The sequence below is a fragment of the Leptodactylus fuscus genome, chromosome 2 (assembly GCF_031893055.1).
Source record: "Leptodactylus fuscus isolate aLepFus1 chromosome 2, aLepFus1.hap2, whole genome shotgun sequence".
In the NCBI taxonomy this organism is placed as follows: domain Eukaryota; kingdom Metazoa; phylum Chordata; class Amphibia; order Anura; family Leptodactylidae; genus Leptodactylus; species Leptodactylus fuscus.
In genome coordinates, this window is record NC_134266.1 from 111908286 (window position 1) to 111980374 (window position 72089).

Here is a 72089-nt window from a genome sequence, read left to right on the forward strand (position 1 = left end):
CATGCGGCGGCGTAGGAGGCGTGCACAGTTTGATAATTTGCTTAGAGTTTTTAGTTGCACTGTGTGAACATGGCTCTAGTTCTGTCCTTGTTGCCTCTGTCCATTAAGTGGTTAATTTTTGCCTTGCCCTGTGATTGACAGCCTGCCTTGCTATCAGGTTCTGGGCGGGTTCTTCCGCCTCTAATTAGTCTTGGCTCACATTCATACTGGTGTTTGCTATTGCCTTGTGAAAATAGATTTTGCTGCACACACTGTTTTGTGATCAAAGGAATATAGAGATTTATTTTACAATATAGTTAACGCCTTTTGACACAATGCAAAAAATTGGCATAGAAAGACAGGCTAGATCAATTGGATATGACGTTTCGGTCCTTAGACCTTCATCAGAAGCAATCTAGTGTGGTAGCAGGATCAGTATAAGTGTCAAGGCATACTGATCCTGCTACCACACTAGATTGCTTCTGATGAAGGTCTAAGGACCGAAACGTCATTTCCAATTGATCTAGCCTGTCTTTCTATGCCAATTTTTTGCATTGTGTCAAAAGGCGTTAACTATATTGTAAAATAAATCTCTATATTCCTTTGATCACAAAACAGTGTGTGCAGCAAAATCTATTTTCACTAGTATATTTGGGTCGAAGGACCTTTTTTCGCTAGCACCACATATAATTTTAGAGTGTGCGGTACCATTGACTTTTTTGCTACTTGCTATTGCCTTGGGCGTGCTAGCTTGTTGTTATTACCTGTATTCTAATCCTTGACCTCTGGCTTTCCCTACTGACTATTCTTTTGGACTTCGATTTGGCACTGCATTGCTCGACTGTTACTGACCCCTGGCTAGCTGACCTCTCTTTGTTGTTGTTCGTCTTGTCTGCGTTTTGTGTATCACATATATAGGACGGGATTGTCTTCGAGTTGCCGCCTATTATGTAGGATAGGGCCTGGCAATAGGAAGCGACAGTGGGGGGCTTCAGCTTAGGGCTCACTGTCTCTTGTGCCCCGCCCCACGGTTTCCAGCAGCTACTGGGGAATTGCTGTCCTAGCAATTCCATAACATCTATACCACTAAGCAAATGACGTAGATTTCCATTCTAATTCATGCCAGAAAACTGGTGCAAGTTATAATACATCAGTCATGGAATGTGGAGGGTGAGGCACAGATTGGGTTATGTAGTGCAAGTTTAGAGTGAGAAAGGGCCTTGCGCCAAACGTGTGCCTAAATATCGTTGTTCTATGCCAGAAAATTGCCATAGATGGAATGATGAATTCCCCCCACTATGTCACAAGTTATCACACATGTATGTTTTTAAAAAATGGGCTGTGTGGTGAGGAATTTGGTGTGGAATTTCAGCGCTGTAAAAAAACCCCCTCACATTGACTTCAATGGGTTGCAAGCAGATGCTAGCAGAAACAAGAACCTATTGAAGTCAATGGGAGGCTTTTTTTCAGCGCTGAAATTCTACACCAAATTCCTCACCATTTTCCTCTGTGTGAATGCACCCTTAAGAAGATAATGATGCACCCTAAAGACGATAATGATGCATCCACAGCAAAAAAATAAAATAAAAAAATACATATAAGGGTCTGCTAGATATGTTTTTAGAGTTTTATGTGTATGTGACAGATATGTACATATATTTTTACTTATTATATTTGTAACATTTAAAAAAGTTTGACAGAAGATGAAACAGAAGATGCAAGACATTCTGCACATGTATATATTTATTTATGTATATATATATTAAGTATAAAGTAAATATATGTTAACAATTTGAGAATCATTTGTAAAGTGAATTTCAGTAAACAATTGTCAAGTTTTTATTATTATATATTTAAAATAGTGAATATCAATTTCATTTGTCCCTAATACAATATTAATATGTACAATAGTAGAATAACTCTGGTAGAAATGAAAATAAATTATTTATAGTCCCATTGCTCATTACAGGATATTCCCAAGATTTTATCATTCTTCAGAAGACAGCTCAGTACAATTTTTTAGACAGAAGTCCAAGTAAAGTGCTGCACAGTACAGTCCAAGGCAACGCTGCAGAATGAGAAAGAGGAATTTATATAACACAGGACATAACATAAAAATATATGGATCATTCTGAAACATCTGTCTTTCTATCTATCTTATAGTAACATATTGCTACACAAGATAATAGTTTTGAGCCCTTAAATAGACCATTCCTTTTTCTAGAAATGAAGAGGGAGTGTAACAGCAAAGACTAAGTAAGGCTAAGGCTGAGTTTACACTGAGTTTATTGGTCAGGATTTTGAGGCCGTATTTGCCTCAAAATCCTGACCAAAAAGACGACTCCCATTGAAATCAATGGGAGCCGGTCAGTTCTTTTTTCCCGGAGCCATTCTTCAGGCGGAGTCTCCTCGCGAATCCGCCTGAAGACACTCCCTCCTCCCGACTAGGCCCATTCATTTGGGCCTAATACGGAGCAGAAATTCATTCAGTCTCAGCTACCCGTATTTTGGACCGGAACCTGTGTGAACTTACCCTAAGGCCCCACATAGCAGACTGCAGCAAAAAAGCGCTGTGAGAAAAACCACAGCAGCCACATTTTTCCCCACAGTGCTTTTCAGAGATTTTCTCTATGGACTTTCTTCTTAAGTTACACCTACGGGGAAACTGCCAGCATTTCCATGGGTATAATTGACATGCTGGGATTTCCAAAACTGCAACAGCTTTGAAAATCATATTTCTGCTACGTGTATTTTTCTTCTATCTGTGGATGGGATTTGTTAGTGATTGTAAAATGCTGTGGTTTTTGCCACCGCATTTCCGCTGCAGCCACACTGCAGAGTTTACTCCACTTAGGGCTCCAGCCTAATACGTTTGCTGTCATCTTACCTGAATGCGTTACAGAACTGGAATAACTATTATCTGAAAGAAACATAGAATAAAATAATTAACATAATTAAATAAGTAATATCAACTGTCTAATAACAAAGACATATTTTTGTCGTTCATCTGAATAAAGGTAGATTATTATTCATTAGCAGTGATAGAATGTGTAGTTCTTCTGTGGAAATGAATCCACTTTTGTTCCCTAATAGTGATTAAGAAGCTCATAAGAACGTGTGTTGTGACTTACCTTGAAAAGGCACTTGTAGCATCACTTCTGTGGTGCCTGAAGAAGACCGGCCACTTTTTGAGCTATCACACTGTTGAGAAATCAGAAGTGTTATTTTAGCACAGTGAATCAATCAGTCAGAAAAGCTGATCTATATCTCAGTCAGAAACTTATACATCATCCGAACAATAGAAGTTAAATGCTGAAGCCCCACGTTAATAATAATAATACATTTTATTTATATAGCGCCAACATATTCCGCAGCGCTGTACAATTTGTAGGGTTAAAATACAGACAGATACATTACAAAGAGAATCATTTCACACAATGGGACTGAGGGCCCTGCTCGCAAGAGCTTACAATCTATGAGGTAGAGGGGGTGACACAAGAGGTAGCAGGGGCAGCATTACTTATACAGGGGTCAGACACTTCTGTAATAGAGGTGACTGTCATTACACAAACATAAAACTTTATGAGCCGTCACCAGTCGTGTCCTGTAACATGTGGATGGAGCTTGGACCTATAAAGTTATCCTGAGATGACATCATATCATGTGGGGTAATGTGGGAGCGGGGACAGAGGACGGTTAAGGGTTTACGTTAGACATTGTGATAGGCTTGTCTGAAAAGATGCGTCTTTAGTTTGCGTTTGAAACTGTAGAAATTGGGAGTTAATCTGATTGTCCGGGGTAGAGCATTCCAGAGAAGTGGTGCAGCTCGGGAGAAGTCTTGTATACGAGCGTGGAAGGTTCTGATAATAGAGGATGTAAGTGTTAGGTCATTGAGTGAGCAGAGAGCACGGGTTGGGCGGTAGACAGAGATGAGGGAGGAAATGTATGGAGGTGCGGCATTATGGAGAGCCTTGTGGATGAGTGTGATAACTTTATATTTTATTCTATATTGAATAGGCAGCCAATGTAGCGACTGGCACAGACCAGAGGCCTCGCTATAGCGTCTAGCCTGGTAGATGAGCCTGGCCGCTGCATTCAGAATAGATTGTAGAGGGGAGAGTTTAGTAAGGGGAAGACCGATTAGTAAGGAGTTACAGTAGTCAAGACGAGAATGAATCAGAGAGACAGTAAGTGTCTTTAGTGTATCTCTGGTAAGGAAAGGGCGTATTCTGGAGATGTTTTTGAGGTGGAGGTGACATGAACGTGCAAGTGATTCAACATGAGGGGTGAAGGAAAGGTCTGCGTCAAACATAACCCCGAGGCAGCGGGCCTGCTGCCTAGGAGTTATAGTAAGGCCTGAGACTGCAATGGATATATCAGGGACAGATCTATTAGATGGTGGAAACAGTAGTAGTTCAGTCTTGGAGAGATTTAGTTTCAGATAGAGAGAGGACATGATATTTGAGACAGCAGAGAGACAGTCACTGGTGTTCTGTATGAGTGCAGGGGTGATGTCCCGGGAAGATGTGTATAATTGGGTGTCATCAGCATAAAGATGGTACCTGAAGCCAAATCTGGCAATGGTTTGTCCAATGGGGGCTGTGTAGAGAGAGAAGAGCAGGGGGCCTAGGACCGAGCCCTGAGGAAAGAGGGGAGGAAACAGAGCCCACAAATGATACACTGAAGGTGCGGTCTGAGAGATAAGAGGAGAACCAGGAGAGCGCCGTGTCATTGAGACCAACTGAGCGGAGCCTATTGAGGAGGAGATGATGGTCAACAGTGTCAAAAGCTGCAGAGAGGTCCAGAAGAATAAGAAGAGAGAAGTTGCCATTGGATTTAGCCATTAGGAGATCATTGGAGACTTTTGTGAGAGCCGTTTCAGTAGAGTGCAGAGCGCGGAAGCCAGATTGTAAGGGGTCAAGCAGAGAGTTAGCAGAGAGATAGCGGATCAAATGAGAATAGACCAGGCGTTCCAAGAGTTTAGAGATGAAGGGGAGGTTAGAGACAGGTCGATAGTTAGCAGCACAGGATGGGTCCAGGGAGGGTTTTTTCAATAGCGGGGTTATAACAGCATGCTTGAAGGAGGATGGGAAGATTCCAGAGGAGAGAGAGAGGTCAAATATTTTAATAAGGTAAGTAGTGACAGCAGGCGACAGAGATTGGAGAAGGTGTGAGGGGAAGGGGTCACTGCTGCAGGTTGTAGGGCGAGATGAAGAAAGTAGTTGGGAGACTTCCTCTTCTGTAACAGGTTCAAAAGATGAGAATGGACAGTCTGAAGTGCGGTTGGTGAGGGGATCCTTGCTATGGTAGGTGGTGGGATCAATGCCACCTGCGGCTTGGGCAGTGATTTCCTGACGGATCTTATCAATTTTAGCATGGAAATACGTGGCCAGGTCATCATCACTAAGGTCTGTGAATGGCGTCTGCACCTTGGGTGTGAGTAAGGAGTGAAAAGTTTCAAAAAGCCTTATAGGATTGCTGGAGAGAGAAGAGATGAGGGCGGTGAAATAGTCTTGCTTGGCGAGGTGACGGGCAGAACTATATGTTTTAAGCATAAACTTGAAGTGGAGGAAATCTGCAGGTGAGCGTGATTTACTCCAGAGACGTTTGGCACACCTAGAGCACCGCTGAAGAAATCGTGTCTGTGGCGTGTGCCAGGGCTGCTGCCTCCTACGTGGGACTTTACGAGTGGAGGGGGGAGCCACCTCATCCAATGCATTTTTAAGGGTTTCATTATAGTGACTGGTGGCCAGATTGGGACAGGAGATTGAGGAGATGGGGGACAGAGAGGATGGTAGAGTATCTAAGAGGTGCTGGGTGTCGATAGTACGCAAGTTCCTATATGTGTGTTGGGTAGGTGTATCTTGTGAAGGGGAGAGGGCACTCATGGTGAGAGACAGAAGGTTATGATCAGAGAGGGGCAGAGCAGAGTTAGTAAATTTAGAAACTGTGAGGAGTCGATGGAAGACAAGATCAATCGTGTTTCCACCTACATGTGTGGCAGAAGAAGAACATTGTGAAAGACCAAGAGAAGTGGTTAATGAGAGAAACTGTGAGGCAGCTGGGGAGTGAGGGGTGTCAATAGGGATGTTAAAGTCACCCATGATGAGGGTTGGAATGTCACTGGATAAAAAGTGGGGAAGCCAAGAAGCAAAGTGATCCAAAAATTGGTAGGGTGAGCCAGGTGGACGGTAGATCACAGCTACCCGTAAGGAGAGTGGGCGAAAAAGTCTGATAGCATGGACTTCAAATGAGGAGAACGTGAGTGAGGGTACCGGTGGAATGGCCTGAAAAATGCACTGTGGTGACAGAAGTAAGCCTACCCCACCACCCTGCCTGTTGTCAGGCCTAGAGGTATGTGAGAATTGTAGGCCACCATGAGACAGAGCAGCAGGGGAGGCCGTATCTGCCTGCTGGATCCAAGTTTCAGTAAGGGCGAGCAGGCTGAGGGATTTACTAAGGAAACAGTCATTAATATATTCTAGTTTGTTACATACTGAGCGGGCGTTCCAGAGAGAGCAGTTAAAAGAGACAGGGGAGAGATGAGGAGAAGGAATACGGTAAATACTGATGAGGTTTGTAGGCCTTCTATGTGTGCAGGAAGAAGAGTTAGTGAAGGAAGGAGGGCCGGGGTTAGGAGAGATGTCCCCAGCAGCTAGAAGGAGTAACATGGACAGAGACAGAAGGTGGTTCAGTGATTTATGTGAGCGCTTATATTTGGTATCACTGCTAAAAGAAGTAAAGGGATTAAAGAGACTGAAAAGTGTGTGAGAGCTGTACATGGGAGAGGGAAGAAGAGAGGGACTGACATGGATGGTGTGTGCTGGTGGTAGAGATGGAGGAGAGGACTGCAGGAAGACAATGGCTAAGATAGTAAGAGACAGTGTAGCTATAGGATACCATGTGGTAAAACTTGTTATTTTAGGTTGTAAGTTACCTGGTGTTCTGCCATGGTTAGCCTGTTTCGTGCCCTGTTTAAGTGCCATGTATAAGTGCACTTTGGTTAATCTGCACTTCGGTTAAGATGCAATTTGGTTAAGATGCATGCTGCAAATGAAATGCCCCTGCATGAAACGCAGATTTTTTGTTGCAGATTTAGCTGTGGTTTTCTGAGCCAAATGCAGGAGTGGATTAAGCAGAAGGGAGAGGTATAAGAACTTCCTATATATTTCTCATTCCTTATTTAGCCATTGGCTTTGGCTCAAAAATAAGCAACAAAATCTGCAACAAAAAAAGCTGTGTTTCCGCAACGTGGGGCCTTAGCCAAAAACTGACACATAGATTTGTATTGGGTCCATCAGGACAAAACAAATGGATAAAAATAGCATGTCCTATTTTTTAAACTGATGTTATTAACTGTCAGTTAAAAAAAAGATATATATATATGTTCCCATGGAATCCCATTGTTCGAAAAAAGACGTGAACAAAATGGCTGCTACCTGTCTGTTTTTCACTGTTGTGTACATGGGGCTTAAGGGTGCTATTACATATCTGCGTTTTTACTTGTTTCAATGCATTTTTTGAAAGCATCTATTGGCTGCAGCTGACCAGTAAGCAGGGGGAAGGGTACTGTACTGACTTGACTCTTTGGCATTTAAGGTTCTAATGTAAACAGTGGATAAATCCCGCCATTTTTGTGTCTGGCGTGAATAAAATAGAAACATAGGTTTTTTCAATCATCCAAAAAATTTTTTCCACTGTTCAAGAGCCTAGAGCCAAGAGCATGGAAAACATCAGAAACTGTAGAAAATACCTTTGTATCAGATCAATGTTATATTAACAGGCAAATACCTGGCAGGCAAATACCTGTCCAGTTTCAGAACAACTGACTATCAGTACCAGTACTAATATTGATAAAAGAATTATCTCACCGTTGAACAGTCGGTGCTTTTGTCGCACATTCGCACGTCACAGAATATGAAAACGAAATCTGAAGCCTGAAACTTAAATGTACTGACTTTGATTCTTGCTTCTAAGGTTTGTCCATTTTGTTCCACTACTGAATTAATATCACCATTAACTGCGCACCTGCAAGAAAACAAGGTTACGTCTCCAACTGATAGTTATGAATTTATTATTATTGTGCAGACCTTCATGCTAAGACCCCATGTTGCGAAAATTGCAAACGTCGCAGTTTTTACAGTACATGGAAAGTGGAAGGGATTCTGGATAATCCCATCCACACATTGCAGAGGTTTCCTCTGCAGACTTTCTGCTTCAATTATACCTATGGAGAAACCACCATCGTTTCCGTAGCTATAATTGACATGCTGCGATTTCCAAAACCACAACGGTTCTGGAAATCTCTGCTGTGCGTATATTTCCACTGTGTGTGGAACGGATTCTTCTGCATCTGTCTTTTAAAGGGAACCTGTCACCTCAGATTTTTCACTCCTAAATAAACACGACTGCAAACATATTGAAATGTACATGATAAATGTTCCCAAATGTTTTCTCAAGGATCCCCTGGTTCTTTATAATCATTACCTGAAGATGTCCCGGCCTGTATGCTAATTAGATGACAAAGGTCCTCTTCTAGCAAATCCCATCCACACACTGCAGAAAAGTACACGCAGCAGAAATGCGTGTCAATTATACCTACGGAAATGTTGGCGGTTTCCCTGTAGGTATAATTGAAGCAGAAAGTTCACAGAGGAAAACTCTGCAGTCTTTCTTCAGGTATGGCCCTTACTTAGAATTGAAAGCATCAGGGGACCCAGTGCTGAATATATAAGGCAGCAATTCAATGGCTACCATGTTTCTCCGAAAATAGGTCAGCCCTCGAAAGAAAGGCATGGGGAGGTTTTGTTGAATTGCCTAATATAAGGCAACCCCCCGAAAATAAGACATCCCGAAAAACCATTGCAGCTGGCTGAACACTGTGCGCGACGTTCCGTGTGCACAGGTATGCTGGCTGCTGTGATACTGTACGTTGTATCCACTGTTCCTGCTGCTGTAGGATGAGCTGGGAGATGCCCGCTGTGCATATGCTGCAGGGAGTCCACTCTCCCAGCTCATCCCACAGTAGCCAGAACAGTGGATCAAACAGCAGAGGCAGCAGTCGGCTTTCCTGTGCACAGGGAGCACTGCGCACAGCGTTCAGCCGGCTGCAATGTCCACGAAGTGAGGCTCTCCGGCGCAACCGCCGGAAGCCTCGCTAAGCCCCGCCCACCACTTCCGCCGCTGTGACGAACAGCAGCACCACCGCTGCTACGAAGATGGGGAAGGTAAGTAACATACCTTCACTCCCCTCCCCTACACTACCTACAACTGGCAGTCATGCCGGCGCTCCACTAAGGAAGTGCCGGCATGACTGCCAGTTGTCAGCCGCTCTATAAGACAACCACCGAAAATAAGACAGGTTATGTATTTAGGACAAGAATTTAATATAAGACACTGTCTTATTTTTGGGGAAACACAGTATATAAATACACACCTGACTTTAGTTTTTTTTAAATGAAATCTTTTTATGTAACATGTCATAAAGTTTGTTGAATTAACACATCGATAAAAGCTAATGCAGTTCTATTTTTGCAAGTGGTCCACTTACCCTCCCCTCACAAACACAACGCTAGAAGGGTCATTACGATTATTAACTGGTGAAGCAATACAGGTATCCACTCTCAGTACAAGTTTATTTCCATCTGCGTATAGTACAAATAATCCCAGGTAGAAGTTTGTTCCCACAGTCACAGTTTCAGACTGTTGAATTGGGCTGGAGTATTGATCATCCCAAAATGCAGCCATAGTCAAGTCAAACAAGCCGTTTCCATTCAGACCTGGAATGCTGGCATTACTGCAAATAGGAGTCAAAAAAAGAAATTAATTTTTCAAAAGAATTTGCTTGGAAGATTAAATTCAAGATTGGAAGATTGAAATATTCTAGTCATTGTCCCTGAAGTTTGTATGTTAGATGGTTGTTTTTTATTTTTTATTTTTAAACTAGCCTTGAATGAGAATGCAGAGGTAAAGAAAATAAATCCCCATGCTATCACTTTGCAGATTCATCAGTACAGGCTACCAAGTAAAGCTGAATGTATACGGTGCATAAAGATTATTGTACAATAGCCAGTGTCTAGGAGAGTGGGGGGAGGGGGGATGTGGCTGCTCTCATGCTATCGATTTCACATATTTATAGCGTTCCTTCTAGTCCAAGGAGGTAGGAATGGCTGATGTCCACTGTCCAGGGCCTTATTTTGCCCTTACTAAGTCAATAGCCTTCACCCCAATCCTTTGGGGTGAGGGATATTCTCATGCTATGGAACATAAGGAACACAAATCTACTAATATATCACATTAGGATGCCAATTTTACTTTAGTCACTGGTCGTTGTTACAAATTTAGCATTGCTGTCATGGAGATTCAATTTGCTCATCTGATATAAATTCCCAGTTTACTTTGCAGACTTACAGAACACCCTGGTGAATTTCCCTGAAATACAACAACATGTTCACACTGTGTGTCAAAGAGTCCATTCACACGATGTAACACGCCGTTGATTCTGACACGTAAACTCGTGTCAGTGTCAACACTGCAAAATAGAATCCCATTGACTTCAATGGGTTCGTTTAGCGCACATAACACATTGAAATCAATGGGAGGCTTTTTATCCTATCATATTTAGCTCCACCCACACAATAGCGTGATCCTATTAGAGAACTGCTCAAGAACTTGTGATGACATCATCAAAGGTCCTTTAGCGTAGTGTGAACATAAATTCGTGCTTAGCGGCCGTGAAGGCATGTCATTTACCGGGCTAAAAAGTAGCCTATCTTCTAATTCAGGTTACAATCTATGTATGTGGCAAATTTCAAGCAAATATGTTCAGTCATTTTGGCGTGATTGAGGAACAAACATCCAAAAATCCAAACACACAAAATTTCACATGGGGGGGCATAAAAAGGGGATAATATACTATGTGGAGGCCTTTAAAAGGGAGCAAAATACTGTGTGGAGACAAGTAATGAGGACAATATACTGAGTGAGGATCAGAAAAGGGGGTGTTAACTGTGTGGGATCAATAAAGGTGGTAATGCTCATCTAAAAAAATATTCACATGTCTGTTTATCACATATGTCTGCTGTCAATGGATGTTTTATTTTACAGTCATGTTGTTTCATCTGTTTTCACAACCGTGAACTATTTTAAAAAAAAATAAAAAATGCTATACTTGGTATTGTTCGATCTGTGCAAATCAGAGAGAAGTCAGATTACATCTGTGTGCTGTCCTTTTTTTTTTTTTTACAGACCCATAGATTTTAATGGGTATCTGAGACCTGTAAAAAAGGACCAAAGCAGAGAGTGTTTCTGGATTTATTTTTACTGCTCACAATCTGTTGATTGGTGCACCAAGTACATTTGTACATTAGCGCAAGGTGCACCAAAATTATGTGTAGATTTCCATTATAAATTGACAGTTATTAGGAGACCTTAGGTCAAGGCATCCCCACACACCAGCCTAGTCTAGTTTCTCACTACACCCATTTGTACATAAGAAAACTGGCATACAAGGTATGATAAATTGATCCCAATGCATCCATGTTCCAGCAAAAAAGAATATGGATGAAACACATATGTGAAAAATGGGTGTGCGAATAAGGCCTAACAGTTGCTAAATTTTAGTCATTTCCAGTCAATAAAATTTACTAGAAAAGTTGCCACTTATAGATATGCTGGTAATTTTTTTTTTTTTTTAAAGCAACAAGAATGTTAAAGGTAATATTCTTCTAATTAAATTCCACATTTTAAAATGTGTCTCTATGGACACATCTATTTCTATCTGTATCGTAAAATTTGTCATGTGGCAATAGTAAATATTGGTTCGAAGTATTGTACAATGAGGTTTGATCGTCTATATAAATCCTTAAAGGTGATATACTTACATTACAACTGGATGTATGGAATAACTCAGACTAATCTGCATACTCTTGTTGTAGGCACATGTTATATTGAAGCTAATCGGATTCGCTGAGATGATCGGTGATTTCAGTATATCGATGTGAATGGTATTACTAATGTAGACTAATGTTGAATCATTCTAGAATAACAAAACAGAAAAATAATCATACAGAATATAAAATATCGCCCATGTTTTTCTGCCAATCTTTTTCAAATTAGACAAACTAGATTAGTTATGAAGTTATAACCAGATTACTTAATCCTATTTTGAAAATAAAATGGAATTGATTTATCTGTGATGGTGAAATAGAATTTCTGGCTTTCTATTAACATTTAAAATGCAATTTTACACGACCTGTCAAATAATGGACATTTGAATAGAATGATCTACTTATTGTTGTTAAAACAGTCGTGAGAAACGTTTTTATAAGACGTTTTTCACTGTTGTGTGAATAAAACCTTATCTTTTACTAATTTTGCCTTTGGTGTAGTGAAAAGCTATATTCAAAATTCTACAAGCTTCAGAGCTGTAATTTCACGTTTGTCACATAGTGTCAGTGTCACCGTGGAACTTGATGATTTTGATTCTGTCAAAATGATGTTCACATGTTCATGGAGTCTCCATTCAGAGTCTTCATCAGAAATTATACATTTTAATTAACTTTAGTCAATGGGATCCCTTGGACTCTGTTTATGTCCACTTTTTTCACAGTCTGTTTTTCCATTCTTCTGGTCCTCTGATCCGGAAGGACAGACCCCTCAATGTAAATGTAGCATTATTGGACTGTTCATATCAGGTACTATACAGTAATTTCATATAGGAAAACCTAACTTTTTCCCTGAAATATAAGTCATCAAACCAGCTAGAGATGTGTATGACAACAAGCTTGTAGACAGCTAAGTCCAGATGATACTACTCTGTCGTCTGAATTTGACACAGTTGACCACTCCCTTCTGTCCAGTGGGAGCATACCACCTCGTCACCTTGCCATCTCTCTCTTGGCGTTAAGGCTGTGTCTTGGGACCCTTACTCTTCCACATCTACACGTTGGGCCTAGGACTGCTCATAAAATCCCATTGCTTTACATACTACTACTATCAACAACAGTTGATGGCTTCACTCTCTCACCAGTCTCAAAAGTCCAGTGCCTTGGGGTAACCTTTGATTCGGGTCTGTCTTTCAAGCCACACATGTAAACTGTGACTACTTTTTGCTGCCCACACATTAAAAGCATCTCTTGTAGCTCCTAAATTTTTTGTTCCAGCTAGACTATTGTAACATCCTTCACTATGCCCGCCAATCTATCTTTCTCCCCTCGATCCTTTCTTAACTCTGCTGTCCAATTAATTCACCTCTTCCATCATCATTATTCATTTGCCAATTCCTTCACTCCACTACCCATTGCCCAACAAATTAAATTCAAGATATTAATTATGACATACAAAGCCGTCCATGACTTGTCCCTTCCCATTCATCATCTCCCGCTACCTCCTCACATGTAATCGTGTATCATGATTCAAAAGACTGTTTCCCAAAATTGCCGCCTTCAAACTCAACCTGAAAACTCACCTCTGTAGAATAGCATCCAAAACATCACCTTATGAGTAAGTACCCAGCTTAAGACTACATACACATGATAACCCTGAAAATACCAGACGTGAAAAATGGACTAATGGTTCCTTTTTTTCATGACATTTTGCATCTGTGGAGCACCTGCTTGCACTGGTCTCTCAAAGTCTTAAGTCTAGTGAGAGATCAGTGGAAACAAAATAGGAAATGTCCTATTTTTTCTTGACAGACCGTCAAAGAACGAACATGTGAAATCAAAGGGGCACATTTATCAATACCGTCATTTATGTGTTTAGACATGTTTATAAATCTGTCGTACGGACTTTTAGAAATATGGAGTGTTTCTAGAAGCTCCAGAATTCTGACTCAAATAGCATCTGACTAAGTGTCAAGCTTTGCCATGAGACAAGAAGCTTTAATACTGAAGGTGTGCAGAGGGTGCAGGTATCAACTCTACATACCATATTTCTATTTTCTCTCCACAGTACAGAATTTACATGTAAAAGTTATCATACAATATAATATATATCAGTAATAAGGGTAAATGTATCACTCATGTATCAAATAATATATCTCTCAATTTGAAATAAAAATGTAAGATATCTTACTGTGATAGTATTTCCACACCAGCCAGATTTCAGTGTTAAATCGAAGTTATCTATTAAAGTGTTGTTTACTTTGGTCTGATATAAACCCGGGAGGCAGGCAGCTGAATTATTAATAAGCTGTATGGTGCTATAATTATACTTCAGGTAAGTGAGAAGACATCTACTGAGAGAGACTGTCATGACATCAGGGCCACACACCAATGATGGTTTCAGGTCATTAATTGCTGGAAAGAATAGAATTGAAAACTGTTAGTATGTTAAGTAATGATTCCATTTTATTGTCATATTACTATATAGGACAGCTGTCTTCTCTGCTCTAGTGACTATTCTACAGTAGCAGCAGTGCATGTCCGACGGCCATTTTGGTGTAGTTCGCTGGAGAACTGAACATATGCCTGAGATTTGAACTGCCAGTGTGAGATTGGAGAAAAGAGGGCGACACAGTAGGCGGGGAGGAGGAGGGCAGATGGAGTACAAGCACTGGAGGGGGCTAAATGAAAGGTATGATGCAGAGGGGTGCTCGGAGGCCCTGGGGAACGCCCAGGGTTTTCCGTAGGGTCATTTGCATAAACTAATTAAAGGGGTTGTACACTTTATCATTACTATCACAAATGTACTTGAAACATTACTATGAGTAACTTACTACTATACTGTTACATGTCCATCAGCTCCAAGATCCTCTGAAAAGTGCTGGTGCTTGATAAGTACAGCGTTTTTATAGCACTGTATAGTGCTCCAATACCAGCATGGCGGCTGATGTTAAGACTGCTTGTGATGGCAAAATTCATTTTGTGGTCACATAAATATGTTTTGTGTGCACAGAATTCATTTTGGGATGACAAAAATCACTTTGTAAGTACAGAATCCTCTTTGTGAAATCATCTGTGGTGCTGTTTATTTTGTGTGCACAGAATGCATTATGCCACAAACAAGGAAGTTGCTGCGTCTCTAAGGTCTGCAAATGATCATATTTTCAGTCACGAGCTACAAATTGTGGCATGTAAAAGGGGCATAAAAGCCAGACTGAAAGCTAAGTTCTGTTAGCCACAAGAACCCTCAAAAATTGTATCAAGTGGTGTTGGGTGATTTTGTGTTGCTTCCCTTTTGGGACATGCCAGTTATTGCCACTTGTCACAAACTGAGAGGGGTGGAATCCTTGAACTGAGTGCCCTTGGCCTTTCACTTTGTCAGATTTATATGCATGTGGGATGAAATGTCAGCAGTGGTCAACATTGCATGTTCTGGTGGTTGAGAGAGCAACAACTAACTGGAATGACAGCAAGGAGTATGCGGGAAGCAAACCTCTGCATTGTCTGATTGGGAGATCCATTCTATACTGCAAGAGACATTAGACTACACATCCCAAGCCTAGGACAACAAACAGTGTCAATACAAACCATTAGGAGGCATTTGAACAACACTATGCTACAATCTAGATGTCCAGCTACAGGTCAGATGTTCCATTCACTTCATGCCACTGCTGTCAAAGGCCATCCTTATGCACAGCAAGATAGCAATGGAGACTGGAATGTAGGTCTGTTTTTTAGCACTGGGTCCCACTTTTGTTTTGGATACATTGATAGCTACAGATTGGACTGAACACCATATGGACAACACCATGAACAGGCCTTCACAAGGGAATGTCACACTGGTCCGACTCCTGGGATTATGGTGTGGTATATTTTATGGTACCCAGACTCCTTTAGTCTCTATTTCAGGTACACTAATATCTTAAAATTACATTGATTTGGTTGTAAAGCGTCCCAAGAGCTGTTTATCCACAGGACAATGCCAGACCGCTGTTACTCCTGCTGCTGTGAGCAGGTTGCATGGCCTAAACTTGCTAACATGGCCTGCTACAGCAAGATGTTTTCAATATGTTGTTTCCATTTTTTTACCATTTGCAGATCATTAACAAGTCTATTACCATAATTCCAACACTATTCCTTCTTGGTGCTGCTGTTGTTAAGAAATGATTGTGTGTGTGCAGTGGCGTAACTACCACCATAGCAGCGGTAGCAGCTGCCACAGGGCCCGGGGCATTAGGGGCCCGGTGACAGCTGCTACCGCTGCTATCATTATTCTCGGAGGTCTTTTCGGACCCCCGAGTATAATGATTGGGGCCCCCTGTGGTGGAATACTTTCCACCAACAGGGGGCCCCGAAGCTGCAGCAACGGCTGAGACACAGGAGCTGCAGGTCTGGCTCCTGTCAGCGCTTCAGGACGCTCTCCCTCTCTCCCCCCTCCCTTTCTCTGCTGTCCTCTGCCCACCAATGAGAGGAGGAGGCGGGGCTTATCCCTGCCGAGCTCCTGCCGTCCTGCACTGGAGGAAGAAAGGAAGAAGGAAAATGAAACTAAAGCTACACAGGTACGTACTGGGGTTACTTATTAATGTCAGGCATATGGGGTGATTACTTGTGTTTTAGTAACTCCATGTGCCTCATATTAATAGCAGTTAACCCCATCATCTCCCTCACATTAACCCCTGTGTGCCTCACCATAAGAGTTACTGATATGTGAGACATATGGGGGTAATAATAATGAAGATACTTTATTATTACCTCCATGTCTCTCACATATCAGTAACCCTTATGGTGAGGCACACAGGGGTTAATGTGAGGGAGATGATGGGGTTAACTGTTATTAATATGAGGCACATGGAGTTACTAAATTGTAATGCACATGACCAGATTTTTTATCCACAATTTGTCCTGGTATAGCGGTCAGCGGGTGACGTGACAGTATTTAGTCCTGTAGGGGCCACTATTGGGTATAATACTGTGTGCAGGGGCCACTATTGGGTATAATACTGTGTGCAGGGGCCACTATTGGGTATAATACTGTGTGCAGGGGCCACTATGGAACATAATAGAGTGCGCAGGAATGCGTAGGAGGGACTCGGTCGAGATCTTCGGTGTCGGGGGGGCACCATGTCAAAAGTTCGCCACGGGGCCCCGCCATTCCTAGTTACGCCACTGTGTGTGTGTATTGCATATACAGTATATAGTAACATTGTTTTCAATAGAATACACTTTTGCACTCACTTTTGCCTTGGTATATTGTTGAGTTACACTGACAAGTTGTATTCTTGCATATTTGATCACCAGCACATGATGGATTACATAAAGGTGTATCTGAAATGAAATAAGTAATAAAAAGGACATAAAACATTAAAACATACAAAGGTTAAGATAAAACTTTATTAAAGCTAAAACAGATCAGGAAACATATCAAGCGAAAGGTACTAGAGTGATGGCGTAACATGCCCCAAACAACTGGTACATACGTATTATGTATTTTAGACTTTGCCCCTTGATTCCAGCTACATCACCTGATCTCAGAAGTTATTGTACACTAAAGATATCCTCCGTGATTACTATAAATCACAAGCTAATATTGGTGCTACAAGTTTGACTCTAATAACTGTTTTTGTTCAAGGGTTCCCTGATCTGGTTATATACACATCGCAGCTGTAATATTGTCTGTTCTTGGAGTGAACAACTGTTTATGTTAAACACAAATATTATATGTATAATGAACCAGCTTGCCATATTGTGTTTTTTTTTAGTATTCTCTAAAATGATAGTCTTGTGATAATTTGATTTTATGGTAATTTATTATTTTTATTGGTCACATGTTGTTCTATCTCCTCCCCATAGAGGGTAGGGCTATTTAAAGCAGAACTGTGTTCACAGCAACAGGGTACAGATGATTTGAAAATGAGGTCCAGGCCTCGAAACACGTTATGTTTGTACAGTTTTAAATTTTTTATATTACTTTTGATACTTTAATAAACCAGTTATATTCTTATTAGTTGGATTAAGTCTCCATTTTTTACCTCTAAACCACACTATACTGAAGGGGGTCATAGGGAAGAGCGCTATTTTCTGTCTCTACTGCCCTTCCTTACATCTGTATGTTGTGGAAGCTTCTCTCTACTACTTTTCCACTTGGAATCCGAAGGATCCCCAAGAAGAGACCAGACTAAGCAGCCATCACCTTCCAGCTTGACATATTTACCAAGTGGTTGTGACATGATACAACCTCACACAGTGAGCTTTAAACCTCTCAGGAAAGATGGTATGTTTGGGCAATGTGGAAAATTTAACTGGTTCCTCACATGGAGTGCTTTTTTCTGTTTATTTTTTTTCCCCCATAAATGCCCTTCCCGCTCATTTAGCTAGAAAAGCCTTATTGTGAAAATGGGCATGATTTAATTTGCATCAATGTGTGCCAAAATTTGTGACACAAAGGAACCCAACCAATAGGTGGTGCTTGATAGGTGGTATAAACAGTAAGTTTGCCCCGTTGTCTTGAGTAGTACTATTAAACCAAAAGTACTATTTCTCCTCACCTGTACAGCAGACATTGGTTGCATCATAATAAAGTCCAGAGGGGCAGCATTCATTGGATCCTGTGTTACACTCTCCTCCTGTGGGAACACATACTGTCGATGAATCTGCGCAGATACATGGACCAGTATCACAGGAACCACCACACGCACTGCATTCTTCAAAAGAATTACCTGTGGAGACAAAAAGATACCAAGTACCATAATATTTCATGTTTCAGTACATAACTGTATTAGTCATAAATACACATAACATAATTGTATAAGAAGATGAGAAGCATACGACTGTCCTGACATTGACAATTCCCCATAATGTTAACTACTCTTTCTTTTACCAATGGGAAATACCGTATTTTTCAGACTATAAGACGCACCGGACCATAAGACGCACTAAGGTTTTAGAGGAGGAAAATAGGGAAAAAAAAATTTTAAGCAAAAAAAATTGGTAAAATATTTAATAACATAATAATATAATATTTCACCAATGTACATAGAACCGGGGGTTTTCGGACACAGGAATACCAAATGTGTATGTGTTTCAACAGTAATGTTTTTGTTTTATACGTATTCTAGGGATATGGGGGTGATTTGAACATATATATATATATATATATATATATATATATATATATATATATATATAAGTTGTTTTAATTAAAATTGTTTCATGCACTTTGTGTACAGGTTTGGCATCCATGAATAGAAAGAGACACCCTGCAGTGAAGCTATGCAAGAAGAGAAAAAGGGGCGGGCCAGACGGGTGAAGGAGGTGTGGTTTTCTAAGCAAACTTGAAAACACGCCTCCTTCACCTGTCTGGCTTGCCCCTCCTTCACTGCCTCTCAGATCTGGCTCCTGCAATGAAGCCACACAGGCAGGGAAGTAGGGGCGGACCAGACGGGTGAAGGAAGCGTGGTTTCAAGCTTGCCGAGAAAACCACACCTCCTCCCGTCTGGCCCGCCCCTCCTTCCCTGCCTGTGTGGCTTCATTGCAGGAGCCAGATCTGAGAGGCAGTGAAGGAGGGGCGGGCCAGACGGGAGAAGGAGGCTTGGTTTTCTCGGGAAGCTTGAAACCACGCCTCCTTCACCTGTCTGGCCTGCCCCTACTTCCCTGCCTCTCATATCTCGCTCCTGCAATGACGCGACACAGGAGGGAAGGAGGGGCAGACCAGGCAGGCACCGTGCTGCTCTCCTTTTGACTCGCACAGACGGGACACAGATGCTGCACTCGCTGCATTCGGACTATAAGACGCACACCCATTTTCCTCCCATATTGGGAGGAAAAAAAGTGCGTCTTATAGTCTGAAAAATACGGGTAATTAGTTTTTTTAATCTAAATAACCTAAGCAAGGTAGAGGGTCTCTAATAACCATTGCAAATACCCAGCACCCTGCAAGTTTCATTGGTATTTAATTTGTTTATAGGATATTCAGGATATAACCATTCTTCCTGATTGCCAATTGTCATGTGTTTCTTAGGGTGCATTCACACAGAGTAAAATGGAGTGTAATTTTTACACGTGTCAGACATTCTAAGTATTGGGGCACACCATCGGTGCCTCAAGAATTGCAGTTTTTACTGCACACCGATTATATTGCTTTATCTTTTATACATCATATATCTAGCTCCTGATGAGCCTGTTTCAGTACAGGCGTAACGCGTAGAGCATAATTGTATAGATAGTCTGTTTGTATCCTAGCTAGCACTCCGGCAGCACTAGGGTCTGTGTATCAGGATCCAGCTTCTAGGGGGTGTCTAGTGGCTATAGGAGTTTAAAGATAGTGATGCTACAGCTGACACTGCTGAGACTGCTGCTGTTTAGTACAGTGTAACGAATTGTTGTATTGTTAAATAATAGTCCCACTCCACTAATAGGGAAACAATGCAATGAGGCCGCTATCACGCAGATGTAAGGCAGAGTTCAATTAGGACAGAGGAAGTATCTTTCACTCCACACTATCTCTGTATAGCACCTTTTGATCTTATCTGATTAGCCACCCAAGGGTTATTCAATGTGCACCGCTTACACAGTTATTAGCTGAGGATACCTTAATCCCTTGAACAATCGATGTGGGTAGACATCTATGTGTGAACGGCACCTTATCATCCACATAGTGCAAATACAATGAATTGTCCTAAGGGAGGGTACGTTAACATATTTAGCTGTGCAACTTAACATCTATGTGTGAACGGCACCTTATCACCCACATAGTGCAAATATTGTGAATTGTCCTAAGGGAGGGCACGTCAGCGTGTTTAGCTGTGCAACTTTAACCTATAAGGGTGTTTATGTTGTAATGTGTTTAGTAGAGATGAGCGAACACTAAAATGTTCGAGGTTCGAAATTCGATTCGAACAGCCGCTCACTGTTCGAGTGTTCGAATGGGTTTCGAACCCCATTATAGTCTATGGGGAACATAAACTCGTTAAGGGGGAAACCCAAATTCGTGTCTGGAGGGTCACCAAGTCCACTATGACACCCCAGGAAATGATACCAACACCCTGGAATGACACTGGGACAGCAGGGGAAGCATGTCTGGGGGCATAAAAGTCACTTTATTTCATGGAAATCCCTGTCAGTTTGCGATTTTCGCAAGCTAACTTTTCCCCATAGAAATGCATTGGCCAGTGCTGATTGGCCAGAGTACGGAACTCGACCAATCAGCGCTGGCTCTGCTGGAGGAGGCGGAGTCTAAGATAGCTCCACACCAGTCTCCATTCAGGTCCGACCTTAGACTCCGCCTCCTCCAGCAGAGCCAGCGCTGATTGGCCGAAGGCTGGCCAATGCATTCCTATGCGAATGCAGACTTAGCAGTGCTGAGTCAGTTTTGCTCAACTACACATCTGATGCACACTCGGCACTGCTACATCAGATGTAGCAATCTGATGTAGCAGAGCCGAGGGTGCACTAGAACCCCTGTGCAAACTCAGTTCACGCTAATAGAATGCATTGGCCAGCGCTGATTGGCCAATGCATTCTATTAGCCCGATGAAGTAGAGCTGAATGTGTGTGCTAAGCACACACATTCAGCACTGCTTCATCAAGCCAATACAATGCATTAGCCAGTGCTGATTGGCCAGAGTACGGAATTCGGCCAATCAGCGCTGGCCAATGCATTCTATTAGCCCGATGAAGTAGAGCTGAATGTGTGTGCTAAGCACACACATTCAGCACTGCTTCATCAAGCCAATACAATGCATTAGCCAGTGCTGATTGGCCAGAGTACGGAATTCGGCCAATCAGCGCTGGCTCTGCTGGAGGAGGCGGAGTCTAAGATCGCTCCACACCAGTCTCCATTCAGGTCCGACCTTAGACTCCGCCTCCTCCGGCAGAGCCAGCGCTGATTGGCCGAAGGCTGGCCAATGCATTCCTATGCGAATGCAGACTTAGCAGTGCTGAGTCAGTTTTGCTCAACTACACATCTGATGCACACTCGGCACTGCTACATCAGATGTAGCAATCTGATGTAGCAGAGCCGAGGGTGCACTAGAACCCCTGTGCAAACTCAGTTCACGCTAATAGAATGCATTGGCCAGCGCTGATTGGCCAATGCATTCTATTAGCCCGATGAAGTAGAGCTGAATGTGTGTGCTAAGCACACACATTCAGCACTGCTTCATCAAGCCAATACAATGCATTAGCCAGTGCTGATTGGCCAGAGTACGGAATTCGGCCAATCAGCGCTGGCTCTGCTGGAGGAGGCGGAGTCTAAGATCGCTCCACACCAGTCTCCATTCAGGTCCGACCTTAGACTCCGCCTCCTCCGGCAGAGCCAGCGCTGATTGGCCGAAGGCTGGCCAATGCATTCCTATGCGAATGCAGACTTAGCAGTGCTGAGTCAGTTTTGCTCAACTACACATCTGATGCACACTCGGCACTGCTACATCAGATGTAGCAATCTGATGTAGCAGAGCCGAGGGTGCACTAGAACCCCTGTGCAAACTCAGTTCACGCTAATAGAATGCATTGGCCAGCGCTGATTGGCCAATGCATTCTATTAGCCCGATGAAGTAGAGCTGAATGTGTGTGCTAAGCACACACATTCAGCACTGCTTCATCAAGCCAATACAATGCATTAGCCAGTGCTGATTGGCCAGAGTACGGAATTCGGCCAATCAGCGCTGGCTCTGCTGGAGGAGGCGGAGTCTAAGGTCGGACCTGAATGGAGACTGGTGTGGAGCGATCTTAGACTCCGCCTCCTCCAGCAGAGCCAGCGCTGATTGGCCGAATTCCGTACTCTGGCCAATCAGCACTGGCTAATGCATTGTATTGGCGTGATGAAGCAGTGCTGAATGTGTGTGCTTAGCACACACATTCAGCTCTACTTCATCGGGCTAATAGAATGCATTGGCCAGCGCTGATTGGCCGAATTCCGTACTCTGGCCAATCAGTGCTGGCCAATGCATTCTATTAGCTTGATGAAGCAGAGTGTGCACAAGGGTTCAAGCGCACCCTCGGCTCTGATGTAGCAGAGCCGAGGCTGCACAAGGGTTCAAGCGCACCCTCGGCTCTGATGTAGGAGAGCCGAGGGTGCACTTGAACCCTTGTGCAGCCTCGGCTCTGCTACATCAGAGCCGAGGGTGCGCTTGAACCCTTGTGCACACTCTGCTTCATCAAGCTAATAGAATGCATTGGCCAGCGCTGATTGGCCAATGTATTCTATTAGCCTGATGAAGTAGAGCTGAATGTGTGTGCTAAGCACACACATTCAGCTCTACTTCATCGGGCTAATAGAATGCATTGGCCAGCGCTGATTGGCCAGAGTACGGAACTCGACCAATCAGCGCTGGCTCTGCTGGAGGAGGCGGAGTCTAAGATCGCTCCACACCAGTCTCCATTCAGGTCCGACCTTAGACTCCGCCTCCTCCAGCAGAGCCAGCGCTGATTGGCCGAATTCCGTACTCTGGCCAATCAGCACTGGCTAATGCATTGTATTGGCGTGATGAAGCAGTGCTGAATGTGTGTGCTTAGCACACACATTCAGCTCTACTTCATCGGGCTAATAGAATGCATTGGCCAATCAGCGCTGGCCAATGCATTCTATTAGCGTGAACTGAGTTTGCACAGGGGTTCTAGTGCACCCTCGGCTCTGCTACATCAGATTGCTACATCTGATGTAGCAGTGCCGAGTGTGCATCAGATGTGTAGTTGAGCAAAACTGACTCAGCACTGCTAAGTCTCTGCATTCGCATAGGAATGCATTGGCCAGCCTTCGGCCAATCAGCGCTGGCTCTGCCGGAGGAGGCGGAGTCTAAGGTCGGACCTGAATGGAGACTGGTGTGGAGCGATCTTAGACTCCGCCTCCTCCAGCAGAGCCAGCGCTGATTGGTCGAGTTCCGTACTCTGGCCAATCAGCGCTGGCCAATGCATTCTATTAGCCCGATGAAGTAGAGCTGAATGTGTGTGCTTAGCACACACATTCAGCTCTACTTCATCAGGCTAATAGAATACATTGGCCAATCAGCGCTGGCCAATGCATTCTATTAGCTTGATGAAGCAGAGTGTGCACAAGGGTTCAAGCGCACCCTCGGCTCTGATGTAGCAGAGCTGAGGGTGCACAAGGGTTCAAGTGCACCCTCGGCTCTCCTACATCAGAGCCGAGGGTGCGCTTGAACCCTTGTGCAGCCTCGGCTCTGCTACATCAGAGCCGAGGGTGCGCTTGAACCCTTGTGCACACTCTGCTTCATCAAGCTAATAGAATGCATTGGCCAGCACTGATTGGCCAGAGTACGGAATTCGGCCAATCAGCGCTGGCCAATGCATCCCTATGGGAAAAAGTTTATCTCACAAAAATCACAATTACACACCCGATAGAGCCCCAAAAAGTTATTTTTAATAACATTCCCCCCTAAATAAAGGTTATCCCTAGCTATCCCTGCCTGTACAGCTATCCCTGTCTCATAGTCACAAAGTTCACATTCTCATATGACCCGGATTTGAAATCCACTATTCGTCTAAAATGGAGGTCACCTGATTTCGGCAGCCAATGACTTTTTCCAATTTTTTTCAATGCCCCCAGTGTCGTAGTTCCTGTCCCACCTCCCCTGCGCTGTTATTGGTGCAAAAAAGGCGCCAGGGAAGGTGGGAGGGGAATCGAATTTTGGCGCACTTTACCACGTGGTGTTCGATTCGATTCGAACATGGCGAACACCCTGATATCCGATCGAACATGTGTTCGATAGAACACTGTTCGCTCATCTCTAGTGTTTAGACGTTTTTAGCCTAAGTGGCAAATAATTAAAGTTATATATTTTAGTGAAATACATTAATCTTTAGACCAGTCAGCCAGGCTGTGACAAGAGTAAAATGGAGTGTAATTTTTACACGTGTAAAAAATTTACGCACGTATTTTGGAGCATTTTTTTTACACGTGGCGTTTCAGTAGCGTTTACGGAGCTACTGAAATGCCACATGTAAAAAAAATGCTCCAAAATACACGCGTAAATTTTTTACACGTGTAAAAATTACACTCCAAATTACACTCCATTTTACTCTGTGTGAATGCACCCTTAAAGGGAGTCTATCATCTTTCCCAAACATATTCAACTGCCTCCACCATGTTACTGCATATTGCACTGATAAACAGCATACCTTTGGTATATATGTCACTTTTGTAGATTTGGAAAAAACTATTTGAAATGTTAAGCAAATGTTGTAGTTGATGTGCTGAAGGCGGGCCTCCATCTCTCTGCTGATTGCTGTTGCTTCTCAAACGCCTTCCTTTTTCTTTCTGCACTAACCTGTACAATGGGAGGTGATCCTCCCACAGCTACAAGACCATCCATCCTACTTGAGCACCTGCTGAAGGTCCGCCCCTAGTGCACCAACTGCCTCATTTGTATTTTAAAGTTATTTTTCTCCAAGTTGTTTATCACTGTATTGTGCTCTGTAATGCAGTGGTAGCAGCTAAATATGCAAGAAGGTGGTGGTAGAATCCCTTAAATAAGTAACATAGTGCTAATAGTAAACAATGAACAATGCAAATACAATTCTGAGGTAGGGAAAACTCTGTCCGTCCATGAAATAAGAGCAAAAACACAGTTGGTGAGCTATCTATAAGATATACATAGTGAAAATACATAGTGAATATCAACTAATCTGCTTTCCTATGAGTACAGATATTTTCTTTATTAGGATACAACATTTATAATTCCAAAATAATGGTCATATAAGAGTATACTCACCGCTGCATGTGGATTCTAGAAAGGAGAGAAAGAAACAAATGAAAATTATTGACAATAAAATACTAATAATAATATATCATTTACTTCAAAAACAAACCCATATATAGAGTGTTCACGTTGTACAAACACAATAAGAAAAGAATTGCCACTCAGGTTCTGTCCTCAAAAAAAGGCGACATAAGTATAAGGAAAATGCTAAATAAAAGATAAATAGTTAAATAAACAGATAGTAAGCTCTATTAGATGAACCCTATAGCAATCTTCCAGTGAATGTTTCCTGCACCTCACTAATACATAGACTATTTTTGTAGCATGGACTCTCTAATACAAATGAATATAAATGGGTGGCGTGCAGTAGATTAACAACGGAGCGCTCAACAAACACTCGTTTAACAATTACAGCATTGTAAATGTTAGCTAGGTGTGGGGCTATGAAAATAGAAAGCACAGAGCAGCACCCTAGAGGAATAGTTTAGATGGATTCAATTTTAGGAAGCAGGCAGAATGGATGGAATGTATAAAGTTTGGCGTTTTGTACACTAGTCCGAATCCATTCTCACTGGTGCTAAAGCTCCAGCCTCTTTATAATTCTGGTGCAACATCGGAAGTTGTACACCATAATTGACATCTATGTAAATTTTTTGTACTTGAAGGACTGAGGTGTACCTGCTCAGGCCACCGTTAACCCCTAAACTGCTCTTCCCATTTTTATAAAAAGTGATGAGTGAGGTACAGAAAGAAGAAATTGCATTTTGACACAAAAAAGGCCTGTGTGCTAAAAATGCGACATGTACTCCCATCTAACACAGTTTTCTAACATAGAGGGAGTAGTAAATTTCCTCCATTGTGTCCTCCAAAATATAATAAAAAAGCAGGTAGCACTTTAGGCTATAATAAAATGTACCATTTCAGGCTCCCTCCAAAAAGACTTTTTTCAAGTAAAGACCTTGGTTCAATAGTGCAAGTGTATATACAAATAAATCAGTCATTGGCAATAATACAATTAAGTGCGAATAATATACTGTACATAATAACATTTATAATGTTCCTCACTGCAACATGTAAGTATTAGAGATGAGCGAACACTAAAATGTTCGAGGTTCGAAATTCGATTCGAACAGCCGCTCACTGTTCGAGTGTTCGAATGGGTTTCGAACCCCATTATAGTCTATGGGGAACATAAACTCGTTAAGGGGGAAACCCAAATTCGTGTCTGGAGGGTCACCAAGTCCACTATGACACCCCAGGAAATGATACCAACACCCTGGAATGACACTGGGACAGCAGGGGAAGCATGTCTGGGGGCATAAAAGTCACTTTATTTCATGGAAATCCCTGTCAGTTTGCGATTTTCGCAAGCTAACTTTTCCCCATAGAAATGCATTGGCCAGTGCTGATTGGCCAGAGTACGGAACTCGACCAATCAGCGCTGGCTCTGCTGGAGGAGGCGGAGTCTAAGATCGCTCCACACCAGTCTCCATTCAGGTCCGACCTTAGACTCCGCCTCCTCCGGCAGAGCCAGCGCTGATTGGCCGAAGGCTGGCCAATGCATTCCTATGCGAATGCAGACTTAGCAGTGCTGAGTCAGTTTTGCTCAACTACACATCTGATGCACACTCGGCACTGCTACATCAGATGTAGCAATCTGATGTAGCAGAGCCGAGGGTGCACTAGAACCCCTGTGCAAACTCAGTTCACGCTAATAGAATGCATTGGCCAGCGCTGATTGGCCAATGCATTCTATTAGCCCGATGAAGTAGAGCTGAATGTGTGTGCTAAGCACACACATTCAGCACTGCTTCATCACGCCAATACAATGCATTAGCCAGTGCTGATTGGCCAGAGTACGGAATTCGGCCAATCAGCGCTGGCCAATGCATTCTATTAGCCCGATGAAGTAGAGCTGAATGTGTGTGCTAAGCACACACATTCAGCACTGCTTCATCAAGCCAATACAATGCATTAGCCAGTGCTGATTGGCCAGAGTACGGAATTCGGCCAATCAGCGCTGGCTCTGCTGGAGGAGGCGGAGTCTAAGGTCGGACCTGAATGGAGACTGGTGTGGAGCGATCTTAGACTCCGCCTCCTCCAGCAGAGCCAGCGCTGATTGGCCGAATTCCGTACTCTGGCCAATCAGCGCTGGCCAATGCATTCTATTAGCCCGATGAAGTAGAGCTGAATGTGTGTGCTAAGCACACACATTCAGCACTGCTTCATCACGCCAATACAATGCATTAGCCAGTGCTGATTGGCCAGAGTACGGAATTCGGCCAATCAGCGCTGGCTCTGCTGGAGGAGGCGGAGTCTAAGATCGCTCCACACCAGTCTCCATTCAGGTCCGACCTTAGACTCCGCCTCCTCCGGCAGAGCCAGCGCTGATTGGCCGAAGGCTGGCCAATGCATTCCTATGCGAATGCAGACTTAGCAGTGCTGAGTCAGTTTTGCTCAACTACACATCTGATGCACACTCGGCACTGCTACATCAGATGTAGCAATCTGATGTAGCAGAGCCGAGGGTGCACTAGAACCCCTGTGCAAACTCAGTTCACGCTAATAGAATGCATTGGCCAGCGCTGATTGGCCAATGCATTCTATTAGCCCGATGAAGTAGAGCTGAATGTGTGTGCTAAGCACACACATTCAGCACTGCTTCATCACGCCAATACAATGCATTAGCCAGTGCTGATTGGCCAGAGTACGGAATTCGGCCAATCAGCGCTGGCCAATGCATTCTATTAGCCCGATGAAGTAGAGCTGAATGTGTGTGCTAAGCACACTCATTCAGCACTGCTTCATCACGCCAATACAATGCATTAGCCAGTGCTGATTGGCCAGAGTACGGAATTCGGCCAATCAGCGCTGGCTCTGCTGGAGGAGGCGGAGTCTAAGGTCGGACCTGAATGGAGACTGGTGTGGAGCGATCTTAGACTCCGCCTCCTCCAGCAGAGCCAGCGCTGATTGGCCGAATTCCGTACTCTGGCCAATCAGCACTGGCTAATGCATTGTATTGGCGTGATGAAGCAGTGCTGAATGTGTGTGCTTAGCACACACATTCAGCTCTACTTCATCGGGCTAATAGAATGCATTGGCCAGCGCTGATTGGCCGAATTCCGTACTCTGGCCAATCAGTGCTGGCCAATGCATTCTATTAGCTTGATGAAGCAGAGTGTGCACAAGGGTTCAAGCGCACCCTCGGCTCTGATGTAGCAGAGCCGAGGCTGCACAAGGGTTCAAGCGCACCCTCGGCTCTGATGTAGGAGAGCCGAGGGTGCACTTGAACCCTTGTGCACCCTCAGCTCTGCTACATCAGAGCCGAGGGTGCGCTTGAACCCTTGTGCACACTCTGCTTCATCAAGCTAATAGAATGCATTGGCCAGCGCTGATTGGCCAATGTATTCTATTAGCCTGATGAAGTAGAGCTGAATGTGTGTGCTAAGCACACACATTCAGCTCTACTTCATCGGGCTAATAGAATGCATTGGCCAGTGCTGATTGGCCAGAGTACGGAACTCGACCAATCAGCGCTGGCTCTGCTGGAGGAGGCGGAGTCTAAGATCGCTCCACACCAGTCTCCATTCAGGTCCGACCTTAGACTCCGCCTCCTCCAGCAGAGCCAGCGCTGATTGGCCGAATTCCGTACTCTGGCCAATCAGCACTGGCTAATGCATTGTATTGGCGTGATGAAGCAGTGCTGAATGTGTGTGCTTAGCACACACATTCAGCTCTACTTCATCGGGCTAATAGAATGCATTGGCCAATCAGCGCTGGCCAATGCATTCTATTAGCGTGAACTGAGTTTGCACAGGGGTTCTAGTGCACCCTCGGCTCTGCTACATCAGATTGCTACATCTGATGTAGCAGTGCCGAGTGTGCATCAGATGTGTAGTTGAGCAAAACTGACTCAGCACTGCTAAGTCTCTGCATTCGCATAGGAATGCATTGGCCAGCCTTCGGCCAATCAGCGCTGGCTCTGCCGGAGGAGGCGGAGTCTAAGGTCGGACCTGAATGGAGACTGGTGTGGAGCGATCTTAGACTCCGCCTCCTCCAGCAGAGCCAGCGCTGATTGGTCGAGTTCCGTACTCTGGCCAATCAGCGCTGGCCAATGCATTCTATTAGCCCGATGAAGTAGAGCTGAATGTGTGTGCTTAGCACACACATTCAGCTCTACTTCATCAGGCTAATAGAATACATTGGCCAATCAGCGCTGGCCAATGCATTCTATTAGCTTGATGAAGCAGAGTGTGCACAAGGGTTCAAGCGCACCCTCGGCTCTGATGTAGCAGAGCTGAGGGTGCACAAGGGTTCAAGTGCACCCTCGGCTCTCCTACATCAGAGCCGAGGGTGCGCTTGAACCCTTGTGCAGCCTCGGCTCTGCTACATCAGAGCCGAGGGTGCGCTTGAACCCTTGTGCACACTCTGCTTCATCAAGCTAATAGAATGCATTGGCCAGCACTGATTGGCCAGAGTACGGAATTCGGCCAATCAGCGCTGGCCAATGCATCCCTATGGGAAAAAGTTTATCTCACAAAAATCACAATTACACACCCGATAGAGCCCCAAAAAGTTATTTTTAATAACATTCCCCCCTAAATAAAGGTTATCCCTAGCTATCCCTGCCTGTACAGCTATCCCTGTCTCATAGTCACAAAGTTCACATTCTCATATGACCCAGATTTGAAATCCACTATTCGTCTAAAATGGAGGTCACCTGATTTCGGCAGCCAATGACTTTTTCCAATTTTTTTCAATGCCCCCAGTGTCGTAGTTCCTGTCCCACCTCCCCTGCGCTGTTATTGGTGCAAAAAAGGCGCCAGGGAAGGTGGGAGGGGAATCGAATTTTGGCGCACTTTACCACGTGGTGTTCGATTCGATTCGAACATGGCGAACACCCTGATATCCGATCGAACATGTGTTCGATAGAACACTGTTCGCTCATCTCTAGTAAGTATGCATTGTGCATCCACATATATATACAAAGTACAGAACTGATAATCTGTGATTTAATTAATTATAAATTTGCCAGCTCTACCTCAATTCCACCCACTAATGGAATCCACTGTATACAATTCATACATATCAAAGTGCTGGTCATGCAGCCTTCAAAATGCACAAAGAAGGGTGTACAGAGCTCATGGTGTCAGGGGCAACACGGTGGCTCAGTGGTTAGCACTGCAGCCTTGCAGCGCTGGAGTCCTGGGTTCAGATCCCGCCAGGAACAAAATCTGCAAGGAATTTGTATGTTCTCCCCATGTTTGCATGGATTTCCTCCCATTCTACAAAGACATACTAATAGGATAAAAAAATGTACATTGTGATCCCTATATGGGGCTCACAATCTACATTAAAAGGAAAAAAAAAGATCTCATGGCGTTAATTGTATTATTTTTTTTAATATGGAAATTGATACAGAGGAATAAAGGACAAATTCAACAATATGATGGGGCAACACGGTGGCTCAGTGTTGCCCCATCACTGCAGCGCTGGAGTCCTGGGTTTGAATCCCACTAGGAACAACATCTGCAAGGAGTTTGTATGTTCTCCCCATGTTTGTGTGCATTTCCTCCTATTCTACAAAGACATACTGATAGGGGGAAAAAATGTACATTGTAATCCCAATATGGGGCTCACAATCTACATTAAAAAAAAAAAAAAAAAAAAAAAAACAATACGGTAACCTGTCCAATTTCTTTGCAGAACAACTGTTAATGCCATACAGTGTAGATTCTGACTTAGAAATATAACAGATATTTCTAAGTTAGAATCTATACTATATGGCAGTAACAGTTTTTTTTTATGTAAAGTTGTAAAATGTTAAAAAATTTCAATAAAAATGAGAATTAGAAAAAAAAAAGAAATATAACATATAGTTTAGTATAAAATTATGGATACAAAAATTTTAACTAATAAAAACCAATAGTAAATAGCAAAACCCATATAAAAACAAATAGTCCAATATTTATCTCTTAGAGAACTCTTCTCTCCCAAATTACTTAGTGCCACCTTCATAAAGTAAGAGGATTACATTGAGCTTTATAGCACATCAACATAAAATAGAAACATCTTACCAGCGTATTTCAGAGCGACTACCAGAATGATGATATTCAGTAATTTCATCTTTGCAGCCTAAAACAAAACGTGCCTTAATAGTTATAGCTAAGGTGTGCTCAAATGTTCCCTTATATATATAGTGACGAAGGGGAGAGGACTGCAGGTAGGAGGACGGTGCAATTGGAATCTAAAATTAACAGAATTTCACAATAACCAAAGGATTGGCTGAACTTTTCTATTATTGGGAACATTTAACTATTTCCTTTAGTACCTAACTTGCTAGTCCTGTTGTGATTATTCTAATATCTGAAGAATGTTATGATACGCATGTACCATCACTTGACAGGTTGACTCTTCCCTACCCTGAAGAAACATACCTTGCTTAAAATTTATGTGGTAGGAAATATTTGTTAGATTCGTATACAGTCAGGGAATGCTTCTAAAGTTTGATAACATGAATAGAAACCATAGTAATAACATATGAATAACATATGAATCCGGTTTTCAGAAATCTGTTTATCTGTGCTTTATTCATTGATCTTTCTGGGCAAGAAGGACGATGATATACAAGGCCAACCTTACAGCATAATATTGCATCTCTATACATTTAAGGATCTACTATATGTCTCAGATTTCTCAATTGACATTCTTCATTAGAATAACCCCTAACAGAATTGTTTCTAGAGGAGAATATCTGTAAACAGCATAATACTATGATTCCCTAGGACAATTCCGAATGAACCTGTATTTGGCATAGGGCTTGAAGAGGATTTTCCAGTTTCAGTGAATACATTTTGATGGGTGTATAATTAAAATGACCATATATCACCATATAATATGGCAGGCTTGTTGTTTGGAAGTCTTTCAAGCTATCAATCTGTACTTACTTACAAAATATCAAATCAGAATCTAAAATCCTTTTTTGTGATGTTATGCTTAGGATACAATTCAGCTTAGTTTTCCTTCAAAATACACAGGTAGAAATAAGTTAGGTCGAATAAATTAGGTGCATTCTTTGATAAGTGTAAAAGAAGAGCAACATTTCCAGTTTGCCATACCATCTTTACGGTAAAACTAAGGTGGGAATACAAAGTCTTAAGGAATGCAAACCTAAACTCCATTTTCAGTTGATAGATTTGCGCAATAATCGCAGTTTCAGCCAACTTGCAGTCATTTTACCCTTTATGATGTTTTTAATCCACTCATATCTGAAGCTAACTTCTGAATTCAGAATATGGTGAAGGATTGTGAGGATTTCCATTATTACCCAGATTGAGCTGGTATGTGTCTTGAAGAAAGGTTTAGACAAGAAACAAACCTTGGTCTAATTCCAAGGGTAACCAGCAGACGTAGGAAGACAGCTATGTATATGAGTACAGAAGTAAACAAGAAAAAGCACCTGTACAGTAGAGGATATTGAGAAAGTATAACAGAACTTCAAGAAAAATAATATGTATAGAGAAAATCAAGTAAGCTGTAACTGCAGCCGCCTCCCCTGCAAACTACATGGAGACTCAGTGTTGCTTATTATTATTAGTATCACACTTTCCCAGCTACATGCCTTTTTATATCTTCCACAGCCTGATGAAGGGCACTCTTGGCCCTAAATGTTGCTTATAAACTAATTCATCAATACATTTATACACAAGTATGTACATGTATATATACATATACATTAAGGGTTCTTTGTTCCTGTGAAATTTTCATGTGGCTTTGTATTATACATGGATTCTTATGTGCTATAAGTAAAATTAAGCAAGCTCAAAATATATCATTTGGAGTGATATCAATCCTTTTTCAAGCATTCAAGTATATTGGCGGGGTCCAGCCAGTCCTCCTTGGAATTGTGCACCTAATTTCCTTCCTTTGCGAGGGCTGCCTGCTACTGTCTTTGGTTAATAATCTCCCTGTCTGGAACATTTGACTGATGTCTCCTTTATACTAAAGCTCAGATATGTATTCTTTTACCATAACTCCTCGCCTCATCATATTGGTAATATTATATACATCAATAAATGTCTGTTTGAATATTAGTTATTTGGAAACTCATGAAATGTCCCTGATCTAGTTCTTGTATTTTTAGAGCATACATTGCTGTGAAGAAGTATTTGCCCCCTAACAGATTTCTTTTGCTTTTGCTTTTTTGTCAAACTTTATTTTTTTTGAGATTATCAAATAAATTTCATAACTGGACAAAGATAACCAAAGTGAATGCAAAATGCAGTTATTCAATGATAATTTTATTTAAGAAGGGAAAAGGTTATGCAAACCAACCTGGTCCTATATGAAAAGTAATGCCCCCCTAAACTTAATAACTAGTTATGCCGCCCTTGATGGCCACAACTGCAATAAAGTGTTTGTGATAAGTGGTGATGAGTCTTTCACATCTCTAAGGAGGAATTTTGGCCCACTTTTTGCAGAATTGTTTTAATTCAGTCACATTGGAGTGTTTTCAACCATAAATGGCCTAAGGGAATACTACATCTTGACTGGATTTAAGTCCTAACTTTCACTAGGCCACTCCAAAACCTTCATGTTGTGTTGTTTTTTAACCATCCAGACGTGGACTTGCTGTTGTGCTTAAGGTCTTTGGCCTGCTGCAGAACCCAAATACATTTGAGCTTAAGGTCAATAAATAATGGCCAGACATTCTCCCTCAAGATTTCCTGGTAGAGAGCAGAATTCATGGTTCATTAATTACAGCAAGTCATCCAGGTTCTGGGAAGCAAAGCGGTCCCATTCTATCACACTACCACCACCATGTTTGACTGTCTGTATAATGTTGTTTTTCTGAAATGTTGTGTTAGTTTTATGCCAGATGTAACAGGGTACACACCTTCCAAAAAGCCCCACTGTCTTATCAGTCCACAAAATATTTTCTCAAAAGTTTGGGGGATTTCAAGATGTTTTTTGGCAAATGTGATACGGGCTTTTGTGTTCTTTTTAGTCAGCAGTGGTTTTTGCCTTGGAACTTTCCATGGACACCATTTTTGCCCAGTCTCTTTCTTATGGTTGGATTATGAACACTGACTATAGCAGAGATAAGTGAGGCCTGAAGTATTGCAGATGTTGTTCTGGGTCCTTTTGTGACCTCCTGGATGAGTTGTTGATGTGCATTTTAAGTAATTTTTTTTGGCCTGGATCTTTGGGGAAGATTTACCACTGCTCCATGTTTTCTCCATTTGTGGATAATAGCTCTCACTCTGGTTTGCTGGAGTACCAAAGTATATGACTTTGTAAACTTTTCCAGACTTAGATGTCAATGACTGTGTTTCTCATCTGTATTTAAATTTCTTCAGATCGGGGCATAATATGTTGCTCTTTTAGATCCTTCAGCCTACTGCATGTAAGGTTCTATTTAAGTGATATCTTGATTCCATAGAACTGGCAATAACCAGGCCTAGGTATGGCTAGTAAAAATGAACACGTTCTCAAAAACGTTGGTAATCACAGTTAATTCATAGGGGAGCAATTATTTTATCACATAAAGCCAGGTTGTGTGAGATCGTTTGTTCACTAAAAAAATCATTTACAAACTGCTTTTTTATATTTACTCAGGTTCTCATCTGATATTCATATTTGTTTTATGGTCTGAAACATTTAAGTGTGACAAATATGCAAAAACAAAAGAAATCTGAAAGGGGGTAAATACTTTTTCAAGCACTGTAAGTCAAATTGTCCAGCCCTACAGTGACTTTAAATTTCAATTACTTAAGAATATTTATAGAATAGAAATATTTTTTTACACATTTGAATGTAACTGGACTCATTTGTTACATTATTTTAGTGACAGCGCACATTTATATAAGAAGTTGTTAAAAATACTATATGGCATTATCCTAGTACTCTCTACCTGTACCCATGATCGATTCTTCTAAAAAAGGTTATGTAGGTCTATTTATTACTATTACAGGGGATAGCTTCATGATCGCTGGGGGTCAACCTACTGGGATTCAAGATCCAAAGAACATCACTCTACTTCTACCATCCTAATGGAGCAACAAGGCAAGCATATGCACTGACATTCAATTAATAGCTGAGAAGTACTTCCATATAGAATCAATGGACAAGCAGAGCAGTTCAACTTTCTTCTTCATTAGGACTAGAGAACCAGGGCCCTATTGTCAGCATTGTTGGGGGGTCAAGCAGTCAGACTCCCAACAATCATGAAGTTATCCTCCATTGTTTCAAAAAGAAATAACTTGTAGGACATTTTTATTATATTGTGTGTGTGTAATTTTTTGGGAGATATCTACTTTCAAGAGGTTTTATTTCTATTAAAATGGCATATCTTGGTGTAAGCACAGGCCAATTATTGACCTTGTTATAATAAAATTGATTGTGGAGTCTCTTCACAACTTTGCACTAAATACTACTATTATTATTGTTTATTTACTGTTAATTACAGTTAATTACATGGAGCTCTACATTTGAGAGTTTGCATACAATACAGAAAATATGCTAAACAAATACAATACTAAGGGGTGTTCACACTTGCGCCCCTGTGTGCCTTGTGTCAGTCCGCCAGGTTTCTGTCATAAGCCCCGGCGAAACTGGACAGGGGATGGCTTTCTGGCGGTCAGTTCAAATGAATAGGTTTTAAAAGCAAACCGCCAGTGTCCACCTGCATCCAGCTTTTTTTGGCCGGGCACAAAGTCGGACATGTGGAATGACACAGGGCACACAGAGGTGCAAGTGTGAACGCCCCCTAACAGTAACCAACTGGCACAGAAGGATAGAGGGCCCTGCCAAGCCATGCCCTCAAATGTTACACTAAACATTGTCCTTGTCAATGGCTAGTCCTAATATATACATGTTTTATACTAACTCACTAATAATAAGCAGACACGGATCTTGTATACTACAAATACATTTATTTTATACAATTAGAGGAAAAATACATACAGAACTGTATGATTCTAATTTGAGTAGCAAAGAAAATAGTAGATGGCATCATGTTCAAGGACTAAGAAGCCAATAATAGCACAGTGAGATGCCACTTAGTAGAATTTTCAGGAAGGTTATAATGATATCATTATTACTAGACATTGTCTTTTTTTGTTTGCAATTGCCGCAGAAAATTAGCAGAAAAATGTCTTGGAATTAGAAAGAAAAATAAATTAACTACAGTCCCAAACGAAAAAAAAAATGAGTCGTTAGTAATACCCTTGATCTAGTCCATTTCCAAGGTTTTCAGCAGTATGAGCCTGAGGGATCTTAGAATAGCTTCACGATCAGTCCAAGCAGGGAGGCAGCCATTATAGCCCAGGATGCAGCTAGACGGAAAGGGATAACAGATTATTTTACTGCAAGCTTTAACTGTATAAAACGATCTACTATTTACTAATAGAGAAAATTAAATTCTGATCACTTGTCCCCATGTATTTGCAGTACTTTTATTTTTTACGTATCTATTGCCCTTATATTCCACAGCACTTTACAGAAAGATATTGCCAACACTGTACCAAGACACAATCTAAATTCCCATATACAAACTCCTTGCAGATGTTGTCCACCACTAAAAACCCGTGGCATCCAAGACTCTGGTCCCACCAATAAGCCATATACTTGTATAATTCTGAAAACAATATGGTACTAGAAACTCTGTAATTCCCTCCCATACTTCAGAATTTGAGTGTGACCATAACATATGTAACCCTTATAGTTATTCTCCTGCATATTCTGCCTGAGATAATCCTGGTATCTGTTGGTTTTATCTACCATTTAAAATGTCCTGTTACCTGTGGTTGAATGTTTGTTAGAGGTTATAATAAAATGCAATGAGGATGGACATTGTAATGAAGAGAATAACATGCAAGATGATGCTATTTTTGTGTGATAATATATATATATATATATATATATATATATAAGATATCTTACCTATGTTGTGTCCAGAGTTACTGTAAAAATTAGCATCTGAAATAAAAATCAAATATATCAGAAATACTAAATACAAGCGACATATTCCATCATAATTAATATCACATAACTCGGTTCTTCCTGACTAATTGGATTGATCATCACCCTAGGTATGTTTACATTGCTGTCTCTGTCCTCTATATAGCGCCACCAGCAATTGTGGGGGTCAGACTTCTCATAAAAAGAGTTTGGAAATTCAATAATCAGGGACAGCTACACACAGCAGGGCAGATAAGCTAATGAAAATACTCTTCTATATGCAGGTTGAATTTCCAATATTTTTCCAATTTTTTATATTTCCAATTTATTATGCTCATCTTAAAGACCTATTATTTTATAGGTCAATTATTGGGAATGAACAATTTCTTCTTTCTCATATAATAGAGATGACTTATACATATAAATGCAGCCAAGAAGAGGAAAAAACTTTTCTAGAAGCCTCTGTTCCTAACCATTGCCCTACTTGTCAGCACATGTAAAGGGACCCTTACTATATAACCTCTCCTTCAGGCACTGGGTTAAATCCATAAAGATGCCTACATATAATAACTGATTTATCAACGTCTCCGTCTGCTGTTTTAGTGAATACTTCTTTTAGAATCAGAATATCTTACCTAAATTCAGATGTACTCCCAATCGTGCTGTTTCAGCTTCTGATGCCCTGGCAATGTTGCACTGAAGATAGAAAAGAGAGTACTGATATTAGTCCATATTCTTCTATGTGAGAAGAGAGCTCTGGAATCATGAAGAGATTACTGGTCCAGCATTCTAATAACCACATGCATCATACATTATATGTATTATTATGATGTGAGCAGATTACAGCATTGCAAGCGAAACCTGAAACAATGAATATGCTATTTTAACTGGTAAACCTACATATGCCCATTAACATTGGGAGGACTTATTAAAGGGGTTATCCACTTTCTATAATTGATGGCCTATCTTTATAAGAAGTACTTACCCCTGTACATCCAGCTGTTTTGTTACATAGCCTCACATCACAAAATATATAGACTTCTGGGTAACCATTAAAAAGAAATGCAGTGGTTTGTATTCTGGCCTGAGTAGAGTTCCCATTCTCCACGATTGTAGTCTGGATATCATTATTTACTGCACAGCTATTAATACAGAACAGATGACAATATTTATAATCAATGGCATCAATCATATCAATTTTATATACATATGGTTTAGTATTACAACAGATCATAACAGTTGATGTTAGCGTGGTTTATTGTCCAATACAAGCACAGGTATGCAACCATGGCATCATCTCTAAAGTCTATTTGCTAATAATAGGAACAATATGACTTACCCTCCTCTCACAAACACAAGTGGATTGGCGTAATTCGGATCATTAATAGGAGTCGCAAAGCACTTTTCTGCCCTTAAAGCAAATACGTTTCCATCCATAGTGGGGGAAAACAGTCCCAAATAGATAATTGATTCAACTGTTAGGAAATCATCCTGCTGTAGTGGATCATTGAATGATGGATTTTTATAGACAGCCATCGTGACAGCATATGCTCCAGATCCGTTTATTGAGGGTAGATTATTTATGCTGTAAAAAATATTTTGTTTAGAAATCATGACACTCAGAAATGATCATCTATATTATAAGTGTGTGTGAATTACGGGATATTATGGATACTATTTTATTTAGATGTACGATAAAAGATAATAGCCACAACTCTTCCATAGATATTTGCATTCAGCTTGGGAGAAGGTGGTAGGTGGGCACCAGACACCTCTGGCATCACTCTTATGGCAAGATTAAATCCAATCCATTAGATGCTGGCTTCAGCCTTAGATATTCATTTATCAGATACCATCAAATTTAGTGGAATACAATGCAAAAGATCTAATGTATGACCACAAATACCTGTAGCAACTGCATGTACTGTATTTCAGAGTGTGCTAGATACACGCATCTCACCTTATTACAGGATGAAGTGAGTAGTTAAGGCTGGTCTGCATAGTAAGGTTGTATTCACAGCTAAAATTGACAGCAATTGGATTTTTTGTAATGAGTGGTCCGCTATTTGGATTGACATAAAGGGTGTTGCTGAAGTAGATTTTTGTATCAGTCTATGTAAAAGAAAAAAATAATATATTTGTTATAGTGTGAGTATATGTTATTCACTAACACGTAGAATACAGTTACTGTTTTTTCTGGGTTTTTCAATAGTGTGATGGTGTCTTAATGTTTATCTCCTTGAAAACGATATTAAAAGGGTTGTCCAGGATAATAGCCCCTAACCCCTAATTAACCCCTAAGCTTAACCCCCTCCCCCACCTAACTTCTAGTTTACTTCTATTTTAAAAAAAAAATCTATTATTACCCATACACACACTTTCTGATAATCCAGTGATGTTCTGTTAAACACCTTCCAAAACAGAAAGTCTCCAGTACTCTTCCCCGTTATCCCATCAATATCTAGGTGTCTTCCTGTCCAGGAATGGCTCCTCCTCTCTTCCTCTCTGCAAGCATTTGCACATGCTTGAGGTGCCTGTGACACATGCACAGTAGAGATGGCACTCCATCTGTACTGCGCAGATGTCACAGGTCCTTCCAGTCTTGGCAGGAGAGTCTCCAGCCTGCGCACAAGAAGGAAGAAAGAGGAGCTGGCTCCCAGAGAGAAAGATATGTAAATATGATGCAGTGGGGGGCTGGGAAGGGGGCTCAGTTAGTTATTTGGGAAGACTATTTGATAGTGGGCGGAATTGCTTAGCTAGGGAGACAGGGAGGGGGTATGATGGAGTGAAAGAGGAGGGGGGAAGTGAGAGGGAGGTAGTGTAAAGTTATACAGTAAGCTACACCAAGTAAACAAATGCAGAAGATGCCAGGAGCTCCCAGAGACACTCAGAAATCACTCAAAACACTGCTAAAGATATATGGATGTAGTTATTAACCCATTATGAGCACTAACAGACCTTTTCTTTTTTTTTTTTAAGATTTTTCACACAGCGCTTTTCAAAGCAAGTCTGCAGAATCTTCTTCTGCAGACTTTCTGCTTCAATTATGTCTATACGGAAAACACCAGCATTTCTGTAGGTGTAATTGACATGCTGTGATTTACAAAGATGTGACGGTTTTTCAAATCACAGCATGTCTGCTGCATATATATTTTTGAGCAATGTGTAGATAGGATTAGCCAGAACACCATCCACTTTACAGGTACTGTAAAAAAGAAAAAACTGTTTTGCTGCAGTTTTTTGAGCAAAACAGGAGTAGCTTTAACAGAAGGGATCTGTCTAAAGGCTTCCTTTATATTTTCCATTCCTTTTCAAGCTACTCCTGACTTTGGCTCAAAAAACCACATCAAAATCTGCAACAAAAAAAACTGCAATGCCACAATGTGGGCATCAGCCTAACATAATAACAAATATAAAGGTGTTCCATATATCCTATTAGACCATATGGATCTTATAGACCCCCGCTCTATAACTCACAGCACATCTCTAGCAAAGAGCGGTTCTCATACGTTTATTGCATTCAGATGGCCAGCATGTAGTACTTCATTTTAGATTCCCAGCAATCATTAGATCAACTTTAATTGAAAAAAGCATTGTTCACATTTGAAAAACCATATCACTGAATGAAGCTAAAATAATAAAAATTCCATTTATTTATGAAAAAAGCTTAAAAATGGCTCAAGATAATAATCCTACCTTAGTAACAGTGTTTCCACACCATCCTACAGCTGCTTTCAGTTGAAGACTTTCTACTTTAATATTGTTGATGACGTCTTCATATGGAAATGTGCACGTAATGGAGTTATTGACAATGTGAAGGCTGGTGGCGTTGTATCCGAGTTGCTTCAGTTGGCACAAACTGATAGAAGGTGTCATAGCACCTCCATCGCAGTTCACTACAGGTTGCAAACTTGTAATATCTGTGCACAAATATAAAATGCTGTTATAGATGTGGAAGTTTATTGTCACAGAACAGAATAATATATCAAGCAATTGTGTTCTGCCCGTCATGTAGTAATGTAGCCCATCTCTTACAAAATAAAGCCGAACTATGAGGTGTGTGTCAGGCACTTCTACTTTGATTGTGAGTGTACATTGTTCAATGTATTCAAATGTACATGTTTTCTAGGTCACAGTAGTAACATATTAAAAACTGATAAATAAGGTGATAGGTCCTCTTTAACCCCTTCTCACTGCAGCTATTTTTCAAGTTTTGTTTTTCACTCCCCACCTTCCAAAAGTCATAACTTTTTATATTTGAGGGCTTATTTTCTGCAAGACAAATTATACTCCGCAATAGCACCAACGCATTGTGGTTTTTCCCATAGTGCTTCTCATAGAAAGTCTGCAGAGGTTTCCTCTGCAAGCTTTCTGCTTCAGTTCTAACTATAGGGAATTTGCCAGCATTACTATAGGTATAATTGACATATTGCAATTCCCAAAACCGCAGCAGTTTTGGAAATCACAGCATGTCTGCTGCACACCTTTTTTCTGCATTGTGTGAATGGGAATTGCTAGAATTCCATCCTCTATGCACGACTGTAAAATGACGCATTTTATTCTGCCACATGGGGCCCTGGCCTTAGAGGAGTGTTATCCAAATTTTCATAGGAATAAATTCACAGTGAAAAAATGGCAATTTGGCTCTTTAGATTTTTTTTTCCTGCTCTGACATTCATCATATGGGAAAAATATTTTTCTATGTTTGTAGACCAGATGTTTCCATACACAAAGATAACTAATGGGTATATGTTTAATTTTAGTTATTTATCTTTATATGTGTTGTAGGGAAAAGGGGGGGGGTGATTTTAATTTTTATTTGTTTTGAATTTTTTTGTTACTTTTAAATTTTTTTATTTACCTCCATAAGGGTCTTCAACCCCACAGGGTTGGGTTACTAATGCAATAAACTGAAATACTAATGCATTTAAATGTATTAAGAAATCCCTATTCTTCTAGGAGAGGCTGTCTAGCATAGACCGTATGTCAAGCATTATAATGACAAGCCTGAGAGCCTTCAATGTATACTACTGTATTATCAGCCCAGAATCTCACTCTTATGGCCGGTGGTCAACCCCAAAATGGTGGTGCCAGTTGAATGCTGGGAAAATGGCACCTCAGTCAAAGGTGGGGGTTAAGACTGTGGAGACCTGGCTCAGCTCCTTAGCGGCCACCATATTCCTAACATCTGCTGTAATGCGGTGAAAATGCAGCGTTATGCAGTCCCAGCAAAATGAAGATTTTAATTAATCTCATCTCCAAATTGCAGAAAAACTCTGGAAAATATTTAGTATGTTAATTATATCTGTGAAAATGATGTGTTTTCCCCATAGACTTATATGGGGGAGGCGTTTCGATAAGCCTGGAATTCAGTGCAGAGTTGATAATATTGACATAATTTATGTAGGATATGTAAAATACTGTACACTATTAGGTTTATTTAAATACAATAAAATCTATTAAAGCCGTAGAATAGCAATAAATAATTAAATTTACTTATTCCAATGTATGTAGTACTATTACAAACACAGGTTGCTTCGTTTTGTACAACTTCACAGATCTCATCAGTTGCACATCTTGGATAACATGATGGTGATTCTGCAACAGTAAAACAAAAATTAATCTATAGAAAGTAATAGAATATGACAAACACATTGTTCAAAGATCTAACTTACGTGTGCAGCATTGTAAATCACTATTCCAGAACCAGCCTGCAACGTTTCCACAACATTTGTTGTTACCTACTGGGCATTCATCATTTCCAGCAGGCATACAATTACTGCCATCAACGCATGCGCACCCATTATCAGAAGTACAGGATCCCGAACAGGTGCTGCATAGAACAGTACCAGTGCCACCTGTAGAAAAAATGTAAAGCATATGATGACAATTAGTTTATAGAAAGCATCTTTAAGCTGAAATCTCTCACAACAACTCTGCTTTATCAAACTAACAAATGACCAAACTCCTCAGTTTGGTCTATAAGCAGACGTACTCTGCTGGAAGTTATTCCATTTCATTTACAGTCATAGATAGGAAGACATTATGGTAAGCAGAAAGGGACATGGCACAGGCAGATAGTCATGTTACATGCCATGATGTTACAGAATAAACAGGCTGCTTTGCTACTGAACTGAGGCTGTGACAGTGAACCCCACCCAAACTAATCTCAAATAATACAAAAATGGCAACTATAGGAACCAGTAGGGTCCAAATTGTTTAGCTATAGCACTGACAGATAAAAAAGAAGAACGAGTCACACTTTAGTACTAGTCTACAGCAATGAGATAAGTAATAAGACACCATATAAATGGTGACAGCAATAGAATATACTTTAAGCTAAGACCACACATAGGTTTTCACCACAGGTTTTATCCCCGTAATCCAATTGGTTTTCAGCTTTCATATTGTAAGACTAAGGCCTCACATAGCGGGCCGCAGCAAACAAGCATTGTGGAGGCAATGCATCGCGTTTTAACCTGACGCACTTTTCCCAGAAAGTCCAGTACAATGATACTGCATATTGAGGTTATATGTGGGGGAGTGGTAAACAATACTTGGGCAGGGAGATGATAAGGGAGAGGAATAAATAGACTGTACTTTGAGAAAGATAATATGTAGGCGGTGGGGTAACAGCTACTGGAGCATAGAAGTAATATGTAGGGAGGAATACATTATGTGTAGGAGGAGCGGTATATATATTGATTATATATATATATATATATATATATATATATATATACACTCTGCAATGGAAGAAACATACCACTCCCCAAAAATGGAATACAAAGTGATCCAGAAGTTGTGCTGAGCTCAGAATGGTGCCAATAAAAAGGACAGCTTGCCACTTAGCCCTAAATAGCTCCATAGATATTAATATAAAAAAAGTTTATGGGGGTCAGAATATGGCAACACAAACTTTTTTTTCCCCATGTCTACATTTTGAACTAATAAAGCAAAGGAAAGAAATATATATCAATTTAGTATTGCTGCACTTGTATGGGCCTGTAAGATTCAGTTAAAGGGGTTTTCCAATGCCCCTCCCTTAGCAGTTTGCTCACTTCTTCTTACATTCTGTATTCAGAGAGCTGGTGGAAAGACTTTGCCTGTTTGACAGTAGATATAGATATTGCTTTTATCATGAGAGATTATTCTGATGACTAGAAATCAAATGCAAATGTAGATCAAATAATATACATTTAATAATCTGCACTTATTTGCACTGCATATTCATATTATGATCCATTGCCAATTGGCCTCCTGGATTTATTACTTGTGAGATGTGATTTTTTTAAAGGGGGAGGGGTGATTTTAATTTTTGTTTCAAACAGCAGAAAAGCTAACCTCAGCCCTGGGAGTTACCAGTTTGGGGGCTCCAGTCACATTGTCACATAGTGCTGACAGTACCTGACTGTATAGAGACACACCCTTTTGACAAGGGAAAATGGTAACAACCAGTTGTTAATTAAGTCACAAATATTCAGGAGGAATAAGGAGGAATGGCACAACTTAACACTTTGAAAAAGGTATTTCAGTATTCTTAATTCATAAGGCATGCTAGTTTTTTTCTTAAACCTGACAATTCAGGATTAGAGATGGGTGAACCAACTCATACTGAACCGATTCAAAATGAATATTCTAAATTGTTAGGTTTTTTTTTTTTTTATGAAACCAAACAAATGGGGATTTGGATCAGTCAAACTATAATGGCAGCCATATTATACTCTGGATCTCCTTGAACACCAGAGTATAATAGGTGGAGGCCAGGAAAGGTGGCAAAAATAAAAGAAATACCATGGAGGCCACCTACGTCATCTCTGGAGACTGGAAGAGCGTAGAGTTCTGGAGCCCAGGGGTGGTGAGTAACACTGTTTGTCATGTTTAGTCACCTCCCCTGTGCCTCTGTTAATTATATTCTAAGGGTCTGAAGAATCCCCAGAGTATAATTGTAGTTTGTAGGTGCACACTCCCAACAATTCAGGTTTGACCAAACCCCAGAAAATGTGGGTTTGGATGCAACTGAGGATACTTGTTTTGGGGGCATGCTTTACTTTCCATGGGCTTTTGTTTCTATATTTGATCAGATGAGGATCAGTTCTTACACTGCACACCCACATTATCAAATAGATCTCTTAGGCCTGTTGAGGCTGGTGGATTTCTCTTGACTATCCATGTCAGAATAGCTGTATAATCCCTTATGCAAGTTTTCCAATGTCATAATAAAATATTCATCCTGAGTTTGAGACTAAGAGAGCAGTTTTAATACCAGGTGGGAAAACAATCAAAAATGAATAAACAAGCAAATATCACATATACATGGAATAAAATTCACATGAAGTAGGCCTGTATTTGGAGCGCTGTTCTGCATACAGATATACAACTATTCTGACATGGTTTTCCAAAGTAAGTCCACCAACCTCATAAGATGTATGATATTTGTTCAATAATGTATGTAGTTTGTGAAATCTGAGGACAGGTCTGACATTGCATGAAAAAGATTGTGTGTGTGAAGTTTAAGTATTTTTACAGCAGTTAGAAATATGGATGCCATAAGATAATACAAACGCCCTTCTGCACATATTACTAGTAACATAGCAAACATGGAAGTATGAGAATGACTTACTGTAGCAATCTGCCCCTGCAAAGAAAAAAAAAAAGACAAATTAATATACAGATATGGTCACGTCAAATGATAAAAAACATTTTTTCTTATGCATAATAAAACATCAATAAAATATTTATTTATTGTGGCGTTAGCAGTTTTGATATTAATTTTTTAATATTATTTAAATGGTCTTGCATCATGTTTTTAATATTGTTAAATAACTAGTTATCAATCTTACTCAGTTTTTTTCATTCTGTCTCATATTTTAGTAGATGACATTGAAAAGTTCTAATATCTGCATCCATTTTTCTTGCACCGGAATTGCACATCACAGGATGCTCCAGACATTTATGACTGAAAATGTATTTTCCTATTGTCTTCTAGTATTAAGAACGTTATGACCAATAATTTTATCAACTAAAAGAATGGATCACAAGTAGGGATACTGGTACTATTGGGACACATTCACATGGTTAGTATTTGTTCAGTATTTTGCATCAACAACTGTGAACCAAAGTCAGCAGAGGATCCAAAACACAAATGTTTTCATTATACCTGTCTATATGGGTTCCAATCTTGGCTTTGGCTTACACATACTGATGCATAATACTGAGCAAATGCTGTGGACGTGGCCCAATCAGATAACTACTTTAATAATGTATAATCTATAAATGCCCATAGCTGATTCCCATCTGTAAGTCCAATGTGCTTAATACAATCATTTTGTCTTCACAGGTGTCAGTGTAACACAGAGGTGCTGGCAAAATGACTGCACCATTTCGCCATTGTGTAAGTAATTGTAGCACCACAACTTGGCCACTAACCATTAAACTTGGAAGTTCTTATATCAAATAAAAATCTAAGATATGCACCAAATCTAATTCTATCATAAAAGAAGTTCTCTTACTGTAGTACTACAATATACAAATATCAAATCTTATATCAAATAAAAATCTAAGATATGCACCAAATCTTATTTTATCATAAAAGAAGTTCTACAATATGCAAATAACAAACAAACATTTACATTGAAAAACATGAAATTAGTGGTAGACAAATCTATGTTATATCAAACCCTATAAAGAAATATACAGTTGAGAGATAAATGAATGAATGACTGAATGAATGAAAAATAAATGGAAGTACATCCTTTGACAATTGTGTAATCTTCGGTAACAATTACCTGCATATTTCACCAGAGTGCACAAGGCAAGTAAGAGAAGAGACTTCATTTCTTCAGTTGTCTTTGCCTCTTCTTCAGACTTGGATGTTGGAGTGCTAACAAGTATAAGACAGAGACTGTGTATGGCTTTTATAGGAGAGTTTACACCTAAGGAGATAGGAAGGTGGTACCAAACACACAGGGTGCTGTAGATGTGGAGGGGTTGTAATATGGCTGTGACGTAGAGGATTAGACCTAACCGGAGGGAGACACTAGCTTGGGGTTCTATGGCTAATTGCATTCCCCTTTACAGTCTTGACGTTGGACTTTAATGTTAAATAGTCATGTATTCTAGGAATGTGAATGCATAGAAGTAGTGGATACTACCTTTGAAGGTGAGCTGTTGCCCTACCTTACCCCCAAGGTTACATGACATGATCTGTTCTTGACACTGAGGGTGAAACTATATGTTTTCTGAGCATAACTATTCTTCTAACTGAACTTTCATATAAGTTTCAGATTTCGAACATTTTTGCGTGTACAATATTTAGTTAGAAGCAAAAGATGAAAGTGACAATTTGCAATAATTCATACTAAAAAGGCAATATGTGAAAAAAAGCCACATATAGATGAGAAATCCACACTTAGTTTAGAGCAGGGCAAGGGGTCGACAGAGGTAGGTACCTGCCCATTGTGCCACCTCATATAGTAAGCCGAAAGGGGCACAGATTAAAAGAAAAAATGTGTCTGGTGGCATTGCACTGCTCTAACTGTCCAGGCAGGCTTTGATTATTCAGCCCACCACACTGCAGTAAAGAGGACACTCTATGAATGTGATACGTCGCAGCCAGGATCAGCCTCTCTGTGCTCATCCTCCTGTACTTATGCCAGTCTGTATCACTAATACACTTGGGACAGGTCCCTGGGCAGCCAGGAGTGTGCTCCTCCAACATATGCTGACAACTACATGCAGCAGCGTAACTACCGGGGTAGCAGTGGAAGCAGCTTCCACAGGGCCCAGGACATTAGGAGCCCGACAACAGCTCCTATCACTGCGTATTTGTTTTTTTAATAGGCCGTTACTCCAGCCGGTAACGGGCCCTATTTACTTACCGATCCTGGCAGGGGCCGGGATCGGTAAGTAACGCCATGGGCCCCACAAACACTATTATTATTTTTTCAGACCCCTGAGTATAATGATCGGAGGCCCAGGTGAAGTAAGAGAACATAAAAAACACTGTTACTCACCTCTCCGGGCACCAGGCAGGCTTCGGGCCTACTTGTGAGACGTCCCTGACGTCACATGACCGGGGACTTCATCCCGGATCATGTGACGTCCCGGACGTCATTGAAGATGGCCGACACCACCGAGGAGTGCAGGTGCAGGAGTGCAGGGAGAGGTAAGTAACTGGGGCATAGTACTGTGTGCAGGGGCTACTACGGGGCATAATACTGTGTGCAGGGGCCATTATGAGACATAATAGTGTGTGCAGGGGCCACTATGACGCATAATAGTGCATGCAAGAATGTGGAGGGGAAGGGGGTCGGTCCATAGGGGTCTCCGGCATTGGTCGGGGGGGCCCCATGTCAAAAGTTCCCCACTGGGCCCCACAATTCCTAGTTACGCCTAGTTACTGACTACATGTATAACGTGGCCAGAGGTCATGGTTCTGAGAGTGCATGATTTCTCATCAGTCCATGTAAATGTGTGTACAACCCGCATGCAATGGAAAAGACTTATCAAAGAATTTCCACAAATTTCCTGGTATAAATAAAGTTTATGACACCACATTTAGTGTTATGTATTGTACTTACATAAATTATTGCCTAGAGAACAATAAGGGAGAATACACTGGTTTACATCAGTGCTATTGTATCTATATAAATACATAAGAGTCTGGAGATTAAGTCTTGCAGAAACAGTGGTGTTTGGCTGCGGGGTCACTCCCTCTGTGGGCGCTGTGTTGCAGTTGTAGTGGTCACCATGCAGTGCTGCACCCAATATAGTAGGAACCCAGTATATAGAGAATGCAGTGAAGTGGATAGTGGGTTTATACAGACTGATAAAATATACCTCATGCATGTAAAATTTTATAGCTTTTGCTGGTAAGCATAGATCAGTGTAGTATGTCTTTCGTTTTTTTTTTTCCCTTAAAGGGTTTACCAGGCTAAAAGTATTGATGATCTATGCTAAGGATAGGTCAGCAATATCAGATCGGTGGGGGTCTGACACTTTGCACCCCCATCAAATCAGCTGTTCTCAGCAGCTGATACACAGTGAATGGAGCAGGAAACAGGCAGGGTGCACGGGTGAACCTACCTTTGTCGCCGCCTGAGGCAGACGACAGAAAGCCGCCCCCCCCCCGTGAGGAGGGGGCAGAGCGGAGGGGGCGGGGTGGAGCGAAGGGGGCGTGGCTGAGCGGCGTTAGCAGGCAGAGAGAGGTCTTGCTCTCTGCCTGAGCGTGAGGGGAGGCAGCGCCCCAATCCACCGCTCGGTGACGGTGACGCTAAGCCAGTCCAGGACAGCTTGTCCTGGACTGGCTTAGGTAAGCAAAAATGCCGCCTTCCCCGGGGCCCTGGCATAGCGCCGCCTGAAGCGGGCGCTTCAGATCGCCTCATGGGAGGTGTGGCGCTGGCAGGGTGTTATGTCTGGAATAGCTTTCAGCCTTGCAGAATGGGTGCTACAGGACTGCTAGGTCACCCTCCCATGGACACTATGTTAGTACACTAAGAACCTCATTCTCATTTCTGTACATTTTGCTGATATTGAAGATCAATGTATTATACTGGAATGTGAAGTTGATGTCTTTTTTTTAATTGTGGAGAGAAATGTATAATATTACATAATAGTCTGTTACCAAATGTTAAACAATGTTAAGCCAAATTTTTGCTTGTGCATAATAAAACAGCAATAAAAAATTGATTTATTGAGGAATTGGCAGTTTTGATGTTAAATTTTCCTGGTGTTGCATCACCTTTTTAACATTGTTTCAATAACTAATTATTAATCTTATCAGTTTTTTTTATTCTGTCTCATATTTTAGTAGATGACATTAAAGGGCCATACCTCCAATGGTTACCCTCCATACCAGGGTGCCATACCTATGATGGCTACCCCTCCACACCAGGGGGGCATACCTCCAATAGTTACCAGTCCACACCAGGAGGCCATACCTCCAAAGGGTACCCCTCCACACCAGGGGACCATACCTCAATGGCTACCCCTGAACTGGGCTCCACACGAGACAATTGCCCATTAACCTGATTGTACGGGATAGAGCATTCCAGAGAAGTGGTACAACTCGGGAGAAATATTGTATATGACCGTGGGAGGTTCTGATAGAGGATGTTAGTCTTAGCTCATTGAGTGAACGGAGAGCACAGGTTGTGGATGAGTGTGATAAGTTTATATTGTATCTTTAATGAATAGGCAGCCAGTGTAGCAACTGGTACAGACTGGAGGCATCGCTGTAGCGTCTAGCCTGATAGATGAGCCTGGCCACTGCATTCAGAATAGAGGGGAGAGTATAGTAAGGGGAAGACCAATTAGAAGGGAGTTGCAGTAGTTAAGGTGACAGTGAATCAGAGTGACAATAAGTGTCTTTAAAGGAGCTCTATCATTGGAAAAAGTCATTTTTAACTAATCACATACTTGTATAGCCTTTAGAAAGGCTATTCCACATATTCATATGCTAATTATCCTCTCTGTGTACCTGGAAGTCTCTGTGTATACAGCACAGGCAGCTGCTGCTGACCACTCCTTGCTCTCACATGCAACACACAGCACACAGCAGGGAGAGGAGAGCTGGCTGACATCTTCCTGTGCTTGCTGGAGCCTAATTAGCATATGGATAAAAACTGACTTATTCAAATACTACTGAGGCAATTTACATACAAAAGGTGGGTGTGGGATAGCCCTTCTAAAGGCTATGCGAGTATGTGATTACTTAAAAATGAATTTTGCTAATAATAGAGTCCCTTTAATATAACTCTGGTAAGGAAAGGGCGTATTCTGGAGATGTTTTAGAGGTAGAGATGACACAAGTGTACGAGTCATTGGATTTGGGGAGTGAAGGAAAGGTCTGAGTCAAGCACAACCCTGAGGCAGGGGGCATGCTGCCTAGGAGTTATAGTAAGGCCGGAGACTGCAATGGATATATAAGGGATAGATGGTGGAAACAGCAGTAGTTCAGTCTTTGAGATATTCAGTTTCAAATAGAGCGAAGACATGATATTTGAGACACCAAAGAGACAGTCACTGGAGTTCTGTATTAGTGCAGCGATGATGTCATGGGAGGATGCGTATAATTTGGTGTCATCAGCATAAAGATGGTACTGGAAGCCAAATCTGGTGATTGGTTGTACAAAGGGGGCTGTGTAGAGTGAGAAGAGCAGGGGGCCTAGGACTGAGCCCTGAGGAACCCCCATGGCAATAAAAAGGGGAAGCCCACAAATGATACACTGAAAAAGCAGTCTAAGAGAAAAGAGAAGAACCAGGAGAGCATGGTGTTCTTGCGGCCGACTGAGTGGAGAATAGTGAGGAGGCGTTGATGGCCAACAGTGTCAAATGCTGCTGAGAGGTCCAGAAGAATAAGAAGAGAGAAGTCACCATTGGATTTAGCCTTCAGGAGATCATTGGAGACTTTTGTGAGGGCCATTTCAGTAGAGTGCAGAGTGCAGAAGCCAGATTGTAAGGGGTCAAGCAGAGAGTTAGAAGAGAGATAGCGGATGAAATGAAAATAGATCAAGCATTCAAAGATTTTGGAGATGAAGGGGAGGATAGAAACGGGTCGATAGCAGCACAGGACGGGTCCAGGGAGGATTTTTTCAATACCAGAGTTATGACGGCATGTTTGAAAGAGGATGGAGAAATTTCAGAAGAGAGAGGTTAAATATTTTAGTAAGGTAAGTCGTGACAGCAGGCGACAGAGACTGAAGAAGGTGTGACTACTGCAGGTCGAAGGGCAAGATGAAGAAAGTAGCTGGGATACTTCCTCTCCTGTAACAGGTTCAAAGGATGAGAATGGACAGTCTGAAGTGCGGTTGGTGAGGGGATCAGTTCTATGGTAGGTGAGGGAATCAATGTTACTTGGGGATTGGGCAGTTATCTCCTGGTGGATCTTATCATTTTGTCATGGAAATAAGTGGCCAGGTCATCTGCACTAAGGTCTATGAATGACCTTGGGTGTGAGGAGCGAAAAGTTTCAAAGAGACTTTTAGGGTTACAGGACAGAGAAGAAATGAGTGTGGTGAAATAGGGTTGTTTGGCGAGGTAAAGACAGATTAGCAGTTCTAAAAGGGGAATACACATAAAAAACGGAAAATATTAAGAAAAAACTGGAAATCTCACAGAAGCAAATGTAGAGGTCCCAGGTGTATTCCTAAGAGAGGTGAGTCATTTAGTGTAGGGACCCACCTAGCAGAAGTCGCCTTGACAGGGCAGCTGGGGATACAGTTACATCAAAATATGAACACTGAGTACCTCATATTCATGAATCCTTATTTACAGTAGGCATTTGCTGTAATGCTTATGGTAATGGCAGTAATGTTTTTGTAATGGCAACGTGTTTGATAGCGTCTACAAGTCATGTCTCACCAAATTCTCGAAGGCTTCAATATGTGAGTAGTCATCACAGGTTGCATACGTGTATTTTTATGTTTGAGGTTTGAGAAGGCTCTGGAAAAGACACTATATTCATTATTCTCAAGAAGAGAGACTAGTGTCCTAGTAGCTTCAAGATCCTTCATTTCCAGATTATATTCCATACAAATTATCTTGTCATGAGCTACATGGAATTTGTGCCAATGTATTTTTTTTTAAATAAAACATTCAATATACTTAGTGTATAAGAAAGGATCACAGCTCACTGAGCATACAAATGACAGACATAGGTTTCAATGGCTGTGAGCACTCGTGAGGAAAGATTAATAACCTTTGTCTCTGAAGTTGTATTCATTACGAGGATTTGTAGGTGTCTATTCTAATATACAGAAATGATTTGTGCTTGTCTTCATTCATTTTTGTTATTAACATGGCATTCATGTTCTGTTAATACCATCATGCTCTTCTATCTGATGGTGGGATTTATTTATTTATTTATTTTTTTAAAGTAGATTGTGAACCCCACATAGAGGGGCTCACAATGTACATTTTTCCCTATCAGTATGTCTTTGGAATATGGGATGGAAATCCATGAAAACACAGGGAGAACATACTAACTCCTTGCAGATGGTTTTTTGCCCTTGGCAGGATTTGAACACCAGGACTCCAGTGCTGCAAGGCTGCAGTGCTAACCACTGAGCTACCATGTGGCCCCTGATGGTGGGATTTATGAGATTCTAGTTAACTGTTTTATATCTATGACAGGTGCTTTATAAATAGCCATCCTGAACATTTCTATCTTTATCATTGAAAGAGTCTGGTTCGAAGATTTGGCATACACGTGGGATTGTTTATGTTAAGAGTTTAGTGAACTTTTCGAAATGATTCGATCTGAATTAATTTGCGGCAAATCGCATTAAAAAACAGCTATTTACTGGCAGTAGAGAGTCTGTATAGAGGTGTAGCACTGTATAACACTGTACCTCACAGTAACACGCATAGGTATGATCTATTGCATATAGCAGTCAGTGCAGCAAGGTGTAGTAGGATTGTTCCAATTACCTTGACTGCAAACAATCCAAATGAACCCTGTTCTGCTTTAATACTCTGTATAAATTCCTCCTTATCCTTTCCCTACACTTCTGATGCTCTTTCCCTGAATTTTGATTGAGCAAAATATCAGTTTTTCAGAGTATCAGGGTATTTATAGGGCTGAGACATCACAGGGCTGGCTAGTTGCTGATTGGCTGCACACATGGCATTGTGAGTGATCCCAAAGTCCCAGAGTTCCTTGCCCCATGTCCTAACATGTGCAGCAGCCATTTTAGGAAAAAATGTGATTCGTTACCATGAAGTATGAGGAAATCCAGATTTGATACAAATCAAATATTTCCTGATATTTGGATCAATTTCCACCTCAGGTTCTGGTCCAAAATACGGGTAACTGCGACTGGATGCCGTTGCAAAATAGGCCTAGTCGGGAGGAGGGAGTGCGACTCCGCCTGAAGAATGAGCATGTCTGTTGATTCCAATGGGAGCCGTCTTTTTGTTTCAGGATTTTGAGGCGGATACAGATCAAACAGAAAAGCCTCCAAAGAATAACCCTTTATGGTAGCAGAATACCACCCCAACATTGCTTTGGTATTAGAACAATCAATGGCGGGGTTGTTTTCATTTTATTATCATTACAACAGTGTGGCAGTAGCAAGTGGCTCTGGCAACTGCAGAATTTGAAGAAACATTTGTGGAATATAGTCAGCGTGCCTGCCAGTTGAAAAGTAATAAAGAACTCACTTTATAAAAAAGCTACTAAAAATTATCCCTTTATAGGAGCAGATGCAGCACCAAGGAATGACAATTACAGAATTTCAAGAAAAAATTTAGGCGCACTATCAGTGGCCTACCAAGCTGCAAAAGCTAGCATATCTCCTACCTTAGAAAGGATTCTAGAACCATGAGAATAGGCAATGAGGGCCAGAAAAGAACCTAGATTATCCTACTAGGGATTCTTGTATGGGAGTAAATGTCTTAGCATTGGCAAGTGACAATTTATAGAATTTCAAGAAAAATTCATGGAACACTATCAATGTGCCTAGCTGCCTTTGATAAGCAGGATTATTCTCCACAAGTGATTATGATTTAGGAGTTGTTGCTCTTCTTCTCATTGTTATTTCCTTCATTGGATTCGTGGTTTGCTACATGCAGTAACCATTCACCATGTACTGCTGCTCAAACTGATGCTTCAGTATGTGCTACAGTGGCACTCAAGTTTTGCTTCATCTTAGAGCCATGAAATGAGGGGGGGGGGGGAGGGGGAGGAATCAATGGCTTGCCATGGTTAAGTGGGGATTGGGAGATGGTCCAGTGTGGAGGAACATGTCATCAGATGGTTAAATGCAAAGGAGTCTAATAAGCGGCATGACAGCAACTGTACTTCCAGTAACTTGGCCAGGTGCTCATGAACGTTGCAGACCAGCAAGTTAACTGGGAGCATCTTACTGTTTACTGGACATGTATTCCCTTATGGATAACTGACATCGGCATGGAGGAGGAAGAGAAGCAGACAGAGATGTTAATGATAAAAAGAAAAAGATATATCAACCCAAAAAATATTAATAGAATAAAATATATAAATTTAATTGGCATTCATGGGCCAATCAAACCGGGATACAATATATACCAAAATATGCACCAAGGAAAAAGCAGATAGTACAAAAGAGATACACTCAATAGCTATCTCTAGATTGGAGAATCGTGTAGTAAACTGTATGCCGTGTATTAGTGATCTAAAGAATGAACAAATAAAAATTATACATTACTAAGGATAAAGTGTAAAAAAAATACAAATAGATATAGAGTGTTACACTTATCATTTTCCGTGCTCAAATCATTTTGTTTAAAAAAAGGTCTGTTAGTGTTATTAATGGGTTAATAAGTGCACACATATACCATAATATTTAGCAGTGCTTTGAGTGATTTCTGGATTTCTCTGGGATGGCCTGTAATGCATTCTGGTAGTTGTAGCCTCTCACACTATCTCAAGCTCACTCCTCCCTCCTACCTCTCTAACACCTTCCCCCCTGTCTCCCTAGCTATTCCTCCCACTGCTAGCCTTTCCTAACTCACTCAGCCCCCCCCCCCCACTCTATTATACTTTACCTGTACTTTTCCTGTCTTTCATCTGCCGGGAATACGAAGCATTGTGCCCATAGCCTTCAATATTTCTGTATTGCGCAGCCTCCCAGCTTGTGCAATAGAGATGTATTGTCCGCCTCTGACTCATGCCGCATGAGCGTGCTGACATCATTGAAAAGAGGATCAGCCGTTCCTCAGGAAAGGAAGGAGTAGTTGCGACATTTCCAGGAATTTGGAAACGGATCATCACCGAACGGTCGAAAAATGTCCCTGGAGCGTTCCCAGGGATAAGGGCAAATAGGCATTTTTTCACACCGGAGCTGAGCCCTCTGAGCTGAGCTGAGCCCTCTCCATACAGGGCGGATGCCGGCTGTATAATACAGTCAGCACCCGCCACTAACAGCGGCAGTCGGTGCCCGCACTGATCGCAGCTGTTAACCCTTTAGGGTCAGTTCACACGTGAAAACCGCCTAGCTTATTTGTGCGAGGTAAAAAACCTCGAGGAGTTTTTTTGACGCTGTTTTTTGCATTCCGCGCGGTTTTTGACGAGGTTTTTGACGCTGTTTTCGCTAGCGGTTTTCGCTAGGGTTTTTTTTTCCTATATGTGCTATAGAAACTGCAGGCGAAAACCGCGCGGTTTTTTGTAAAAAACCGCGCGGTTTTGTGTGCAAAAAACCGCGCGTTTTTTTACCGCGCGGTTTTCGCCTCCCATTCACTTCTATGCAATTCTTCAGGCGTTTTCCGCCTGAAGAAAGGTCATGTCGCTTCTTCAGGCGGAAAACGCTAGGAGGAAAAAAAAAGCTAGTGGTCTACATAGACCACCATGTTAAAGGAGAGGTTTTTGAAGCGAATTCCGCTGTCAAAAACCTCCCCTTTGCCCACGTGTGAACTAGCCCTTAGATGCTGCGGTCGAACAGGATCAGTTGCTATGACAACCGGAAGCCTATTGAAGGCTCCCAGGCTTGTCATAGCATTGGTTCTATTGAACGCTGCCAGAGGCAGTGTCTAATAGAGCTGCTGTAATTTGCTATTCACTGTAATACAGTAGTATTGAAGTGAATAGAATAAGCGATCTGACTTCCTAGGTTTCAAGGTCCCTGGGGGTCTGATCATAAATGTAAAAGAAGAAAAAAAAATGTTAAAATATTTAAAAAATTTAAAAATACAAAAGTTCAAATCACCCCCTTTCCCTAGGTTATCCCCCCTACATTAGGTTATCCCTGCGCTCCAAAATGTCAGAACTGTTAAAATATTAAAATATTTATCCCATACTGTGAACGGCATGGCGGCAAAAAAATCAAAAGAGCCAAATAGCATTTTATACAACATTTTGCCTCCTATAAAAGTTGAATAAAAAGTGATCAAACCACCAGATCTTTCCCCAAATGGTATCAATAAAAACGTCATCTTGTCCCGCATAAAAAGACACCACACCCAGCTCCATAAATGTAAATATGAAAAATTTACAGGTGCCACAACGTGGCGACACAAAACTTTTTTTCTATTTTGCAAAGTTTTTCCTTTTTAAAAGGTATCAAAACATTACAAATACTATGTTTTAAATTTAGTTATAAATTTGATATCGCCGTGTTTGTACTGACATGCAGAATACAGGTAACATGTCAATTTTACCAGTGAACGCTGTAAAAATTAAACCCATATGAAATTGGCGCAAATGCCAATTCTCCAATTGCACCTCATTCTGAATTTTTTTTCAGCTTCCCAGTACATTGCACAGCATATTAAATGGTGCCATTACAAAGTACGATTTGTCCCACAAACAATAAGCCATCATATGACTCTGTGAACTGTAAAATGAAAAAGTTATGGCTCTTGAACTGTTAGAGGGAAAAACAAAAATGCGAAACTGAAAATTGGCCGGGTCCTTAAGGGGTTATGGTTAAATTGCTGTATTGGCACTTTGTGATAAATTATTGGGTTTTTGGTTGCAGTTTGGGCACTCGGTTTCTCAAAGGTTCGCCATCACTACCCTAGGGGGTATGATTGTTCATACTATTCACAGTGATACTGAAATATTGCAGTGTAGAGGAAAATTCATACACTTTTATTACTAGTAATAGAAGTGATGTGATGGGAACCTTCAATAGGCTCCCGGCTGTCATGGCAACCTATCGCCACCCTACGACAACAACCTGGAGGGCTGTGATTGGTTAAAGATGGCGGCGGCCATGGCACCTGCGCACTTTAGATGTCACGGTCGTGTTTAACCATGTAATTTAAAGTGTTAACAGCTGCAATCTGTGTTGACACTGATCGCAGCTGTTAGCAGAAAGTGCTGGCTGTGTTATATGTGATTTTATGTGAAGGCGTTAACCCCAAACAGAGAAGTTATAGAGATGCAAATATCTTAGCCTAAAACATAGGCTTACAGCAAAAAACCATGAAGTACAAAATATAAGAACGGTTTCACAAAATATAATAAGTGGAGGCCCAGTAATCATAACAAACAGTTATACCCACGTTGCCCAGTCTCTTCTGGGCATCCTTATGGCATCTGGATTCGGGCTGAATTCACATACCCAATGACACTGCTGAGACCGAATCACAGGCTGGGTCAAATTGTCATGCCCTATGATGTTAGACAGAGGCTGGAAGAGGACAGAAAAGAATGCTGGGGGATTGATGGACATCACAAGGTTGATTTGGTGAGGCAAGGGGAGTATAACTGTTATGCTTACTAATCTTCAACAAATGTGACCCTTAATGAACTGGAGGACTGAGTCTCATAAATAATTAAAACAGATCTTGTGAGGTTCACTCATCTGTAAGGGTAAGTTCACATGGGGTTTTTTGGTCAGGATTTTGAGGCCATATCCGCCTAAAAATCCTGACCAAAAAGACATCTCCCCCTGAAATCAATGGGAGCCGGTCAGTTCCTTTTTCCGGGAGCCGTTTGTTCCGGCTCCCGGAAAAAGAAGCAAAATGCTCATTCTTTCATTTCTCATTCTCGCGACATCCGCCTGAAGACTCTCCCTCCTGACTAGACCCATTCATTTGGGCCTAATCCAGAGCAGAGTGCGCGACTAGATACTGGTGCACTGCACTGGCATCCAGTCGCAGTTACCCGTATTTTGGTCCAGAACCTGAGGCCGCTTTTGTGTGAACTTACCCTTAGACTGGGGAGTCACAAGTGGTGTACCTCAGAGGTCTGACCCAGGACCTATTCTTTTTAATATTTTTGTAGGTGACATAGGAGAAGGTTTGGTAGGTAAGGTGTACCTGTTTGCTGATAACAAAATTGTGCAATGGGGGTCATTTGCCTGAAAGAGTTTGTAGCATGAATACAATACACAAGTACTCAATGTAGTACTTATAACTGAAGAATTTACCAAAGGGGGTATGGTCCCATCAAACAGCTGTATCTTCGGTTTTATCCCTCCTAGGTTTTGGTATCATAAGAGAGATGAGTTTCTAAGATTTCATCTGATCCAAGATTTAAGAACTATCTATAACATAATCTGCGATTTCATTAGTGAAAAATACAGTCGGGAATTTCAACTTAATATTCAGCAGTTCATTCATGCTGCATATAAAAAACCATTTATGACTGTGTTTTTAACTAAAAACAGTTATATCAATTATCCTGTTAAAACTAGTTCTTCAATCTTGGATCAGGTGAAAGCTTAGAATCTCATCTTTCTTATGATACCAGAGCCATATTTCTAGGTAGTATAAAACTGAAGATACAGCCATTTGGAGAGACCATAGACTCTTTGGTAAATGCTTCAGCTCTGCATATTCACAATATAACTGTGTAAGGAAAAAGTATGTTTTTGTATGTGTTAGCCAGTGGGTATGAAATATAAAAAACAAAAAACTTGAGAGTCTTCAGTAGTTGATACCTTTTATAATGGCTCACTAATGATGATGATAGATTACAAGCTTTCAAAGCTCTTGGCTTCTTCCTCAGGTATAGTTAAAAACTATTTCTGAAGGACGCATATTTATGTAAAAAGAGACACATAAGAATAGAATGTTAGCTGGGAGGGTTGGTACATACAAGTAAACAATTCATCAGTTCACAAGCTCCTTATCAGTTCAAAGAGTGGTCTTTATGGCTGTTTTTGATCAGTGATGATTCCTGTAAAAGGCCATAAAACCATGTGACAGATTCAACCCCTCTTGGAACAGGGTCATCAACTTGTACTCATAAATCCTCCTCTCTTTCTTGGATTTGAAGTTTCTCCTTAAAACCAAAATTTTCATGTCATTGGTGGTATTATGACCTTGGTTGCAAAAAGGTTTTGGCACGGGAAGGTCCATTCTTTGCTCTCTAATTGTGTAGCAGTGTGAGTTCATCCGCATTCTAAGTTTCTAACCAGTCTCTCCAACATACAGACCTTCAGTGGGGCATTTGGTGCATAGTATTAAATACACTACATTAGGTGTGCTGCATGTGAAGGTACCTGGGATCTTGTAGTCCTTTTTAGAATTGGAGATCTTTATCTTGTTGGTGGTCAGTATGTGAGGGCATGTTTTGCTCCTTTTCTGTCTGCATGGAAATGTTCCTGTTTTGGTAGGAGGTGACAGTGAGCTGTTGCTAACCATATTTCTGAGATTTGGTGGCTGTCTATAACACAGGAGAGGGAGGCCTGGAAATATGGATTTTAAGCGGTCGTCTGTGTACAAACTTTCCCAAACAACAGCTCAAATAAAAAGGACAAATGGTCACCAAACACCCCCTGACACAATTGTGAAAAAAAAAGTAGGCGTTACACTTTAGGCTAAGGCCCCATGAGATGACCCGCATCTATAAAGTGCTGCGGGAAAAACTGTGGTGGCAAAGGAATGACACAGGGTGGACACAGACACAAGTGTGAACGCCCTCTTACCACAGTATCTGTGTAATACCCCTTTGGGCCGACCTCTGTAGGCAGGTTGTGTTGTAGTTCTCACCTCACTGTGGCGCAGTGCCTCCACCCAAATCTTGCTAGGAGCTCTATAGGAATTAAGGACGGTCTTCCTCTTCTCCTAGGGGTCGACTCGGGAAACCCCCACCTAAGCTCAACGCTTGTCAATGCGTTTGGTAGTCCGTTCAGGGAGTCCCCATGCCCACTTCCCAAACAGATTACCAAACGCAGATGTGAACCAGGCCTAACTATCTTAGTGGTAACAGTCTATTGTCTTTCTCTGTTGCTTATGGATTAGACCATGAATGCAGAAACATTCTGTGCTCTGGGACTTGTCAAAAGCCCAGCCATTATTTTCTTATTGTGTACAGGTTATCAGGCAGGGACACTACATGCATGTGAAGATAACCCGGTCACAATAAAAACATGATTTTCTGACCTTAGAAATGTCCTGCATTAATGGTCATAGCCATTGGCACCCGATCATGACAACAATAATGTGATCACAAGATAGTTAGAGAAAATTTTTAAACTCTGCAAAATATTAAATTATTTATATTTGCAAAAATGTTAAACTTTTTATTATCTACAAATTTAAAAAAGATTATGGTCATGCAAATACCCCTTTAAGTTAGTGACCCGCAGATGATAGTTATCACACACATACAATCCTACTGCAGATAACAGCTCGCACTCCTAAATAACAACACAGAGTGCAGAATTACTAATGGCTGTAGCAATGATAAGAACAGTCCATATGTTGGCGCCTAGTTGCCGCGGCTGATGGCGCGCATTCAGGAAAGGTTGGTGCACTATACACACAGCAGATCATTTCTACAACAGTTCTGTAAACTCTCTAACAGCGGTACAGTAAATTCCAGTAATATCTACTCACTAACTCTTGCAGGGATCTGGTGCCAGACTAGGGTATCACTGGGGGCCACATCCTGGAGTATCACTGGGGGCCACAGCCTGGAGTATCACTGGGGGCCGCAGCCTGGAGTATCACTGGGGGTCGCAGCCTGGAGTATCACTGGGGGCTGCAGCCTGGAGTATCACTGGGGGTCGCAGCCTGGAGTATCACTGGGGGCTGCAGCCTGGAGTATCACTGGGGGAAGCAGCCTGGAGTATCACTGGGGGAAGCAGCCTGGAGTATCACTGGGGGCCGCAGCCTGGAGTATCACTGGGGGCCGCAGCCTGGAGTATCACTGGGGGCCGCAGCCTGGAGTATCACTGGGGGAAGCAGCCTGGAGTATCATTGGGGGCCACAGCCTGGAGTATCACTGGGGGCCGCAGCCTGGTGTATCACTGGGGGAAGCAGCCTGGAGTATCACTGGGGGAAGCAGCCTGGAGTATCACTGGGGGCCGCAGCCTGGAGTATCACTGGGAGCCGCAGCCTGGAGTATCACTGGGGCCGCAGCCTGGAGTATCACTGGGGGCCGCAGCCTGGAGTATCACTGGGGGCCGCAGCCTGGAGTATCACTGGGGGCCGCAGCCTGGAGTATCACTGGGGGCCGCAGCCTGGAGTATCACTGGGGGCCGCAGCCTGGAGTATCACTGGGGGAAGCAGCCTGGAGTATCACTGAGGGCCGCAGCCTGGAGTATCACTGGGGGCCGCAGCCTGGAGTATCACTGGGGGAAGCAGCCTGGAGTATCACTGGGGGCCACAGCCTGGAGTATCACTGGGGGCCGCAGCCTGGAGTATCACTGGGGTCCGCAGCCTGGAGTATCACTGGGGGCCGCAGCCTGGAGTATCACTGGGGGAAGCAGCCTGGAGTATCACTGGGGGCTGCAGCCTGGAGTATCACTGGGGGAAGCAGCCTGGAGTATCACTGGGGGAAGCAGCCTGGAGTACCACTGGGGGCTGCAGCCTGGAGTATCACTGGGGGAAGCAGCCTGGAGTATCACTGGGGGAAGCAGCCTGGAGTATCACTGGGGACTGCAGCCTGGAGTATCACTGGGGGCTGCAGCCTGGAGTATCATTGGGGGCCGCAGCCTGGAGTATCACTGGGGGTCGCAGCCTGGAGTATCACTGGCGGCCACAGCCTGGAGTATCACTAGGGGAAGCAGCCTGGAGTATCACTGGGGGCCACAGCCTGGAGTATCACTGGGGGCTGCAGCCTGGAGTATCACTGGGGGAAGCAGCCTGGAGTATCACTAGGGGTCGCAGCATGGAGTATCACTGGGGGTCGCAGCCTGGAGTATCACTGGGGGCTGCAGCCTCGAGTATCACTGGGGGCCACAGCCTGGAGTATCATTGGGGGCCGCAGCCTGGAGTATCACTGGGGGTCGCAGCCTCGAGTATCACTGGGGGCCGCAGCCTGGAGTATCACTGGGGGCCGCAGCCTGGAGTATCACCGGGGGCCTCAGCCTGGAGTATCACCGGGGGCCGCAGCCTGGAGTATCACTCGAGGCCGCAGCCTGGAGTATCACTGGGGGCCGCAGCCTGGTGTATCACTGAGGGAAGCAGCCTGGAGTATCACTGGGGGAAGCAGACTGGAGTATCACTGGGGGCCACAGCCTGGAGTATCACTGGGGGCTGCAGCCTGGTGTATCACTGGGGGAAGCAGCCTGGAGTATCACTGGGGGTCGCAGCCTCAAGTATCACTGGGGGCCGCAGCCTGGAGTATCACTGGTGGCCGCAGCCTCGAGTATCACTGGGGGCCGCAGCCTGGAGTATCACTGGGGGCCGCAGCCTCGAGTATCACTGGGGGTCGCAGCCTGGAGTATCACTGGGGGTTACAGCTTTCAGATGAGAGGACACTAATGGAGTATTAGGCCTTGGATGCAGCCCTGGGTACCTTCTGGGAGTCTGGTCACTCTGGACAGGGGAAGCTGCTGCCAGGGTGCTGCTTTTTCCCTCAGAGTGAGCTGGTGGACTGGCAGGACTGTCTCTATGTCCTGGGTTACTCAGTGCCAAGCTATGTGCCCCCCTGAGAGATGCTGGAAGGAGCCTTTTCTGTAGCCCATGTGGCTGCCCTCTCTCTTTCCCATAATCCTCTACTCAGCAAACCATTCCCTTTCTCTGATGCTCCTCCCCATGGAGTAAGAGGTGTAGGGAAATGTAACCCACTGTCCCTCAGAATAAAATGGCTGATGTCTGCTGTAATGGGTCCTGGCTTGGTATTAACTGCAGCATCTGCTGTAGGCAAAGTACTCCTTACAGGGGTCACATATATGTAAGCCGCCCTTTACCAAGATTACCTGAAAAAGTACACAGAGCATAACTAAATGCTGCGATGAAAGAAAAATGTAGCAGGTTCCTTAGTGTAGAACCCATGGAAGATGACATTGAATTGAAGACTGGTGTGTTTTATGTTAGCCTAAGTAAAATAAACTCTTGGAGGGATTTATTAAAAAAATTCATGCACATTGTATCTGTCTGTGAGAATATAAAATCTATGTCTGCTCTGAGTAGGATATTTGGACCAAAATTTGTTCCATTTTCTCCTTTTCACCATTTGAACCCTGGTCTATGTAACCTTTGGAGACCACAGTAATGTCTCTATTTGCATTTTCTGTCTCTTGACCAGCGAAAAGTTGACAGACAACCAGTTTCTTTATACTCCCTTCACTTCATGCCACTGCATCCAAGTAAATGAACATGGCTTTTAGCGATCTTTGATAATATATGCTTTCGTACAAGAACGGTAAATGTAACTTTGTTTTCACAAACTATCATTGAAAGACATAAAATCGAGGGATAAAAATATACAAGATACTTATACTTTATGCTCGCTTTATTTTCTGCAATGATATAATGCAAAGAACATTGAAAGAAATGCCACCAAAATTATATATTACAAATATATTTATTTTATACAATGTAAGAGCTAACAGACAAATCATAGGTGCAGAAATCTAATACTCTTGTAATAACATCGATAAAAATAGAGGCTGAGGTCTCCAGTTGTCATGAATTCTTACAATATGGAGTACTCAGTCTACATCATGAGCTCAATGGTAGGAGAGTTGTATGACCATAATGGGGTCATGTCAAAGCCTGTAGCTAAAAATGATTCTAGAAAGCTGAATAAAAATAAATTAAGTCCCTGAGACTACAGAAGTAACAGATGAACCTCAAGATTGGTTTCTTCCATGTATCATTCAGTTGAACATTTTTAGAAGAGCTTCATAGACAGATATGCCAGAAGGGTGCTGATCAGCAAGGCCCAGGAGGGGACATCTAGGTGGAAAAAAAACAGATTAAGGTTATATTATGTTCCTTTTTTATTATCCTTGTTTTTCTGGTACTTTATCAGTCTACAAATACTTTACTATAATAAGATATAGCATTTTTTGCACCCTACTTTGATCTATACTATTAGTATCCAGAGACAGAGGGCTCACATTCAGATACAATTTTATTTTTCTGTGCTGGCTTCCTTCTGTGTAGCCCCACTAGATGAATTACTGTCACTACTATCCATGTCTTGGTTTCTGCTCATGTAACAGTAGGTCGGCTGAAGTTGGCAATACCACAGTGCAGTTTTCTGTCAACCAGGGCAAGTTTTATCTTAGAAGGTACCCTGTATAGTACTTTCTACTGATACCCTCCTTATCAAATGTCCAAATACAGTGCACAAATAACTATATCATACAGAAACCCCCATCCAGAAAGAGCTTGTCACTTGCCTATATAATCCCACAGTAATAATTTACTTGCTATGGGTCCCTTTTAAAATCTTCTGACAATCTTGTTTGACACATGTCAGACACGTGGAAAATAATGGGAGGATTTCCCTATTTTGCATTCTTGGCACCATTATCCTCTCTACTGTTTCTTATTGTTCTGTATGTGGACACATGAGTAGATCTATGGAACAAAGCTCGTATTACAGTGTCTATGTGTTTCTCTGTCTACAAATTCCTTAGAAATCAGGAGATTAAGTAACTCTATGCACCTCGAGCTGTCAAGATGTAAACTGGTGAAATTCCTGGACGTAATCTGGCACTTATGCATATTATAAGCGTCCCACAAAACAAATCTACAAATGAGATGTATTGCATTATCATAACCACCATGATTATTTCATATTACTCCAAGAATTCTCACAACAACACCTGGTTGTCTGTCACTCTCCAAGCTTTATTTTCATGTATATTGCACTCATATCCCTGCAGGCTAGCTACTCCTCATCTCGTGGTCAAACTCCATCTTGGCATGTTCTTTATTGACCTGATGGGGGGCAGTATCTATCCTTCTCTCTATATTCTCCTAAATAACTTAAGGCACTATAAGTATATTGCTAGGGAGTTATAACTGTGTGGCAGGAACTGTCTGGTCATCAGTAGTTAGTGACAGAAATCAAGATTCTTTGCATTAGTTCCTTTACATTGTATTTGGTAAGAGTGAGTCACATAACCTTACTGAAGAGAAAGAATGAGATAGAAACCATTAAATAAGGTAAAATTGGCTGGATTATATCTATTAAAGGAATAAATACATATTGAATAAAATAATTCATGGGAGCACTGTTAAAAATCAATATAAGACATGATTGAAAGGAAATATCCACATAGTAAAGCATGAAGGACCCTAATATGTGACTACCTATAAATAATATTTGTAGTAAAGGTAGAAATAAGAAGTCATACAGCACATAGTAGTCATACATAGTATGTCATACAGCACATAGTAGTCATACAGTAGTACAGCAGTGAATCCCTGTTATCACACTAAAAGGGACTATGTCAGGGTAAACACAGGAATCCCCTATCTACTGTACATCTGTAAATGTGTCTACATGGAGTCAAGCCCACCCTGTGTTTCAGCGTCTCCAAGCCTTCATTTATTTAGCGTACTTATATAGCGGCATCATATTCTGCAGCACTTTACAGATATCACCTGGCCGCGGTGAAGACTTGGACATGCTGTTACCATTAGTGTTGCAGCCCGTTTGGTGCATTCAGATAAATCTTATTTGTAAAGCAATATGTAGTTCTTACCTGTGTTTGCTGCTGAACTGCTGTAGTCATCTGAAAGCAATAGTAGAGATCATATCAATTTGTGTAATACATTCTTATGTGCCATAAATCTAATATACATATCCTGTATATACCATGCGGGACATAAAGGCTCACATACACATTTTGACATGGGGCCTCCCCCTCGACCAACGCCCGCTGAAGGCCCCGACCAACAACCCCCCCCCCCCGAATTCCTGTGTACTCTATTATGCCCCATAGTGGCCCCTACACACAGTATTATGCCCCATAGTGGTCCCTGCACACGGTATTATGCACCATAGTGGCCCCTGCACACACTATTATGCCCCATAGTGGCCCCTGCACACACTATTATGCCCCATAGTGGTCCTTTCACACAGTATTATGCCCCATAGTAGCCCCTGCACACAGTATTATGCCCAATAGTGGCCCCTGCACATAGTATTATGTCCCATAGTGGCCCCCTGCACACAGTATTATAATGCACAGTGGCCCCTTCACACACTATTATGCCCCACTATGGACACCCATGAACAATTATTATACTCCAGGGTCTTTTCAGACCCCAGAGTATAATAATGGGAGACTGAGAGGGGATACAAACATAAAAAACAATGTTACTTACCTATCTCCGGCTCCGCTGCAGTCCTCGGTGGTGTCAACCTTTTTTAATGACGTCCGGGATGTCACATGACCCAGGACGTCACATGACCGGGACCTGCGTCCCGCGTCATGTGATGTCTGGGAGCATCCAGAAGTAGGCCCGAACCTGCCCGGAGCACGGAAAGGTAAGTAACATGGTTTTTTATGTTCCCTTACCTTTCCTGGACCTCCGATCATTATACTCGGGGGTCTGAAAAGCTCCAGCCGGTAACGGGGAAAAAAAACCACAGTGGTAGCAGCTGTCGCCGTGCCCCTAATGTCCCGGGCCCTGTGGCAGCCGCTACCGTTGCTACCTCAGTAGTTAGGCCACTGAATAGAAGCAGAAAGTCCGCAGAGGAAATCTCTTCAGACTTTCTGTGAAAAATCACTGTGGGAAAAAAATCACTTTATATTCAGTTATATATTTTATAAAACATATTACATATTATAATGTAAAAAATAGCTCTTCTAAAAGATCTTTGACATGTTGTGGCCAATGTAGAATTGACATGAAATTATAATCAAATAAAAATATGATTTTTTTTTAGGGTTTTCATAGGTTAGTGCATTGGACATGTATCACAGTAAAAATCTGGCTATAAATGAACATACCTAAGAAATTCAGTGGGATCTGTAAAGATGCTGTTCCATCTTCACCGCTACGAGCAGCATTACACTGTGAAACAGAGAGAATGGCTGCTATAATATACTTTACAAAAAGATACTTTAACAGAATGTTTGGGAGACAATACAAATAGATTACATTGTATAAGAGATCCATTTACTTACCCCAGTGCATGTTTTATTTCTGTCACACAGTCGCACGTCGCATGTAATATAGACTAAAGGTTGTCCTTGGAAGGCAAATGAATTAAACTGAACTCTGGCCTCAAAAGATACTCCATTCTCCTGTACCTGTGCAGTTACTCCCTGGTTGGCAGGACACCTATGGTATACAGTAAGATTCAGATGTATTGTGGCATTGTACAGATCAATAACATTGGAAAATGCAAAATAATGTTAAAAAAAACCTCAAAAACTTAATTTACGGTGTATGGACAATTTAACACAAGCCCATAATACAACCTTTTATTTTATGCCAAAATGTAACAGATGCCATAACAGTAAAGTGTGACCTTTTTCACTAATAAATGAAATTATAGTATAGCAAAATCCTTACAAGCAATAAAGACAATATAATATTTCCAAAATGACATACCCTCCGCTCAGAATTGCCACTTTGTTGACATTGTTGACGTTGTTATCAGGTGTAGCATAGCAGTTTTCTACTCGGAGAACAAATTTGCTTACGTCGTTAGCATCTGCAAATATTCCCAGGTACACATTGGATCCAACTGGAACATCTTGATTTTGTTGTACTGGTGAAGTGTATTGTGAATCCCAATATGCTGCCATTGTAGTGACTATTGATCCTTGCCCATTCACTGTCATGTTGACTGAGCTGTAAATAAATACAATTATAATATATAGGTTATACACAGCAGAGCTTTCATAGAACAAAATAATGGAAGCTATTTATTTACTCAAATTGCAAAGGTTGACAATGCATATCATCTGGGTACAAGGAGTCTTTAGAAAAGGATTTGTACGTACTTTAGTGTAGGCTTGAACGCAGAAGTCAGACTTGTCTGCATAGTCAGATTGTAAGAGCAAGTGAAGGAGATGTTGACGGGGTTGGCAGTAATAATGGTTTTGTTCTGAATTCCAATATGGAGCACATTGCTATAATAAACTTTTGTAGCATCAGTCTGAAAATAAAATGAAAAATAAAATTAAAATAAATTAAAAAAGTACAAATTTTTGCAAAATATCATATTGTTATACCATAAGTGAGAAGGTTTGCTCTGCCGCATTCTTAGAAGTGCAGAGTAAATTTGACACTTTAAAGGGAGTGTCACCAGGAAAGATGAGGTAGATTCTGCTTTAGCACCCACTGAAATCTTATTCATTGACATCATAAGAAGATGCACAATGCAAATTATTGTGCTAGAATGACTGGCCATGCAGGGCTATGTAACTGCATTCACAATGCTTTATTATGAAAAATGATGTAGCGGATAAGCTGTTTTATGATCTCTTTTAAATAAATATGGGAAGATCGTATTGGTGAATACTATGATCTTGAACTAATACTAATTCTAAAATGCTCTGGGATAGTTTCAGGAACAATAATCTCTCCGCAGTGTTAAAAGGCTTTAGGGTCCTTCCAAGATCACAGCTTCCATACCCGTGCATCTATGAAATATGAAAACGTTGTTTCAACCATATTTCCAGCCTTAGGCTGAGGCCCCACGTTGTGGAAATCCAGCTCTATCTTATTGCAGATTTTGCTGTGTTTTTTTTTAGCCCAAGCTAGAATGGCTACAATAGAAATTGAAAATCTATTGGAAGCTCTTATACTTCTACCTTCTGCTCAACCCATTCCTGGCTTTGGCTAAAAAAAGATGCAGAAAATTTGCAACAAAAAAGTTGTGATTCCACAACATTGGGTCTCTGCCTTAATGTTGACAAGTAGTAATGCCTCACAAACAGAAGCAGTGCTTTTTTAAGTACAAGTATAGATTCCTACCGTCACTATATTGCCACAATATCCTGTCTGCACCAAAGACTGGATGCTCTGCATGGTCACGTTGCCAACTGTTTCAGTATACGTATTAACACAAGAGTCAGTATTGTTATTTAACTGGAAAGTGGTGGAATCATATCCAAGAGCTTCCAGTAAGCATTTGCTCAGGGACACCGTCATTACAGATGATGTACATTTTACAGTTGACGAAAGAGATGATGTGTCTAGAAAACAAACATTAGTATTTTAGAATGAAAACATTTAAAGGAGTCTATCAGATGGTTTTTCCACCTTAAAATGGTTCCATCATGTGTAGGGTCAAGCAATGATCTTTCCATCATTGCCATCTGTAATATTTCTGTTGCAGCAAAGTGAAGTTATAAATGTTTGAAAGCATGAAAAGTCATATACAAAGTAGTCATGGTGGGCAGGAAGCGGCTTTAGCTTAGGCTGGTCTTACACGGCCGTAATGTAAGTCCGCAAATGGTCCGCAATTGAGGGTTTTCAATTGCGGACCATTTGCGGACACATTATATTCAATGTGGCCTCTTACACCACTGGATATTTTATCTGTGGTGTGGCCGGGCCGCAACTGTGGTCAGCAATTTATAGGACATGTCCATAATGGCCATGAATTGCGGCACTGCACGGACTCGCCCATAGAACTCTATGGGCGACTGCGGCAGGATACGGACATCTGCGGAGTCTATGTTGCCGATCAGCAACTAGTACGTTCAATACGGTCGTGTAAGACCAGCCTTATCCCACTGTCTTCTTATCTGATGGGCATGATTGACTCACTCCTTGATGACACGAAAGAGATGTCCATGAGGCCCAGGAGGTATGACTAATAGGAGGGCAGAATGACCAGACTGAAGCTGCTCCCACCACCCTCATCGTGGATAATTTCTATATGACTTGGAAAGACCATTACTTCTTCCTGCACTTGATGGGATTGAAAAAACACCTTTTCCTGTAATGTATTTTGTAAGTATCCATTGAAAATAACATTTACCTGTATATTTTAAAGGGGTTATTTCACTAAAAGTAGTTATGACCTAGTCATAGGATAGGTAATACCTTGACCATCATATGGGTCTGACCACTGGGACCCCTACCAACTCTGGGAACAAGGTTCCATCTCCACCATGTGAATGAAGCACCAAGTCACATATGCACATTGCCACTCCATTCATACTGTATGGGACTTCAGAAGTTTGTGAAGTATAGATTTATAACAATTATTATAATATATGTATAAAAAAGCAACTATGGCAAGAAACTGAAGAAAACAATGATTTAACATTGGCCACTGGCATCACACATTTTTGTGAGTACTTACTGTATCCACTGTAGACTGCAGTGTTACAGCCACAGGTTGCGACATTACTAACATTTTTGCAAATCTCATCACTCTTACAGGCGGGGCTGCAGATCAGTGTAGCTGTAACAAAAGGAAAGCAACATAGAATAAGTAACATTTCAATAAAATCGCGCCAAAAAACATGTTTTGTGAAAATTTACAAAAATGAATTATGACATGAGAAAAACATGAATAAAAGCATATAGAAGTTGAAGGACACACATAGTGCAGATACTTTCAAACACATACTAGAAACATTTCAAACCAGGTCTTCTGTTACCTGTACAACAATTGTCTCCTGATGACCAGTAGTAACCTGTAGGGCAACAAATGTTTGTCCCAACACTGGAGCACTCAGAGGTGGGAACACAAGTAATTGTTGGGTCAGTATTGCATATGCATCCATTGTCTGATGTACAGGAACCACCACCACAGGAACTGCACATTGGTACATCAGTGCCACCTAGAAAATAAGAAATATTTTAATTTCAAAGCTGTCCATGCTAAATTCTCATCATATAAACATTTCATTCAAAACAATGAATAATAAATTAGAGGTCCATACTTCTGGGTCAGTGGCATAATGATCGCAGTCACAAGGGTCGCAACCACATCTGGGCTCTATAGCACATTGAT

At 41.6% G+C, this 72089-nt stretch overlaps 3 protein-coding genes across 3 annotated transcripts in view; all 3 read right to left on the reverse strand.

The window, feature by feature from the left end:
• Window positions 1-1913: 1913 nt before the first annotated feature.
• On the reverse strand, window positions 1914-31702 carry LOC142194079 (pancreatic secretory granule membrane major glycoprotein GP2-like). Its single transcript, XM_075263105.1, has 11 exons — window positions 31654-31702; window positions 25589-25603; window positions 18410-18580; window positions 17100-17189; window positions 14056-14279; window positions 11862-12016; window positions 9530-9775; window positions 7851-8007; window positions 3111-3180; window positions 2867-2899; window positions 1914-2047 (listed from the first exon to the last, which is right to left on the reverse strand). The coding sequence occupies exons 1-11, from the start codon at window positions 31700-31702 to the stop codon at window positions 1986-1988; spliced, it is 1272 nt and encodes a 423-aa protein (XP_075119206.1). The 3' UTR covers window positions 1914-1985.
• Window positions 31703-36790: 5088 nt separating this feature from the next.
• Window positions 36791-45416, reverse strand: LOC142194080 (uromodulin-like). The gene is made up of 10 exons (XM_075263106.1): window positions 45332-45416; window positions 43387-43395; window positions 43034-43135; window positions 41234-41457; window positions 39498-39649; window positions 38877-39122; window positions 38523-38679; window positions 38173-38233; window positions 37520-37555; window positions 36791-36912 (listed from the first exon to the last, which is right to left on the reverse strand). Exons 1-10 carry the CDS (start codon window positions 45414-45416, stop codon window positions 36854-36856), a joined length of 1131 nt encoding a protein of 376 aa, XP_075119207.1. The 3' UTR covers window positions 36791-36853.
• A 19617-nt stretch (window positions 45417-65033) lies between these two features.
• Window positions 65034-72089, reverse strand: part of LOC142194945 (pancreatic secretory granule membrane major glycoprotein GP2-like) — a 9414-nt gene continuing 2358 nt past the window's right edge. Inside the window, exons 3-11 of the mRNA XM_075264388.1 lie at window positions 71734-71916; window positions 71433-71534; window positions 70094-70314; window positions 69118-69272; window positions 68723-68965; window positions 68293-68449; window positions 68116-68179; window positions 66862-66891; window positions 65034-65098 (exon numbers count right to left, since the gene is read on the reverse strand). Of these exons, the coding sequence (XP_075120489.1) occupies window positions 65034-65098; window positions 66862-66891; window positions 68116-68179; window positions 68293-68449; window positions 68723-68965; window positions 69118-69272; window positions 70094-70314; window positions 71433-71534; window positions 71734-71916 (1220 nt within the window). The remainder of the gene's footprint in view (window positions 65099-66861; window positions 66892-68115; window positions 68180-68292; window positions 68450-68722; window positions 68966-69117; window positions 69273-70093; window positions 70315-71432; window positions 71535-71733; window positions 71917-72089) is intronic.

Bases quoted from the DNA above. Each gene is read 5' to 3' on its own strand.
- LOC142194079 (XM_075263105.1), bottom strand. From the start codon at position 31,702: ATGAAATTACTGAATATCATCATTCTGGTAGTCGCTCTGAAATACGCT. The intron at 12,017-14,055 runs GTAAGATATCTT...TTGTTATTCTAG, and splicing joins GGTGTGGAAATACTATCACA to AATGATTCAACATTAGTCTA. The intron at 2,900-3,110 runs GTAAGTCACAAC...TGTTTCTTTCAG, and splicing joins GCTACAAGTGCCTTTTCAAG to ATAATAGTTATTCCAGTTCT.
- LOC142194080 (XM_075263106.1), bottom strand. From the start codon at position 45,416: ATGACAAACAGTGTTACTCACCACCCCTGGGCTCCAGAACTCTACGCT. The intron at 39,650-41,233 runs GTAGGATTATTA...TCTTTTACATAG, and splicing joins GTGGAAACACTGTTACTAAG to ACTGATACAAAAATCTACTT. The intron at 38,234-38,522 runs GTAAGTACTTCT...TTCTATCTTCAG, and splicing joins AAACAGCTGGATGTACAGGG to TGCAACATTGCCAGGGCATC.